This window comes from Cornus florida, unplaced genomic scaffold (assembly GCF_030987335.1).
Source record: "Cornus florida cultivar Cherokee Brave unplaced genomic scaffold, ASM3098733v1 CherokeeBrave_3.0.0_Hap2_Chr01, whole genome shotgun sequence".
Classification (NCBI taxonomy): domain Eukaryota; kingdom Viridiplantae; phylum Streptophyta; class Magnoliopsida; order Cornales; family Cornaceae; genus Cornus; species Cornus florida.
In genome coordinates this window covers 85831949-85890256 of record NW_026775571.1, presented here as the reverse complement: position 1 = coordinate 85890256, position 58308 = coordinate 85831949, and the positions used below count along the sequence as shown (strand labels likewise).

The 58308-nt window shown below is 36.7% G+C and overlaps 3 protein-coding genes and 1 pseudogene across 6 annotated transcripts; all 4 read right to left on the bottom strand.

Moving 5' to 3' along the window:
- Window positions 1–213: 213 nt before the first annotated feature.
- On the bottom strand, window positions 214–312 carry LOC132283386 (small nucleolar RNA R71; annotated as a pseudogene).
- A 28734-nt stretch (window positions 313–29046) lies between these two features.
- Window positions 29047–53934, bottom strand: LOC132304263 (disease resistance protein L6-like). Of its 4 annotated transcripts, none has more exons than XM_059801882.1 (8): window positions 53584–53934; window positions 52676–53488; window positions 50104–51199; window positions 49009–49299; window positions 47054–48915; window positions 46463–46589; window positions 46211–46276; window positions 29047–29416 (listed from the first exon to the last, which is right to left on the bottom strand). In XM_059801882.1, exons 2-5 carry the CDS (start codon window positions 53245–53247, stop codon window positions 47110–47112), a joined length of 3765 nt encoding a protein of 1254 aa, XP_059657865.1. In that variant the 5' UTR covers window positions 53248–53488; window positions 53584–53934; the 3' UTR covers window positions 29047–29416; window positions 46211–46276; window positions 46463–46589; window positions 47054–47109. The 4 variants fall into 4 exon arrangements, with proteins under 4 accessions (XP_059657865.1, XP_059657859.1, XP_059657850.1 ...); XM_059801867.1 differs by lacking the exon at window positions 29047–29416 and adding an exon at window positions 44960–45314; XM_059801876.1 differs by lacking the exon at window positions 46463–46589 and having other exon boundaries at window positions 53584–53932.
- LOC132276727 (uncharacterized) lies at window positions 29195–32443 on the bottom strand. Its single transcript, XM_059778306.1, has 3 exons — window positions 30772–32443; window positions 30285–30349; window positions 29195–29416 (listed from the first exon to the last, which is right to left on the bottom strand). The coding sequence occupies exons 1-3, from the start codon at window positions 32441–32443 to the stop codon at window positions 29195–29197; spliced, it is 1959 nt and encodes a 652-aa protein (XP_059634289.1).
- On the bottom strand, window positions 33025–33618 carry LOC132276718 (disease resistance protein RUN1-like). Its single transcript, XM_059778294.1, has one exon. It carries the CDS (start codon window positions 33616–33618, stop codon window positions 33025–33027), a length of 594 nt encoding a protein of 197 aa, XP_059634277.1.
- Window positions 53935–58308: the final 4374 nt, after the last annotated feature.

Genomic DNA, 58308 nt, shown 5'->3' with positions numbered 1-58308 from the left:
GCATTTAGATGAGTTCCTTGAAGTATGTTCCACCGTAAAATATACGGACATGCCGGAAGAGGTCTTAAGACTCAAACTTTTTCCATTCACCTTAAAGGACAAGGCAAAGTATTGGTTTAACAATCTTAGGCCTTTTTCAATCACTTCTTGGGCAGAAATGCAACAAGAGTTCTTGAAGAAGTACTATCCGGTTTCTAAGACCAATGCCATGAGAACCTCAATTCGAGAATTTTCACATGGGGATGGAGAAACATTTCATGAGGCATGGGAACGCTTTAATGAATTGCTTAGGAAGTGTCCACATCATGACATGCCCAAATGGCAATTAGTTCAATATTTCTTTGAGAGCTTATCGGACAATTATAAGGGCATGGTTGATGCTTCCATGGGTAGCTCTTACATTGATAGGCATAAGGATGACGTGTGGCGTCTTTAGGAGAGCATGAGTGAAAATTCTTTGCATAGAACGTTATCATCCAAGAATGGTAGAAATTCACAAGGTAGAAAGAGTGTTGGCTTACATCAAGTCGACCACTCAAATGAAATAGCCGCTGAAATGAAGTTTTTATCTCAAATGTTTGATCAATTTTTGATTAACCAAAACTCGGCGAACCAAGTATCTTCCTTCCCTAACCATTCTCATCGTGCATCGAATGAATCATGTATGACTTGTTCTAGTGTTCTTCATTCTACTTCTCATTGTCCTCACGGACAAGTGCAAAATGAACCTAATGAATAAGTCAATGCAGCTTTTGTGAACCAAGGGAACAATCCTTATGGTACTCATTATAATCCAAGTTGGAGAAATCATCTGAATTTTTCTTCGAAAAACCAATGAGAGGGCTTAAACCCTTCCCAAGGCAGTTTTCAAAGGAAAGACATTCCACCTCCACTTTAAAGCCAAGGATCCCAAGGTTATAGACCTTATCAATCACAATGAAATTAATTTTCTAACTCTCATTTTCCCAACCAATCTTATTCCTAAGGAAATGCTAGAAGTCCCGCCTTTGAAGAAAAAGTTTTGAATGCTCTGGGCACTCTTGAGGCAAACACACAAGTGCTTCATTCCCACTCTCAATCTATTGCAAAGTTAGAAACCCAAGTAGGACAAATAACAAGCACTCTTAATTCAAGAGAGAAGGGAAAGATGCCTATGAATGCCCCACCTAAGCAACAATGTGTTGTGGAAACCCATTCCTCATCGGAAGGCCACACTATTGAGCATTTTAATGCGGTGACTACCTTGCGGAGTGGTAGGATTGTGGACAATCAAGTTGAAATGTTCAATGAAGAGAGTGAACCGGTGCAACCACGAGTTAACACCCGTCCCCGTTTCCTATCATATTCCTCCTTCATTGCATATACATGATCTTGTGAATGAGAAAACTTTAAAATGTGATTTGAAGAATGATTTTCAAAATGATTTGAAGAAAGATTTGCCGAAAAATGAATTTGAAAAGGTTTTGTTGAAAAATGATTTGAAACAAAGTCATTTGAAAAATTCTTGTGTTGAAAAGTTTTCAAAAGAAAATGCTGAAAAAGTGTTTGAGCTAAAAGCTCCATTTCCGAATGCCTTAAAAGGATCCATTTCAAAAGACAAGCAAAAGGCAAAAACCAATAAAATCATGGAAATGTTTAGGCAAGTGAAAGTTAATCTTCCACTTTTGGATGCAATCTAGTAAATTCCGGCTTATGCCAAATTCTTGAAAGACTTGTGCACCCAAAAGCGGAAGAACAAGAGCCAAGCACCAAGAAAAATGGTTTTAACCGAGCAAGTAAGCTCAATTTTGCAACATAACACTTTACCAAAGTTTAAGGACCCCGGATCACCTACCATATCATGCATAATTGGTGATCATATCATTAATCGGACGCTTCTTGACTTATGAGCAAGTGTTAACCTTCTTCCATACTCGGTTTATGTCAAATTGGGCCTAGGTGAATTGAAACCGACGTCGGTAGTTTTACAACTTGCTGACTGATCCATTAAGAAGCCTAGGGGTATCATTGAGGATGTTTTGATAACGATTGACAAATTTTTCTTCCCCGTTGATTTCGTTGTTATTGATACGGAACCGGTCCTCAATCCTAAAAGCCAAATTCCCGTTATCCTTGGCCATCTTTTCTTGGCAACCGTTAATGCCAACATCAATTGTAGGATGGGGAAAATGAAGATCTCATTTGGCCACATGAAGGTGAAGTTGAATATCTTCAATCCTACACCCAACTCATTTGACAAATATGAAGGAGAGGTTAATGTTATAAATAAATGCTATGATCTTCAGTGTCAAGGAAGTGAGCTTTTGTGTAAGACCAAAACTTCAAAGGGATCATCTTCAACCTTGCAATCTCAAAGTGTTGCTTCAAATTCTTGCTTTGAAAGGGCATGGAAGCCCAAAGATTGTGATTGTATTGACAAGGGATCAAAACCTTCTTTTGAGCTAAATTCAGTAAGTTCTTCAAAGAACCATTTGTTGGGTGGAGTTCAAAGCATATATCACCCCAACAAGGAGAGGATGCATAACAAGATCTTTGATCTAGGTTAAAAGAGCCCAATGTCTTACTAGCAAAAGTATTCGTAGGGTGTCAAAACCTTATTCCTCCCTCATTTCTATCTTAAATTTCATTTTTTGCGAAGTCTAAATATTGGCTTTGGGTTCATACACATGGCTAGGGACTGTGATTAGGATTGCAAGCACTTTCATGTTGAAATTGAGCATTTTGCATAAGTTCGATCGATCTCAAATGAGAGTTCGATCGATCAAACTTTTACCTGCATCCAACATTTAGAAAAAATTTCTACCTGCATCCACCTGCATCTAAATCACCTCTCTGTCCCATCGTTCGAACTTATTCTCAGATCGATCATAAGTCCTTAGATCGATCCAAACTTCAAGTTTAATCGATCTTGAGCTCCAACATTTAGAAAAATTTTGAGCCTGCATCAACCTGCATATTTCAGCTCTCTGTCTCATCGATCGAAAACATTTCAAGATCGATCTGAAGTTCTTCGATCGATCCAACTTCATCATTGGATCGATTTGCAAATCCCAACACTTAGAAAAATTCTGAACCCAAAAACCTGCATATTCTACCTCTTTGTCAGATGATCGAACATTTTGTTCAGATCGATCTCAATTTTGGAATTTATTGTTTTGACTTTTAAAATTTATATATATATATATATTATTTTATTTTATTCTATTCTTTTCAAAAACTCCAAAAATATTTTTATTTCATTTTTAAATTAAAAAAAAATAAATAATAATAATAATAATAATAATAATAATAATAATAAAATTTTAAAAAAGATTCACCATGGTGCTCTTATGTATACTTATGCATACTTTATGCTTGAGTTAGGGCTTGATCTCATATATCATTTTCTTATTATGCTATATTGTCTTAGATTGCATGCTTGATTATTCTTATCCCATTTGATATTTGATGTGAGTTTGCTAGTGTGGTTATTTAAGTAGGTTTTTGATTCTAAGTTTGGGGGAGACGTCTTTCGAATTAGATCATTGCCGGGCTTCATGTTTTCGCCACCACGGTATACTCTTTCCATCTTTTCCATTGTTCTCATTGCACATTGAGGACAATGCGCGGTTTAAGTTTGGGGGTAAGGTGTCTTTGTTGCATTCTACTTAAAGTTGAGTTTTAAATGCATGATTGAGATTTGAGATTGATTAGCGATGATTTTGATCTTTTGAGGACTAAATTACTTAAAATTTAAAAATTGCTTGACTTGAGAGTCTAATACTCCTTGTATGCCTTGTGGATGTCATTTAGGAGTAAATTTTTTGAAAGATTGATATCTTGCCTGCATTTGTGGTCCACATCATCCTGATTTTGTGATTGATTTGAGATTTACTTCAGGATTCTACACTAGCACAGGTGCACACTAGCATTCATTTGTGGGGTACATGCTTTATTGATTATTGAATTGGTTATATCCCAATTGAGCTAGTATTACATTGAAAGCTTTCATTCTTGTTAAAGGTGGATAACAACTCATTTTCACTAAGTAGCCGGGATTCTAGCCTCATCAAACACTGAACTTCTCGCGTCGAAAAGGTGGAGGGCCCAAACTCTAGGTTAAAAAAAAAAAAAAAAAAAAAAGAAAGAAAAGTTTGCAAAAGTAATAAAAAAGTGAGGACTTCTCCCAAAAGGTAAGAAGTGGAAAATGATTAGATTGAGGTTGTCTTGATTTGTAGCCTAGTTGATTTGAGCTTGTAAGTCCGTAGGGGTGTTTGAACACTTAATACCCTAAAGCTGTCTGGTTTGGGAGTCATTGAGCTAATGCTCGACCTCATGAATCGCTAGAAAGCTTAATAGATCAACACATTGCACTATGCTTCCATCTTTGATCCTAAAAAAATAAAAAATAAAAAAAAAAAAAATTAAAAGAATAAGCGCACCTAGAATAATAAAGTTTTAATAAAAGGTCCACTTTTTGTCTTGATGATCGGTACTAGATTTGTGTGCTAGTTTGAAGGTAAGGATGTAATCATTTCTTTAGTTGGCTAAGATAGCAACATATTTGATGCCGGTCCACTCAAAAAGGATTCTAGAGTTGTTTTGATTTTCATGATCACTTTCTTGATGTGTGGAGGACCATACTTGCTTGCTTGATGTTGAGATTTTGGGAGATTGCTTAGAAATGTTTAAAAAATTACATACTTGAGGTAGTTTTCTCCCAATGCTTGTTTGCAATATTGGTGTTTCTTTTGAAAGAATGAGCTTAATGTTTGTGGGTATCATTTTTGAAAACCCTCACGAGACTTCACTCGTCTACTAGGGGTAACCTATGGGTTTAAAAGGCTTGTTGCATATGCTAAATGTAATCATGTTCCCTACAAAAGTAGCGTTATCTATTTATTGCTTTTTATTTCATAGTTGTATAGTTGTTCATTTCATTACTTTACTTTCTAGTTCATTGCTAGGGACTAGCAATATTTAAGTTTGGGGGTGTGATGAGCGTTGAAAAGTGTGTATTTAAACCCCTTAAGCTTAGGCATTCTAGTACCTTTATCTATCTTACTTTACCGTTTTAGATTGATTTCATGCTATTTCCATTTTCAGGCACTTATCCCAAAAATAAGTTAACTCAGCCAAATAAGAGCTTAAATGAAGCAATTCTGGGATGAATCAAAGAAAGGAGCCAAGTGGAAGCAAAAGGAAGCAAAAGGTGGAATTCAACATCTTCGATTGATCTCAGATCAAAGTTCGATCTATCCAACATGATCGATCTCAGCACTTCAAGATGGATCTGAGCCATGATGACATTTTCAGAGATCTCAAAAGTTCGATCGATCTAACATCATTCTTTGATCGATCGAACTACCTTATCCTTATCCAAATGATTGATCTTATCTAGTTGTACCACCCTACCAACCACTTTTGTCCTTTTCTCAAAAATATCTTCGAAATATCTCAGATTTGTTTTTATCCAAAAAGGCACCGCCATTGAAGATCGATCTAACTTCAGTTCGATAAATCTTAGCTATGTTCGATCGATCCAAGTCCAAGATTCGGTCGATCGAACTTCCTCCAGTGCAAAAAAGTTAAATTTCCAGCTCATTAAAAACTGTCTTTATCCAATCATTGGGGAATATTTTGTGCACGACCCCAGCTCATTTTGTGTGTCACTTGACCTACCTATATATAGAATATGATACACTTTTTGAGAGAGATCCATCTATCACAATAGAGGCTATTCTTAGGGGGAAGAAAGGAGGAGAAGGCTAGAGACACAAGATTAGAAGCTCTTCATCAACCAATAAGTAGATTTCTTCCATGGAGTTTGCCCTTGAGGGTTGGAGAAATATTACTATGAGTGGCTAGACATCCTCTTGGGGCTGGAGTTAGCCCCAAGCATGCTTTCTACATCTTGATTTTGTGTATTATTAAGGGATTAGTGTTGTAATACATGTTTTGGCACTTATATATATATAGATCTTGTTTATTCAATGATTTATGTGGTTTAATGCTTCCAATTGATCATTTCATTCTATCCATATGTCTATATATGCTAGAATAGATATTCATGTGTTTGTCTCTATTTCTTGTGTTATTGATGCATGTCTATGTGTATTAATACCATAGATCTAGAGATTGTCAAAACATAGTGCTTAATGGAATGCTCTTGTAATTTTCTTGATGGTTCATGCTCATTTCTTGATGGATTGTGCCTCTCTCTTAGCTTAATTAGTTTAATTTCGTATTATTAGCTTAATTGTAGTGTAGTGGTAGTATAATTGTTTGATGGGAGGACAATCCATGCTTGTTATTTGATGTTCCATACTTTTGAATGCAAGTAGCATATGTCTCAAACCTTGTGGTGTATTTGGCTTGTGAGCTTAATGAAAGGATTAATGACTTGCTAGATATATTGTGCTTTTCATATGCTACTTCGACAATATATACTTAATTATTAGATATATTGTGTTTTTCACACATGTTGCTTAGACAATATATACTTAATTGGTCATCCTTGCTAATTGAATCAACCAAACACACACACACACACATCAATATTGCAACCTCATTAGTCACTTGTCAAGGGTGTAGAAAATGATTGTTTAGTGGTGACCTCTAAACCCCAAAATATCTCTCTCTCTTACTTACTCTTTATTGCATTCAATTATTTAGTTTAATTTCCTCTCTAGTTTAATCAACTAACCAACTATTTGTTTGATCACTCGACCTACTAACCCTAATTGTGATTCCACAACCAAATTCAACTCCAATCCCTTGGGACGATCCCTACTTGCCCTAACTATATTTTTAGTGAAGGTAGTAGTGACTTTTATAAATGTAAAACTTGGCCCTTGCCTTAATGCACACTCTTAAGCTTGTGGTGTAGCGACCGCCACCATCATGTACGAGGAGAAGTTTGAGGTTTTCTCCGATCACACGAGTCTCAAGTATCTCTTCTCTCAATAGGATTTGAACTTGAGACAGTGTAGATGGGTTTAGTTCATGGAGGATTACGACTTTAAGTTGCAGTACCATCTGGGTAAGGCCAATGTGTTGGCCGATGCATTGAGTAGGAAGTCACGGGGAACTCTTACTAGTATTTTTGTTCACAGATGGAAGATGCTAGAAGAATTTGCAGATCTTGGTTTACAATCTTATGAGGATGTTTCACCGGCTATTTTGTTTAGCCTTATGTCTCAACCGGCTCTTGTTAATAGAGTTATCGAGACACAGTTGGAGGATGGGGAGATGAAGGTTATCCATGTTCGGATTTCGGGCGGTGAAAATGTAGAGGGTTGGACCTTTCAATCAGAGGGTGGTCTCAGGGAATGATGTTCATTCCTTTGTCTTGTCTTGATGATGTTCTTCGGTATTTTCACCACTCTCGGCTCGCAGTTCATCCTGGTGGTACGAAGATATATCACAATCTGCGGCGACAGTTTTGGTGGCAAGGCATGAAAAGGGATATTTCACAATTTGTGGCCTGATGCCTTATTTATTAGTAAGTGGCCCGATGCCTTACTTGTCAGCAAGTGAAGGCAGAACATCAACGACCGATAGGATTATTGCAACCATTATAAGTAGCTGAGTGAAAATAGGAGCATATCACTATAGATTTCGTAACGGGACTTCCGAGGTCCCAGGTAGGGAATGATGCCGTTTGGGTCAAAGTTAACAAGTTGACTAAGACGGCTCACTTCTTGCCTATGGTAGTGACAGACAGTGCCGAGAGACTGAGTGGACTATATGTGAAGCATATTGTCAGGTTTCATGGAGTTCCTGTATCCATTGTTTTGGATAGGGATTCGCGGTTCACATCTCACTTTTGGCAGAGTTTTCAGGAGGCTCTTGATACGGGGCTTCAATTCAGTACGGTATTCCATCCTCAGACTGATGGTCAATCAGAATGTACCATTCAGATATTGGAGGATATGTTACGGGCTTACATCTTGGATTTCGGGGGTAGTTGGGAAGACTACTTACCTTTGGTTGAGTTAACCTACAACAACAGTTATCAGACCAGTATTGGCATGGTACCTTTTGAGGCGTTGTATGGAAGACCTTGCAGATCTCCAGTCTGTTGAACCGAGATCGATGATACCGTTGCCTCGGGTCCTGACATTGTCATTGAGACTACAAATAAAATTAAGTTGATTCGACAGCGGTTGGCTACCGCACAGAGCAGACAGAAGAGTTACGTAGACAGGAGGAGACAATCCTTATCTTTTGAGGTAGGAGATCATATTTTTCTTAAGATTTCTCCGCGCAAAGGACTTCAGAGATTCCGACAAACTGACAAGTTGTCTCCTAGGTTTATTGGACCATTTGAGATTTTGGAGCGCGTCGGTGAGGTTGCTTATCGTTTGGCGTTGCCGCCAAACCTGGATAGGATTCACGACATCTTTCATGTCTCTATGCTGAGGAAGTACGAGCCGGACCCATTGCATGTTTTGCGGTGGACTATGTGGTTGTTGATGAGGACATAACCTACGAAGACGGTCCAGTCCAGATTCTTGATTCACAGGAACAGGTCTTGCGGACCAAGACCATTCAATTGGTTAAGGTCTTATGGAGACACCATGGCATTGATGAGGCTACCTGGGTGCTCGAGCAGGAGGTTCGTTCCCGGTATCCCCATTTGTTCTCTCTTTCAGGTACGACTCGATTTCGGGGATGAAATCCTTTTAAGGAGGGTAGGTTGTAATGAACTGGTCATTTTTCTTCCTTTTTTTTTTCAGTAATTTTCTTTTTTCATCTTTTTTCTTTTTTGTCCTTTTCTCATTTATAATTTCTCCTTACATAATGTAATAACCCTAATTTTAAAAGGATAGTCTCAGTAGCTTATTTTATGGATTTATTGTAATTTTTGCATTTTTATGTGTTTATTTAGCTATTTGCTTATTTGTTTTAATTGTTATTAATTAATTAAGTAGATTGTAGTATTTGTTTTATTTAATTTAGTATTTGTTTTACATTAGTTTTCTTTCTTTAATGTATGTTTACGTGTAAATTTGTTTTAATTGTTTTAATCGTTTTCGTATTCATTATAATTCTAGGGTTTTTATGTTTCACGGTTTAGCCGACTAGGTTTATATTTAGTTGAGGTTTCTGTATCGTAATATAATAGAATTAGGTTTTCCTTAAACCTATATAAATATATCACTAAACGTCGGCTTAGGGTTGAGAAATCAAAATAAACCCCGTTCACGTATAACAGAGAGACAGAGAGAAATAGAGAGAAACATAGTACTTCAGTTAAGGTTTGGCTAGGATTAAGGCTAAACCAAGGAGAGATTAAAGGGGTGTTGTTCGAGGGTTGAACCAAGGAGAAAACAGAGACAGAAAACAGAACGTTCACCGGAAGCCATAGGAAGATGACGTTGAGATTTTGAACCGGAATCTCAAAGGCAAGTTCTATTCCTAACTCTCTCCCTATGACTTGTGTTCTTTACATGCCTAACACAATTCCAGGAGTAAATAAACATTAAATTAATCTGGTTTACATGATTAGATTCGTCTGAAACAGTATGTGTTTTCATGTTTTAGTATTTGCTTGTTTTTGCGTTTGTTTGCATAATTACTTGTTTGAATTAATGTAAATTGATGCCTATGGAATTTTAATGTTTCTGGATCACACTGGGACATAATTTTAACCAGTAGCAGCCTTAACAATTGAGGACAGATAAACTGGACGTCGCCGGAGGTGACACAGGTGAAGGAAAACAAGCAGATTAGGAAAATTGGGCAAAGAGGCGGCTCCCCACAAGGGGGAGCCGGCTCCATCAAGTGTGGAGGTGGCTCCACATGGTGTGGAACTAGCTCCACTTAAGGGGGAGGCGGTTCCCCATGTGGGGGAGGCGGCTCCACCCTCTTTTGATGCATTTTTGGCGTATTTCGGATTTCTGGGTTGGTTTTCGACGCTACGGATGTATTTAGGAGCTGTAAGTGGGAAGTTTAATTGATGTCTAAATGCAAATTAAATCTTTAGAGGGCTTGATAATGCGTGGTAAAACAATTAATGTTTGCTGCTTGAACAGTGTATAAATTTTAAGTAAATTTGTGGACTGTTTTTAGAGGTGGAGGATTTAAATTGCATAACCGTATGTGTAGCAATTTATCGGTGAATGGAATTATTGTTTATTCATGTTTCTGTGGTAAATTATAAGCATGTTAGATTACAAAATGATTATATGCTTATAATGGATCAACTGACGTATACATATGTTAAATGTATTATCAGTTCTTGGGTAATTGTGTAGTGTTATAAAATAAGCATGTGAATTTATATATTTTGTCATGCTTACTTGGAATTAATTGATGTGTACATGTGTGATCTGTACTATCAATTATTGGACTATGCGGAGTAGTATCAAATAAGCCTGTTAAATTACAAAGTTTTATCATGCTTAGTATGGAATGATTGATATTTATATTTAGTATTTTATTTATCAATTGTTGGATGTATGGATGGGTTGATATTTACTTTCATTGTCTGTAATGTCAACTGCTGGATATGGATTTGTATGCACCGGTATGGGACGGTGGCATACTAGGGACGGATTAGTTTCAAAATACTACATCCTACCTATACGGAATAAGGGAATGAATTATAAAATAAATCCTACTTATATTTAGGTTAGATCAGTTAAAACAAAGTTTAAATGACTAATTGGATTATTTGCTATGGATATATAAGTCTGTACAGCTGAACAAGCTGAGCAGCTAATTGGATTTATTATGGATGGACATGATAGGATTTTTAATATATATTTATGGTACTGCGATATGAGCTTGAGTCTTAGAGTCAACGGTTAGAGATCGTATATGCAGTAGGATGCGTAGCTAGCTATGTTAGTTGAGGTATACCCTATTAGGCTTAGGTAGTCGTGCCCACTCAGGTGCATTTTGCATGTTGCCTTCTACTCAGGTTAAGACCTTCAGCATAGTCGAGTGAGAGTCCCATAGTGTGGTTATATATATATATACAGACTACATAGTTATTGTTGAGTTGGTTAGGATTTACATGCGTATCGAGTCTCTGCTTGGATTGTAGTAGGATAAAACTTGTTCATGGTCCTGACCCACTTCTATTTTTTAGGTATCGGAAGATTCCAGTTTTAGGCTTGATCGTGCTGAGCAGAGACTATCATTCACTTTACCGACGACATAGGATTTCATGCTATGTTTTTTATTTGGTTTAATTTCCAGTTATTTTATATTCAGTTGGGATTTGATTTAGGGGTCCACTAGATGGATTCCCGAGTTATACTTTTGGAGGTTTTGGAGAGTTGAATTTTAAGTATTTAATTTTTAAAGGATTATGTCTTAGAGTTCTTTCAGCTTTGAATTATTTATTTCATTTTCCGTTTTGTAATCTGTGTTCGATTTAAATATTAATTGTTTGATATTTCCCTCGGGTTTGGGCTTGGGCCTGATCTACCCATGTCTCGGATTCGAGGGGTATCACAGTTGGTATCAGGACACTCCAGGTTCAAGTGCCTCTAGGATTCTATCATGTAAGACTTCCGCGTAACATTTTCTCTTGATTAGAGCTTAAGTTTATGATTCATTGTATTCCCATACTGTCCGTTTAGATCGTACTGATGTTTGCCTTTCTGTGTTAACAGAATGGTTAACGCTAGGAGAGGACAGAACCTGCAAGGGAACAGGCAGTAGAGAAAAGCGGCACGTAGCCAGTAGGAATGCCTATAACGTCAGCTAATGGAGGAGGAACAGCAGCTGCCTAAGTTTTAAGAGGAGGAGCAGGAAGAAGGTGGTCAGTTGCATATCGAGCAGGAGGACGTACAGTTGACTCAAGAGTCTCAGGATCGGGGCTACAATCAAGGCAGAAAACCCGAGTATTCTCCTTAGTTAGTTTACACCATAGTTCAAGCTGTAGCAACGGGCATAACAATTGCACTTCATAATCAGCTACACGTTCAATAAACACTAGAAGCAGTACCAATGGTGCAGAATGTGTTTAAAGGACATTGTTTTGCCTGCGGAGATTATGGCTATACAGCCAGACAATGTCCTGGATTAGCTCAGAGACAGTAGAATGGGGAACTACAAGCAGAATGGGGTCAGCCACAGGCTAACCAATAGAGTAGGCCATCTGGTATTTTTATGGGTACTTGTTATACTTGTGGCGAGTTTGGATACACATGGAGGCAGTGTCGTAGAAGAAGAGATGTCGGGCTGTCCCAGCGGAAGGGTATCGAATCATAAGAATGAATTGCTCTTTTTAGAGTGGTATTTAGTACTAGTAGGAGTGGAAGTATTATTTAAAGAATAGTACTATTTAAACTGCACACATTAGTATTTTAAAGAATATATGACAATTATTCTTTTGGAGGTTTACGATTGAAAGAAGTTCTTAATAAAGTAAACTAGTGGTTTTGGCTATCTCTATTGTGTTTTATGATAGTATTGTTGTGATATATACATGAATGGTTCTATTAAACTATATTGGAATGTGTATGTTGTGATAATGAAGGAAATTCACAGTGGAGTGATTTGTATTTGAGCAAACAAACAAAGCTTTGTTTATGGGTTCGTTGTGTTGAGGTGAGACAATTACCAACGAGTTATAAAGGCAACTTGTGTAAATCAATATAGTAAGTTTGATATCAAAGGAAAAAATCTCAGGATAGAGTGATGTTCTAACTATGAGTTGATTTTGGAGTATTTTGTATACTTTTCGTGTTTTGCTCTCTGGAGTATTCAGCATTTTGGGTGACACTATATATTTGCAGGCTCAGATTTCTAGCAAATCTAGTGGTCCTGGACATGCACACTTATACTGTGTTACTTGGGATAGATTAGTTATTTCACTACCATGCCCAAGTTAATTATTATGATAGGTCTGCAATTTTACCATACTTGGTCAGGATATGTATGTTGTCACTACGCCACGTTCTAACGGGGGCACTAACACTTATTTGTTCCATATGGAGGAGGAAACGGAGGAAGGGATTACTGTATCTTTGGATAACATACCAATTGTACAAGATTTTTCGGATGTGTTTCAGGAGATTCTAAGGTTGCCGCTTAGTCGCGAGATCGACTTCGTGATAGACTTAGCTCCAGGCACTACGCCTATTGCTAGGGCACCATATAAGATGGCACCGGTGGAGATGCGAGAGCTGAGGGATCAGATTCAGCAATAACTCAGTTAAGGATTTATTCGTAGGATTACTTCACCCTGGGGAGTACCGGTTCTGTTTGTGAAAAAGAATGATGGTTCACTTCGCCTATGTATAGATTATAGGGAGTTGAACGTGGTTACTATTCATAACAAGTATCCTTTATCCAGGATAGATAATCTTTTTGGTCAGTTGAAGGGAGCTACATACTTCTCTAAGATTGATCTTCGTTGTGGATATCATCAACTTCGGGTTCGGGAGCAGGATGTTCCGAGGACAGCGTTTCTCACTATATATGGTTCTTATGAGTTTCGTGTCATGCCTTTCAGACTAACTAACGCACTTGCGGTCTTCATGGACCTTATGAACAGAGTCTTCAGGGCTTAATTGGATCAGTTTGTCATTGTTTTCATTGATGATATCTTGATCTATTCTAAGTCGGAGGACGATCATGCTGGATATCTTTGTATAGTCTTACAGATGTTTCGTGAGCACCAGTTATATGCCAAGTTCGAGAAGTGTGAATTTTGGCAGCGGGAAGTGAAGTTTTTGGGTCACGTGGTGTCAGAAGAGGGGAATAGTGGTAGGTCCAGCCAAAGTTTCAGCAGTGGTTGAGTGGGGACAGCCTACTTCACCTACTGAGATTCAGAGTTTCCTCGGTTTGGTAGGATATTATCGTAGGTTCATTCAGGGGTTCTCAAAGATAGCAGGACCACTCACTCATCTGACTAAAAAGGGGGTACAGTTCATGTGGGATGAACACTTTCAGAAAGTTTTTGATGAGCTGAAGACTAAATTGACTTCTACACCGGTTCTGTCTACTCCACAAAGCGGGATAGAGTATCTTGTCTACACAGATGTTTCTTTGTAAGGTCTTAGATGTGTTTTGATGCAGGAGGAGCGACCAATTTCGTATGGATCTCGAAAGCTTAAGCCTTATGAGCTTAATTATCTAACACATGATTTGGAGTTGGCAGTTGTGGTCTTTGCTTTACGCATTTGGAGGTATTATCTGTTGGGTGAGTCCTTCAAATTATGTAGTGATCACAAGAGTCTGTAGTATTTGTTCACTCAGTGAGAGCTGAATATGAGATAGCGCAGATGGTTGGAGTTTGTTAAGGACTATCATTTCTCTATACAGTACCATCCAGGAAAAGCGAATGTGGTGGCAGATGCACTTAGTCGCCTACCTGGTGCTAGTCTTTCTGCTTTATTCACTACTGAGTGGAATGCTTTGAAGACGGTGGATAAGTTGTCGGATACTTTCATGGCTTACAGGGTAGTTACATCTTCTATCATTCATAAGGTATTGAAGGCATAACTTACGGATCAGCAGTGCATTGACAAGATTGCAGAGATAGCTTCTGGAGAGGTTCTATTTTACTATGTTGGGACTGATGGAGGTTTGAGGTACAAGGGACGTTTGGTGGTACCTTCTGCTGATGGTTTGAGGAAGGATATGATAACTGAGACTCATCATTCTGAGTTTTCTGTTCATCCAGGAGGAGACAAGATGTATTAGGATATGAAGCGGCAGTTTTGGTGGGCAGGTATGAAAAAGAACGTTGCTCTTTTTGTTTCTCGATATAGTATTTGTCAGATAGTTAAGATTGATCATCAGAGGCCGCCAGGAGCTCTACAGCCACTACCGATACTGGAGTGGAAATGGGAGAGCATTTCTATGGATTTTGTGGAGGGATTGCCTAATTCCTTTAAGGATCACAATTCCATTTGGGTCATCGTTGATCGATTGACTAAATCAGCTCATTTCTTGCCTATTCGCACTGACTTCACTTTGGAGCAGTTGCCAAGACTATACATTTCAGAGATTGTGAAGTTGCATGGCATTCCATTGTCTATTATATCGGACAGGGATTCGAGCTTTATGTCAGGATTTTGGAAGAGTTTTCAGCAGGCTTTAGGTACAGAATTGCATCTTAGCATTACTTATCATCCTCAGACTTATGGACAGACTAAAAGAGTTAATCAGATCATGGAGGATATGCTTCAGTCGTGTGTTTTTTATTTTAAGGGCCACTGAGATAATTATTTGCCATTGGTGGAGTTTGCATACAATAATAATTTCCAGAAGACTATTGGTATGGCACCATTTGAGGCATTATACGGCCGACCGTGTCGATCGCCTGTTTATTGGATGGAAGTTGGCGAGAGCAGATTCTTGGGTTCTGAATTCATTAAGGGTACTTCTGAGAAGATTGCTCTCATTAGGGATCGCATGCGCACTGCTCAGAGTAAGTACAAGAGTTATGTGGATCATCGTACTCGTGCGTTGGAATTTCAAGTTGGGGATCAGGTTTTGCTCAAAGTGTCTCTTATGAAAGGAGTAATGCGCTTTGGGAAGAAAGGAAAGTTGTCATCGCAGTTTGTCGGTCCATTCATGATTACGGATCGAGTTGGTGTTATAACTTATCAGTTGGCACTTCCAGATAATCTGGATCACGTACACAATATGTTTCATGTTTCCATGTTGTGGAAATTTCTGCGTGATGAGGATCGGTATCAGCATATTGATGTTGGGGAGATAGAGTTGCAGCCGGATGCAACCTATTTGGAGCCACCATGTCGTATTGTCGACCGTCAGGATCAAATCATTCGTAATAAGGTTATCCCTTTAGTGCGTGTTCAGTGGAGTCATCACAATGAGGCTGAGTCTACTTGGGAATGGGAGGATGTCAATCGCTCACAATTTTCTGAAATATTGGAAGAAGGTAAGTGCGAATTCCGAGGACGGAATTCCTTTTGTTAGGGGGGAAGAATGTAATACCCTTAATTTTAAAAGGATAGTCTCGGTAGTTTATTTTATGGTTTTATTGTAATTTTTGCATTTTTATGTGTTTATTTGGCTATTTGCTTATTTGTTTTAATTGTTGTTAATTAATTGAGTAGATTGCAGTATTTGTTTTATTTAATTGAGTATTAGTTTTACATTACTTTTCTTTCTTTAATGTATGTTTACGTGAAAATTTGTTTTAATTGTTTTAATGGTTTTCATAGTCGTTATAATTCTAGGGTTTTTATGTTTCACAGTTTAGCCAACTAGGTTTATATTTAGTTGAGGTTTCTGTATCATAATACAATAGAATTAGGTTTTCCTTAAACCTATATAAATATATCACTAAACGTCGGTTTAGGGTTGAGAAATCAAAATAAACCCCGTTCACGTATAACAGAAAGACAGAGAGAAACAGAGTACTTCGGTTAGGGTTTGGCTTGGATTAAGGTTGAACCAATGAGAGATTAAAGGAGTGTTGTTTGAGGGTTGAACCAAGGAAAAGACAGAGGGAGAAAACAGAACGTTCGCTGGAAACCATTGGAAAACGACGTTTGGAAACTATAGGAAAACGACGTTGACATTTTAAACCAGAATCTCAAAGGCAAGTTCTATTCCTAACTCTCTCCTTTTGACTTATGTTCTTTACATGCCTAACATAATTCCAGGAGTAAATAAACGTTAAATTAATCTGGTTTACATGATTAGATTCGTTTGAAACAGTATGTGTTTTCATGTTTTAGTATTTACTTATTTTTGCGTTTGTTTGCATAATTACGTGTTTAAATTAATGTAAATTAATGCCTATGGAATTTTAATGTTTCTGGATCACACTGGGACATAATTTTAACCAGTAACAACTTTAACAATTGAGGACAGATAAACTGGACGTCGCCGAAGGTGACACAGGTGAAGGAAAACAAGTAGATTATGAAAACTGAGCAAAGAGGCGGCTCCCCACAAAGGGCAGCCAGCTCCATCAAGTGTGGAGGCGGCTCCATATGGTGTGGAGCTAGTTCCACTCAAGGGGGAGGCGGCTCCCCATGTGGGGGAGGCGACTCCACCCTCTTTTGATGCATTTTTGTCGTATTTCGAATTTCTGGGTTGGTTTTCGACACTACAAATGTGTTTAGGAGTTGTAAGTGGGAAGTTTAATTGATGTCTAAATGAAAATTAAATCTTTAGAGGGCTTAATAATTCATGGTAAAACAATTAATGTTTGCTGCTTGAACAATATATAATTTTTAAGTAAATTTGTAGACTATTCTTGGAGGTGGAGGATTTAAATTGCATAACCTTATGTGTAGCAATTTATCGGTGAGTGGAATTATTGTTTATTCATGTTTCTGTGGTAAATTATAAGCATGTTAGATTAAAGAATGATTATATGCTTATAATGGATAAACTGACGTATACATATGTTAAATGTATTATCAGTTCTTGGGTAACTGTGTAGTGTTATAAAATAAGCATGTGAATTTATATATTCTGCTATGCTTACTTGGAATTAATTGATGTGTACATGTGTGATCTGTATTATCAATTATTGGACTATGCGGAGTAGTATCAAATAAGCTTGTTAAATTACAAAGTTTTATCATGCTTAGTATGGAATGATTGATATTTATATTTAGTATTTTATTTATCAATTGTTGGATGTATGGATGGGTTGATATTTACTTTTATTGTCTGTAATGTCAACTGTTGGATATGGATTTGTATGCACCGGTATGGGACGGTGGCATACTAGGGACGGATTAGTTTCAAAATACTACATCCTACCTATACGGAATAAGGGAATGTATTATAAAATAAATCATACTTATATTTAGGTTAGATCAGCTGAAACAAAGTTTGAATGACTAACTGGATTATTTGCTTTGGATATATAAGTCTGTGCAGCTGAACAAGCTGAGCAGCTAACTGGATTTATTATGGATGGACATGATAAGATTTTAAATATATATTTATGGTACTGCGATATGAGCTTGAGTCTCAGAGTCGACGGTTAGGGAGCGTATATGCAGTAGGATGCATAGCTGGCTATATTGGTTGAGGTATACCCTATTAGGCTTAGGTAGTCATGCCCTGTGATGTTTTCGATTTTCGCCATTTTTCATTTTTTTTTGGAATTTTTGTCTTTACTAGTGCATTTTTGTTTTTTATTGTTTTGCGTGCCGGATACTATGGAATGTGCTGGTCGTGTCCGAGAGCTATTTGAGACATTTCACTGAGTCCAGGACTCTTTGAAATGTAAGGGTGATCATTTTGGCATTTTTTTATTTTTCGAGCCGGACGGTTCCGTGTGGGACCCGCTACTGTAATTGTTGCACACGGGAATTTTAGTAGGGTTCACTTGCATCATGTTTAATTTATTTAATGTGTTGCATATGGTTATGATTTAATGTGTGTATACATATTTATGTATGTGTGTCGTGTAAAATGAAACTAAAAGAAAAAGGAAAAATAAAAAGAAAAGTGGTGGGACCCACCTTGCACATGTAAGAGAATTAGAGACCACATTTTGGTCTCATTTTCTCAATTCTCTCTCACACTCTTGTAACCTTCTCTCTCACCCTCTCAAAGTTTCTTTTTCTTTTTCTTTTTACTTCCAAACTTCAAGCTTAGATTTCTCCTTCATTATTTGGTATTTTTTAGAGCCGTTTGCGGGAATTCAAAGAGCAGGGCGAGATCTTCACATCCATACAAACAATTTCAGTTTTAGTGCACTCTAGGGATTCCGGTTTTGAGACCCATTTTGGGGGTTTTTCATCTTCCTTGAGGTAGGGGTCTTTAATCCATACAATCTTGCACCTTTGTGAGTTAAATTTACTTAATTAGTGTCCTAACATGTTAATTTGTATTGATTTTACTCTAAAGTGGTTTAATTGGGTATATGAAGTATATGATTTTGTGTGTAATTGATATTCTGCAACTTAACATGCTTAATTTGAATTGATTGCCTTGAAAATGATTTTATTGTTGTAAATGAAATTTATGATTATGTGTATTAATTAAATTGTGTGAAAAGTATGCTTAAATTGTGAAATTTTATGTAAATTTATTTACTTGCTATGTGAAAAGGTGTGGCTATGTTTTATATGATATATGATAATGAAAGCATACTTAATTGATGAATTTTCATGCCTATGGTATTAAATTGTTATGTTTATGTGATGATAAAATAATAATAATAATAATAATTATAATAAATAAATAAATAAATTTCTTACGAAGCATGTTAATTGTTGATTAATTTAAGTCCTTTGTGCCTTTAGTGCTAGTTTGGTGATTAGAAAACATAAAATTATAATTTTAGAAATTTTTATGTTGTAAAGCATGTATATTATTGAATAATAACTTGATGAGCATGAATTTCTCTATTTGTACAACATTGAGATATATGAGACATTCATGCATAGCATTAGGCATGAAAAAGGGAAAAATTGTTTTGAAAGGAAAAGGGAATTTTGGGATAAAGTTTTGATTAAAGTGATTTTTATGAAAACCCGGTCGTCGTGGAGCTACCAAAGGGCCATGGTGTTAATATAACCTAAAGGGAACTAGGGAGATCGCCCTAGCGTGGTTGAGCAATCTGGGCCCCAAATGATGCCGCGGAGGAACCAACGGTCAGGGACAGTAGCCAATCCTTCTCTCGTGTTGCCGCGGAGTCACGGACGGGTTATATTAACATTTTGAAAAGTGATGGATTTGGATTTTGAAAATGGGGAGTGACATTCATGGCATCACACATTATGGTACGACATTGTTATTTTGGAATTGGAATTAATGTTGTATTCCTTTCTGGCATAGTATGACCCCACTTCCTATTTTCTATTCATTGTTTGGGTTCACGAGGTCACAAGAGGTGTGTCTTAGGCACCACCTACTGAGCTTTATGCTCACCCTATTGTTTTAGCATTTTTCAGGATATGGGAAAGAAGTGGCGAATGACGTTCCACCACATGCCTAATTTGGATTAGAAGATCATTTTGCTATTTTTGTATCCAAGTCTCATTATTTTTTTTGTAAAACTTAGTATATTGTATTCTGTACGGAGACTTATGGACTCTTGTTATTGTAATTATATTCATGGACTGTAAGTATATGTAATTGGAGTAAAATTCTAGTATGTGAGCATAGAACTATGTATAAGACAAGTACTCCTTTATTCTAGATGAATGGGTTAATGGCGATGGGCTATTTTGAGGAGGTTGTTGATGTTGTTGTTTTGGGAATGTTTTATATTATTTGCATTGTGTGCTGATACAGGTTAGATAAATTTTGAAGGTCCAAGAGAGACCATTGCATTTTTTTTTTTTTTATGCATTTAAGCAGGTTGGCGTAGGATCCTTTTTAGCAGAGATCATGCCGAATTTTTTTTTTTTAATTGACATCAGTTTAGGGTCGTTACATGCCCACTAAGTGCGTTTTACATGTTGCCTTCTACTCAGGTTGAGACCCTTAGTATAGTCCAGTGAGAGTTCCATAGTGTGGTTATATATATATGTATGGACTACGTAGTTATTGTTGAGTTGGTTAGGATGTACATGCGTATTGAGTCTCTGCTTGGATTGTAGTAAGACCCACTTCTATTTTTTAGGTATCGGACGGTTCCAGTCTTAGGCTTGATCGTGCTGAGCAGAGACTATTATTCACTCTACTAACAACGTAGGATTTCATGCCACATTTTTTATTTGGTTTTATTTCCAGTTATTTTATGTTCAGTTGGGATTTGATTTAGGGTTCCACTAGATGGATTCCCGAGTACACTCTTGGAGGTTTTGGAGAGTTGGATTTTAAGTATTTAATTTTTAAAGGATTATGTTTTAGAGTTCTTTCAGCTTTGAATTATTTATTTCATATTCCGTTTTGTAATCTGTGTTCGATTTAAATATTAATTGTTTAATATTTCCTTCGGGTTTGGGCTTGGGCCTGATCAACCCATGTCTCGGATTCGAGGGGTGTCACACATAACCTCACATCTTGTGCTCGGATTTGATTCCAGCCTTACATGCATTCATGATATTTAATTTTTAACATAATTGTATTATTACTTTAGTAGAAAAGCATGCTAGATGTTTACTTTTCTTGTAAAGGGTATGGATGCATAATTTCTTGAAAATATTCTTGGCTTTTGGGGTTTTAGTATAATTATGTAAAATAATTATTTTTCATCTTAGAGACCATTTTGTAATTTAATTTGGAAGATATTTTAAAAAATGACCTTTTTGTAATTTTTGAAAAGTGTGATAAGTGTCACACTCCCATGGAGCCACTTGTCGACATTGGGGTGGAGTCACTTGGAAGCATTATCTTATGACATGTGGAGGGTGGAGATTCACCCACTTGTTGGCTTAGGATTGGTGCACTTGTTGGCTTGGATGGTTGACAAGTGCAGGCTCAGGATTAAGCCTAAGAAGGAGCCATGGATTAGTGACAAATGTAGGCACCAAATAGAGTCTTGCATTGTGTGTGAGAGAGAGGTAGTATAAGAACACCTAGTGAGTGGAGGAATACTAGATCCTCCACCCACCACTTTTCATTTGATCTCATCTTCATTCCTTTTGCTCTCATCCGAACATAGCCTCCATTGAAGAAAAAGCTTGGCTTAGAGCTTTTGACTTCATTTTGGCCTCCTTCCACTCACCTTAGACCTTTAAGTTAGTAATACTTTTGCTTCCTCTCACTCTCCTCTACAAAACCCTTGTTTGGTTTTCCATTTTTAAGTTTGGTTGCCTTGGATTATAGAGATACAATTCTCTATTGAGGTAGGGGGTGTTCTAGTTTATTATCTAAGTGAATAAATTGTCTTTATAGTGATGTATAAGTTGTATGCATGTTTTTTACCAATTTGGGAAATTAATGATTAATTGTAGCTTGCATATAACTCATTTTAGACTTGATATATGGCATAGCCATGACTTACTCCATGTTATATATTAAATTGGAATCATTTGGACAACTCTTGAAATCTAGAGAAATTAATTAGTTAGTCTACTTAATTTCTATTTTATTGATCTAATGATTTAGTCATGCAATTCATGGAATTTTTATTGTGTTTTTATCACATATCATGACTTGTTGCTCAATGTGATACCCCTCGAATTCGAGATATGGGTTGATCAGGCCCAGGCCCAAACCCGAGGGAAATATCAAACAATTAATATTTTAAAAAGAACACGAAATACAAAGTGATTAAAAGAAATAATATAATGAGCTGGAAGAAATCTAAAAAATAAAATCCTTTAGAAAATAAATTCTTAAAATCTCAAATAATAAAGATTTAACAATCCATCTCCAAAACCTCCAATGGTACAGCTCAGGAATCCATCCAGTGGACCCCTAATAAATAAAAACAAACCAAAATAAATCTAGAAAGAATCCATAATTAAATTGTGGAAAGAGATCCTACATCGTCGGAAGAATGAGTAACCATCTCTGCTCAGCACGAACAAACTCAAGACTGGAACTGACGTACACCTGAAAAATAGAAGTGAGTCAGGCCCACGAACAAGTTCTATCCTACTACAATCTAAGTAGAGACTCAATACACATGTACATACTAAAGAGTTCAATAATAATTAATAATCCGTACATAAATATATCCATACTACTGGACTCTCGTTAGACTATGAAGAGGGTCTCAACCTGAATAGAAGGCATCACGCAAAGCGCACTTGAGTGGGCATGAGTACCTAAGCCTAAACAGGATATACCTCAACTCTCACAGCCAGCTACGCATCCTATTGCATATATGCACCCTAACCGTCGACGCTAAGACTCAAGCTCACATCGCGGTATCATAAAAATATATCTAAAGTCCGTTCCTAACAATCCACAAGAAATCCAGTAAGTCGTTCGGCATACTTAACCGCACCGACTCATATATATAAGGAGGATTTTATTTAACAACCGTACCCTTATTCCAAAATAGATAGGACTTAGCAAATTGAGCTAATCCAAACCTAGTATGACACCGTCCCATACCGGTGCATACAATCCCATCCATCCAACAGTTGATAAAGCATTGACAGTACGAATATCAATATCAACAATTCCATACTAAGCATATTAGAGTATATTAACAATCATGCTTAAATAAAACCAACAATTGATAAAGCATTGATAATATAAATATCAATATCAATAATTCCATACTAAGCATATTAGAGTATATTAACAAACATGCTTAAATAAAACCACTATACAAAAACCATTACTTGAAATCACATCACAGAAGCCAATGCTAGATCACACAGGACTATGTCTGTAAATATAAGTCCATTCCCAGCATTCATAATTAACATAGCCTAAATAAATATTAGGTTACTTAGTTCCTTAACCCGTATAATAAATTTAGGCAATTTATCATACCTTTAATCTCCTGTCCAACAAATTGATGCATTAAATTTTACAATTTGACCATCAATTAATCCTTAGCAAATTATAGATTTCTAGCATGTATTTCCATTCCACGAATACGTAATTAGCAGTGGACAAGCTCTCACAGAAATTTCGAACATAATTAAGAAATATAAATGTCCGAATACAAATAGGTCTGCGAAGCACATAAGAAATCCATACAGTTTTAACGATTAAAACTCGGCGTTTAAATCTGTATTATTCTATCCCTTGAGACTTTAATCCTACTCTGGACAACCTCTAAAACCTCCACTACAGTATTTATTCTCCGTAGAAAATTTAGAAATTCAATAACCAAAAAGCTTCCTCACTGAAAATTAAAGAACACGCTAACAGAACAAGAAAAACTGAAAGAAGCAAAATGGAGCAGGCTCCAAAAAAAACTTGGAGCCACCTCTAATCCAAAAGGAGCCGGCTCCAATCCAAAAGGAGCCGGCTCCAATCCAAAAGGAGCTGGCTCTCTCCCTCCTCTTCTCCGTGTTTTATTTTTCCGGCGTTGTTTTCACCTCCGGTACTTCCCTGCCAAGGTTCCTAAAAACTGTAACTAAATCCCAGTAGGTTCCCACCCTTATTTAAGTCCTTATTACAATTACTAACAGGGATTTAAATAGAAAACAATGCAGGAAAGTTTCAAGTTTAAACAGTTTATCAAGTGTAAAAGTTACGCCTTAAACTTTAATCATGGAAACAGATAACATATATTTATTTTTTAAACATGTTATAAATAAACCTAGAACTAATCTAGTATGCAAAGAACACGAAGCCTAAGGGAGAGAGTTTAGACAGAACCTGCCTTTGAGACTTTTGTTCAAAATCTCTACGTCGTCTTCTAAGGTCTTCGGTAGTTCCTACTACAAAATTCCTCCTCTGTTCTCTTTCTACCTCCACAGATGTGAATAGGTTTGTTGTTTTTTTCTAAAACCTAGGTAGAACTTAAAACCTGTATTTATAGGATTAAGGTTGCCCTAATCCTAGTCCTAATACTATACGAGAAAACTAAGTCGGCTAAAGAAAAAAAATAAATAAAACCAAAATCCTAAGTTCAATTAACATAGTACAGAACAATAAAATACAACTGAATAATTAACTCTACCAACCTAAATCAAATTAAATAACAATTAAAATAAAAACTGAAACTTAATTAAAGGTCAATACTAATTCACACAATTTAAGCAATATCAAGCAATTCAAAGAAAACAAGTAAATAATTTAAAATTCAATTTAAAACAAATCAAATAATTTACAATTAATTTACAATTAAATCAAAACAAATTCACCATTAAATAAATAAAATGCAACTTAAACAATTAAATAAATTCCAGGTCTATCCTTTTAAATTAGGGGTATTACACTTAACTTATTGATTTTGAAAACTTGGGATATCATCAAGAACTTGACTTGGCTAGGACTTGATTCTAATACGGGAGATAGAGAGCTCCCTACACTATAGTGCGCACTATGAGAAGGTACCCATGGGTTAATAGCCCTAAAGTGATCCCAATAGTATGATATTAGTCCGGGCGATATCTAATTATCCACTTTGATTTGATTTTGTACTTTAAATTATAAGTTGGTAACCTTGTGAAATTTCATCTCATTGTGCCCTGTTGAAATTTTTGATGTCATTTAAATAGCATGGATTAAATTATATTGAATTGCAAACTTTGTATAAAGATGAGTCTATGTATGCTCATTCCCTACGAGTAAACTTGTTTACTCACCCCAAAGTTACCGGGTTGTTTTTCAGGTAAAGAAGCATTATTGTGGGATGCACAACACTCTTAGGCTTGCTTGACTACTTGGAGAAATTTTGTTATATAGAACATGCACTTGTTTAGCATGCTTTACTTTTGGATGAATGCCTGACCATGTAGGACAAAACCATTTGGAAGAACGCATGAACCTTTTGGAAGAACGCTTGAATCTTTTGGAAGAACGCCTGACCATGTAGGTCAGAACTATTTGGAAGAATGCTTGAACCTTTTGGAAGAACGCTTGAATCTTTTGGAAGAACGCCTGACCATATAGATCAGAACCTTTTGAAAGAACGTTTGAACCTTTTGGAAGAACGTCTGACCATGTAGGTCAGAACATTTTGGAAGAACGCTTAAACCTTTTGGAAGAACGCTTGAATCTTTTGGAAGAATGCCTGACCATGTAAGTCAAAACCTTTTGGAAGAATGCTTGAACCTTTTTGGAAGAACGTTTGACCATGTAGGTCAGAACCTTTTGGAAGAACACTTGAATCTTTTGGAAGAACGCCTGACCATGTAGGTCAGAACCTTTGGAAGAACGCTTGAACCTTTTGGAAGAACGCCTGACCATGTAGGTCAGAACCTTTGGGAAGAACGCTTGAACCATTTGGAAGGACGCATGAACCTTTTGGAAGAATGCTTGAATCTTTTGGAAAAACGCTTGACCATGTAGGTCAGAACCTTTTGGAAGAACGCTTGAACCTTTTGGAAGAATGCCTGACCATGTAGGTCAGAACCTTTTTTTTCTTTTGTTTTGATCATCTTTCGCTTCTGCATTTCAGATTTATTTTCGGGTCATCTCTTGGTCATCACTGACGCACCGGGTTTATAAAACTTGGGCCGTCACAGACAGATGGTCGAGCCCTTCATGCGACTCCCCTTGCCATTAGTGTTCTCCCTACCAAACCCATAAACTCCCTCTATCCATCAACTTGCTCATGAGACTACGTTTCTCTCAACTCATACTTTGACGGTGCCAACGACACGCAAACGCCAACAACATTAAACCAGATACTTTTATGTGCCACCAAGGCGTATACCATCTTCTGAAAATACACCCATATTTATAGCCAAACACGATTCACCCAAATCCTGTATCCCACAAGAAACACCAACTTGGACGCAACAAAACCAATCCCAATTTTGACACCTGGGCAATACGAAATTGTACTAATCCCAACTTGGGAGGGTTGGAACGATATTAAGATGCCAAAAAAAAAAAAAAAAAAAAAAAAAAAAAAAAGGAAGAAGGACACCAAATATACGTGGGTAGTGGGAAAAAACCATGGGCAAACCAAGAATAATCTTCCACTAAATAAATCAATCAATACAATTTTCTTCTGAAGTTTTTATTCCAACTCGGAGAAATCAATATTCAACAGGAGATTCCTAAAATAATGCTTTCTACCCTTACTACAATAAACCCTTCTCAAACACCTGTTATCTTTTTCCTTATTTTTCACTAGCAGTTGGCGCAAAGAAGGTAAAAGAAAAACTCAGAAAATATAATAATGGGAATGAATGGCAAGCTCAAATTTAGTTTCTTGTTCAAAAGTCTAGAGCTGGTAAGGACAAAGAAGAAGAAGAAAGGTATGTCAAAGTTTTCAGCATCAAGACAGCCAAGATATTTAAATTCTCATTCTTTTACCTATCCAGAAGGATGGGATCCCATTCCACATCTCCAAACTCAAAATTTTGGCAATAAATAATAGTAAGTGGTTAATTGGACTGCCTCCTCTTTCTACTGATACACCATTCATTTTCTTGTCCTGGGTAGCTCGACTGCTCGATTGAGAAGTTTAGAGACCTTCATAGCAGAATAGGAAATGATATCGAGACAAGAGATACTCCCTTAGAATCTAAAATAGAACAGTAGTAAAAGAGTACCTTTGCAAACCCACGTAATCGATTTCTCCTGTTCATCATTGCACTATTCGCTACAAAGCCAATAGTGAACATCAACTGTGTACACAAACTTTGCTCCAGGGGAGGGTGACAGATACTCGAGCCCTTCATGAGACTCCCCTTGCCATTAGTGTTCTCCCTACCAAACCCATAAACTCCCTCTATCCATCAATTTCCTCATGAGACTACCTCTCTCTCAACTCATACTTTGACCGTACCAACAACACGCAAACACCAACAACATTAATCCAGATACTTATGTGCCACCAAGGCGTATACCATCTTCTGAAAATACACCCATACTTATAGCCAAACACGATTCACCCAAATCCCGTATCCCACAGGAAACACCAACTTGGACGCCACATCCAAGAGACCACCCAAAATTACCGTCTTGCGGAGCATCCAATACAAATTTGTTCCCTTGCGTTCCACACATCGTAACCCCCAAAACAAAACCAATCCCAATTTTGACACCTGGGCAATACGAAATTGTACTAGCGGTGAACACTACTACTCGCAACAACAACTAATTTTTGTTTTCACTTGTGGATGAAATAACCCAACACCACTGGAATTTGATTCCATGGAAGCTTTAACATAACTCCTCATGGATGGAACTTCTTTACAAGAAGTCCTTATTGTTAGAGGTGTTATGAAGAAGCTTGAAACTCACCAACGGCGCCGGTATTAGTATCAGAGTCTTACTTCTCAAAGGGAAGTTAAGAGTTTAAATCTCAATGGAGGTGTGTGTGTGTGTTAGTACCAACTAAAAAAACAATGCTTAGAACTGTAGGTGCCACTTCTTGTGGGTCATTGACCCAAATTTGTACCTCAATCAGCCATCTAAAATCTCTTTCAGACCTTGTATTTGATTTTAAAGTACTACTGAATAGCCAAACTCAATTGTCACTAAAATATTGATCACAATTAGAAGAACTTCCAGACTCCATTGAGAAATTGGAATCATTAATTGAGCTGTGCTTATTTGCAGCAAGATTTACTGTTTTACCTGATACCATTGGCAACCTAAAAAGTTTGAGAGTTCTTGAGATTGATCATTCTTTCATAATGAAGTTACCTATTGGTACTGAAACTTGAAGAGTTACACGCCTGGCATTGGTACAATTTGGAAGGTGAAATTCTCAATAACTTTGAAACAGTTTCCTCTCTGAGAATCTAAAGAATTGAATCTAAAGGATAGATTATACAATTCTCCTTCAGGTGGAGAGGTGGACAATGAAGAAGTGTTCAAAGGTTCTAATGAAGTGTTGTTGATCTTCTTCTTGATAAAAGCAGGAGAGGGTAGGAGAATTGCAGCAAGTGTGATGAGACAAGATAGCCATAACCAATTCTCTGTATCCATTTCAAATATGTGATTTGAGAGGCTCAATGATCAATCAATTCCTGTTAAAAAGGAAAATGATGAGAACCATATCAGTGGTCATTGAAGAAATGAAATTGAAATTTCATAACTTCCACACCCTTTTTGACTTTCTTGTCTTGGCTTAGCGAATAGCCTTGGGGAAGGGAAAAGGTTGTTCCTTGTAATTTCCTTCCTCTGAGGTAAGCTTCCTCCACAATCAGGCATTCAGGCCCTCAACCTCAATCCCTACATATAGTGATATAGAAATACAAAATATATACAGGAGTTCGTTACCAGTCGTTGACTCAACCACTTGATTTTGAATTTCATTCAGATTGGGCTTTAGCTTTTATCTGTCTTGGGTGTAACGGGCTTTGTTTCCATAGGCCTATCCTTTGGGTTGGCGTGATAGGAATGACGTTGCCCTTATTCTTCCCAAAGGAATAAATTCAAGTGCCAAATACACACTTTAACTTTTAAAAAAAAAAATGTCACCTTTTTTTGGCACTAGAATTTTATTTATTTCGGATTTTTATTAAACAGGACATTTAAAAAAAAAAAGAAAAAGAATAAATAAATTCAAAATAAATTATTTTTTTGAAATCTTAAATAATAATTCGGTATTGCCTTTCCAAAATGATAAATTTGAGTCACAGTTTTCGAAATGAACATCTAATATGAAAAGAAAAAGAGTCGCAACACATAAATTTTACATTTATTTAGCATCTCCACACACCGTATAATTATGTCAAAAGAATCAAACAAGCTTTTACATTTACATAAACATCAGTACCATATGATGTAAAGGAAATTTCAGGAGAGTGATCTAAAATTTATATGGCATATGAATGAGGGTATTCATTTCAACATTCCAACTCTTCTTCCAAACTGCTACAACAATATACTTTGATCTCTGTGTTTCCCGACTCCTAACACTTCTCATCCTCTTGTTTCTCATAGCCCACCTTTTCCGGCCCTCAAGCTCCGGCGTAACTTTTGCTCCAGATGCTCCTGCTTCTTCTTCACTGGCTTTAATTCCTCCACTTATCTGAAATATTGCACCGACACCAAAGATGTTATGAACAAAGCTTCTTCAAACTTTGGGTTTGAAGTCTGGGTATGATATCAAGATCAAATACATGCAATAATAAACAAAAGGTAGAAAATAAAAAATAAAGACTACTATCTTTTTTTTGTAGAACAACCATCTCATCGGATATGAGCTTTTTTTTGTACTTCATTTTTCAGTTTTAGCATCAAAATTCAAAGTATGGTTCAATCAAATATGATTTAATTAAGTTGTACCCAGAATCTCCTAGTATATATATGAAGAAATTAGACCTTATTACAAAGTGAGTGCTTTTCCCATAGAGGCAAAAATTGAAGTATTGGTCCTTTCCAGCTCTCAAACGAGAATTGAGGACTTGTTGGGTATATACTAATAATTATATTAACATATATCTAAAATTGAGTACAATACCATTAGAATATATAATATTTGAGCATATTAAATATCAATTTCTGCACATCAACAGTTGATAGGGCAAGTAAAATACCCGAGGAAAAATTTCGGCTTTAATATGAGTAGTAGGGGGTTGTCTCGTCACTCCTTGCCCGTTTCCTGCACCAAAAATCAGATAAAAAATAATAATTTTAGAAAACAATTAGAATCTTCATAATTCCTGCTGCTATTAGGAATCTTACATAAATATGTTGGGGAGAAATATATATATATATATATACACACACACATAGCCAAACACAAAGTTCTCCACATGAAAAAGTCAGTAAGCATACTAGTGACATTTATACGGATCTGACTCAGAACTTCACAAAATTTATGAAAACAAACATGCATTTCTTACGAATTACTAATTCTGGATCCAAACAATTTTAAGAAAGAAAACGAATCTTACGGAATTATTTTGAATCCTTTCAAGCTTTGAAGCTTGTTCTGTAACACGACCCCAAACCCTCACCACTAAGAAACCAACTTAAATCTCAAAATAATCAATTCACCATTCAATTGCAAATGTATTAGATTACCTTGAGCAAAGGTTGTCTCACCAAGATCACAGATTGATATAATGCATGAAATTGAGCCCTAACAGATAAATGGCGTCTCGAAGTTCAAGAGATTATGAAATCAATCTTTCATTCTTTTGACATGCATGAATAGATGTCCCTTAAGCATGAAAGATATATAGAAACAGATCACAATTAACAATAAACAAAGGAAAAAAAATATCATCATAAAAGGACAATATAGATTAGCACAGAATAGAGAGAGTTACCATGCCATCAGGTTGAATGTTAAACACTAAAATCTGACATTCCGCAAATTTTACTCTCAATGCCTAACTTCTCTGATGTTCGAAATGTCTGGACAATTTAGTGACTTACATTCAGAAATGTCCAACAATTCTACAGATTTCAGTTTTTCAAGTCCCAAAATCTCACTAAGTTTCTCACACTTATGAAGTAGCAATTTCTCTAACTTTGTTAGTGTTGACAGATCAAGTAACTTTTCCAAGGTGGTGCAACATGACAAGTCCAGCAACTTCAAGGATTTCAAACCCTTGAAACCCAAAACCACATGCAGCTTCTCGCACCGGTGGAGAATTAATTCTTCCAGCTTTTCCGAGTTCGACAGATCAGGTAACTTTTCCAAGGTTGTGCAACATGACAAGTCCAGCAACTTCAAGGATTTCAAACCCTTGAAATCCTGAATCACATGCAGCTTCTCGCACCGGTGGAGCAGTAATTTTTCCAGCTTTTCCAAGTTCGACAACTCAGGTAACCTCTCCAGGGCTATGCACGACGACGAGTCCAGCATCTTCAAGGATTTCAAACCCTGAAGACCCTCAATCTTATGTAACTTCTCGCACCGGTAGAGCATTAAGTCTTCCAGCATTTCCGAGTTCGACAGATCAGGTAACCTCTCCAAGGCTGTGCAAGATGACAGGTCCACCATCTTCAAGGATTTCAATCCCTTAAGACACTCAATCACTTGCAGATTCTGGCACATGCAGAGCTTCAATTCTTCCAACTTTTTCGAGTTCGAAATGTCAGGTAACCTATCCAAGGCTGTGCACCATGACAAGTCCAGCATCTTCAAGGTTTTCAAACCCTTAAGAGCCTCAATCACGCGCAGCTTCTGGCACATGTGGAGCTTCATTTCTTTCAGCATTTCCGAGTTTGACAAATCAGATAACCTCTCCAACGATATGCATGATGACAGGTCCAGCATCTTCAAGGATTTCAAACCCTTAAGACCCTCAATCACATGCAGCTTCTGGCACATGCAGAGCTTCAATTCTTTCAGCATTTCCAAGTTCGACAGATCAGGTAACCTCTCCAAGGCTGTGCACCATGACAAGTCCAGCATCTTCAAGGATTTCAAACCATTAAGACCATCAATCTCTTGCAGCTTCTCGCACCGGTAGAGCTTTAATTCTTTCAGCATTGCCGAGTTTGACAGATCAGGTATCCTCTCCAAGGCAATACATAATGACAAGTCCATCATCTTCAAGGATTTCAAACCCTTGAGACCCTCAATCTCTTGTAACTTCTCGCACTGGTAGAGCATTAATTCTTCCAGCATTTTCGAGTTTGACAAATCAGGTAACCTCTCCAAGGCTGTGCACCATGACAAGTCCAGCATCTTCAAGGATTTCAAACCATTAAGACCCTCAATCTCTTGCAGCTTCTCGCACCGGTAGAGCTTTAATTCTTTCAGCATTGCCGAGTTTGACAGATCAGGTATCCTCCCCAGGGCTATACATGATGACAAGTCCATCATCTTCAAGGATTTCAAACCCTTAAGACCCTCAATCTCTTGTAACTTCTCGCACTGGTAGAGCATTAATTCCTCCAGCATTTCCGAGTTCGACAAATCAGGTAACCTCTCCAAGGCTGTGCACCATGACAACTCCAGCATCTCCAAGGATTTCAAACCATTAAGACCCTCAATTTCATGCAGCTTCTCGCACCGGTAGAGCTTTAATTCTTTCAGCATTGCCGAGTTTGACAGATCAGGTATCCTCCCCAAGGCTATACACGATGACAAATCCATCATCTTCAAGGATTTCAAACCCTTAAGACCCTCAATCTCTTGTAACTTCTCACACTGGTAGAGTTTCCGAGTTCGACAAATCAGGTAACCTCTCCAAGGCAGTGCACCATGACAACTCCAGCATTTTCAAGGATTTCAAACCATTAAGACCCTCAATCTCTTGCAGCTTCTCGCACCAATAGAGCTTTAATTCTTTCAGCATTGCCGAGTTTGACAGATCAGGTATCCTCCCCAAGGCTATACACGATGACAAGTCCATCAACTTCAAGGATTTCAAACCCTTAAGACCCTCAATCTCTTGTAACTTCTCGCACTGGTAGAGCATTAATTCTTCCAGCATTTCCGAGTTCGACAAATCAGGTAACCTCTCCAAGGCTGTGCACCATGACAACTCCAGCATCTTCAAGGATTTCATAGCCTTAAGACCCCCAATCACATGCAGCTTCTGGCACCTGACGAGCTTTAATTCTTCTAGCATTTCCATGTTTGATAGGTTGGGCAATCTTTCCAAGGATTCACACAAACTCATATCCAAATATTCCAAGGATTTAAATCTGTCAAGGCCCTTAATTTCATTCAGATTAGGGAATCAATTCCTTTGGTTCATAAGTCGAATTGACCTCAGCCAGTTTTAGAATCTCTTGGATTCTAGTAGTGACAATAACCCTACTTCCTGAACCAAACCAATCACGCTTTCCCAAAAGTGCAAATGCATGAAGCTGATCTCTGTGATCGACACCATCAACGACAACAAGAACTTTCTTCCCAGAAAATCTATGTTTGATTGCATTAATTCCGTCATCCATAGACCCGATTAAGACAGGGCGTCCCTGTTTTAAGATGCTAGATATGAGTTGGTTTTGCAAATGAACAAGACCATTGTGTTGTTGTGCTGTTTTACTAACATCTTCAAGGAAGCAATGGGAATGAAATTGTCGGGAGAGTTTGTCGTAGATGACCTTGGCTACAGTGGTCTTGCCAATTCCTCCCATGCCACAAATTCCCACAATCCTTACATCATCGGAATTAACACTCAACAATTTCATCATTTCTTCTACATGATCATCAATTCCAACTAAACAATCATTTACAACCAATGAGTAATTCCTTTTCAGCTCTCCCCATACCTTTGAAACGACCTCCTTTACCAGTTCTCCTTGAGGCCTGCCAAACATAATTAATGTCAAATATATATATATATATATGGAAAAACCCACAAATATAGATCGCCTACTTAATTTAAAATTTCAACAGTAGTTGTCTATTCCCTGAAAACTGAAAAAAAGAAAATAGCTTCAAAATTCATTTGATTAACAATTTGTGAAAAAACTATTATTTGTAAACTAAGTTAAACTAGTGTCAAATTTGAGAGAACTGAACCAAACAAGTTCATAGTTGGTTTGGTTCTAGTAAAGAAAATCTACAGTTAAGGCTTGTTTGTTTCAATGAAAAATATTTTCTTTTTTAGGTAAAATATTTTCTTTATTTTTGCTTTTTCGGTATTTGGCAAAGGAATCGGTCGAGGTTTAGATAAAGCCCATCGAACATGTAAAATAACTTGCGTAAGTTATTTTTGTTAGATTGTATTTTTATTTTTTTTTTTTCTTAAATATTTTACTACAACCAAACACTAAAAAAAAAAAAAAATATTCTACATCTAAACAAAAAGAGCCTAAAGAAAAATAATAAAAAGGTTAAAATAGCAGAATCAGTAGTATATATAAATAAAATTAATAAGTGTACTCAATTACCTATTGTTCACACTCCATCCCTTCAATTCTCCAACCTCCCTTAAGGATTTCTTCCATCCCTTCACGGTAGCACTATCATATTTATTCTCTTCGTGTTTCTGGAAAGCCTTTTCTTAACTCTCCGTCTGGTGTCGCACATCGGACGGTTCGACATCAAAGAAAATGGGTAATATCAATTGCCCCAAAGTCCTCCGACACTCAACCATCTCGGCGAGCTCAAGCAGGCACCACTTACTTGAAGCATAGTCTTTGGAAAAGACTGGGATGGATATCTTGGAGTGCTGTATTGCCTTGAGAAGCTCAGGACCTATCTTCTCCCCAGTCCGAAGTCGTCGTCTCGAAAAGTGTGAATTCCAGCGTCCACAAGGCCGTTGTAGCGGTGGTCAGTGAAGGTTTGACAGGTGTCTGCACCTCTAAAACTCAAGAAAACTTCGTAATCCCATCCTCCAGCAGATGGAGAGGTGGAAGATGAAGTGTTGCTCTCTGTATCCATTTCAATTGTGTGATAAGAGAAGAGAGGATTATTTAGTGGGTATTGAAGATTTGAAATTTTCAATTTCGTAATTTCCACGGGCTCTTTGACTTTGTTGTCTATGGCAAATGATTCATGATAGTGACATGCAACCTAACTCTTTTTTACTCAGATATATATATGTTGTGTGTGTATATAATTATATATATGATTATAGATAGAGAGAGTAGAGAGAGAAATGGGGTAAAAGAAACAATTTACCAGTTGGTTTAGGGTTGAAGTAGTGAGAAACAGAGGAAGGTCCATCGTATTTGATGCAGTAAGTGAACTGAGGAATCTGCCCAGTCAGATCCACTGTTGACTCCGACGGCTGATGAATCTGCTTCCAACAGTTCTGATCTACGAACCTCCTCTAGCCCCCCCATCCATGGACTCGCCTCACGATCACCAATTTTACGCCCCAATTAGTAACGCCCTAATGCTTTTTTTTTGTTTTTGTACTGAGCCCTTAAAACTGTTAACTTATGACCTCTAAAACGAACCAATAACCCCTTAACAGAACAAAAGCAATTAGTAAAGCCGTAACAGAACAAAAGCTAAATAAAAAAGGTGGTAAAATATTGCGATGGATTTTTAGGGTGAAGTTAAAAAAACCAAATCAAAAAACCCCCTTTGCAAATACTACAACTCCTAGCCTAACAAAAACTAATCAAAGAAAGTAAAAGATTGGGATGGATTTGGATGATATGCCAATTTTGTAATTAAATAAAAATTTCATTTTTTTTATTTCGCCAAATTTTAAATTGAAACACTAAAAATTACTAATTCCTTCGTCGCAAATTAAGAACCATGTGAGTCACAATTCACTGACACTTAATTTGTGACTGAGGGAGTATCACTTAAGAAAATTCCAAATTTCACTTCACAAATCAAGCTGCAAAAATCATGAAAATCAAGTTGTAGACCACAAATCAACTCCAAAATCATCCAACCAATCCTAATTCCAACCCCAATCCCAACCCATCTTCTTCAGTGCTTCATTTCATCATACTCGATGGCCTAAAAAAATGAGGATGAAGCAGAACTCGGTGGCATCGGTGGCGGTGATTTTTTTTTTTTTTTTTTTTTCTAGTTGAGTACTCACACACACGTCTCTACTGAGGCTCGAACCCCTCATCTCTCTTTGAAAAGTAGGGGCTTGGGACCGCCAGGCCGCGGTGAAAATTTTGATTAATTCTATTACTCAAATCCACACCCATGACTTGGCTTCTAAATTTCAACAACTACAGGCAATCCAGTATTAAGTAGTCCACTGATTCACCACCCAAGCCACACCTTTTACATACATAGCTCATCATCCAATACCTTGGGATTTGCTCTGACTGTCCAAAGCTGCTTCCAAAAACCTTGGAACAAATTATGGCCACTGCTGTTACCATTTGCATTAGCGTTCAAGTCCTTGGTAATAGATTGGAGAAATAGCCAAGAGGAACCCCAACCCACTCTAGCCTCCATAAAACTGGTAAGAATGAGCCTTGTCATGACACTAGAAACTGATTACATTAATTCCTTCATCCAGAGTACTAATGTTAGCGCATTTCAGTTTTAAGATGCTAGACATAGGTTGGTTTTGCAAATTAACAAGACCATTGTGTTGTTGTGCTGTTTCTCTAACATTTGGAAGGAAGCAACAAGATTCAAAATGTCAGGAGAGTCGGTTGTAGATGACCTTGCCTATAGTGGTCTTGCCAATTCCTCCCATGCCATGGATTTGTTAGGAGAGATAACAATAAATAAACACAGCGGAATAACTCTTCTCCCTATATGTAAGCAAATGTAGTGTATCTCTACTTTTATATGTGCTGAAAATAATAGAAAAATAATCAATCACACCAAGCCACAAGAACACAAGCAATTTTTTACGTGGAAAATTTCCCCAATGTGATGAAGAAAAACCACGGGACCTAGTCCAGTTGAAATCTCCACTATCAATCAAATAATGGATACACAAAGTCTTCTCTAATCGCAATTAGAAGCTATAATACATCTCATCAAGATATCACCAATCTTGGCAAAAACAAAAAGAATTGGAGAGAATAAACCAAAAACTCGGTTACTGTTCACGGGCACGAACCCCAACTCCCGAGCTCAAAATTCGATCTTCACCGTTCAGATTGTAACTCAGTGAGTCATGAACCTCTCCTCCAAATTTCAGCTCGATTGGACCACGGATGAAGCGGGATCGGAGTTTTGATGAAATCTGGACAGTATGAGAAAAAGCTGCGTTTTTCTCTCTTTCTTGGGAAAAAAACTACGGCTGATCTCCCTCTCTTTTTATTCTGACTTCCTTAGGGTTATTCACCCTAAAGGGCTGGGCTTTAGGCTTTAATAAAACCCACTTGGGCTTTCCTCCATATAGAAGGAAATAAACCCAACAAATCTCCCCCTTTCCGACTATGTGGAAGAAATCGCCATTCCGGCGATCAAACAACAAACTTCAAGCTTCTCTCTTGGTAGGGTCTTTGTCAACATATCAGAACCATTATCATCAGTGTGAACCTTCTCAAGTTCAAGTAACTTATTGTTCAACGCATCTCTGATCCAATGGTATCGTACATCAATGTGCTTAGATCTTGCATGGAAATTGGAATTCTTAGCAAGATGAATAGCACTCTGGCTATCACAAAACAACACATACCTCTGCTGCTTAAAACCAAGTTCTCTCAAGAACTTCTTTGCCCATAGCAACTCTTTAGTCGCTTCCGTTGCTGCAATAAACTCTGCCTCTGTCGTTGAAAGAGTAATACATTTTTGAAGTTTCGATTGCCAACCTACAGCCCCACCTGCAAAAGTGATCAAATAACCCGAAGTAGACTTACGAGTATCCACATCCCTTACCATATCTGCATCTGTGTAGTCAACTAACAATGGTTGTCCATTTCCCAAACCAAGTCTCAAACAGGAAGTGCCTTAAAGATACCTCATGATCCACTTCACTGCATTCCAATGCTTTCTTCCCGGATTTGACAAGAATCGGCTAACTACACCAACTGCATGAGTTATATTTGGTCTTATGAAAATCATTGCATACATCAAACTTCCTACTGCTAAGGCATAAGGAACTCTTTCCATGTCTTCCATTTTCTTATCTGCAGAAGGATATTGCTTTGTACTCAGTCTGAAGTGGGTAGCAAGAGGAGAGCTAACCACTTTAGTGTTGTCCATATTGAACCTTTGAAGCACTTTTTCAATATACTCCTCCTGTGACAAATATAACTTCTTGGCACTTCTGTCACGACTGATTCTTATGCCAAGAATTTTCTTTGCTGGCCCCAAATCCTTCATAGCAAATGACTTACTCAATTGCTTCTTCAATTGGTCAATCCTTGAAGCATTCCTGCCAACAATCAACATGTCATCCACATAAAGCAGTAGAATAATAAAATCATCATCAGAGAATTTTTGAACAAATACACAGTGATTAGAAGTTGTCTTCTTGTAGCCTTGATCTCCTATAACAGACTCAAACTTCTTATACCACTATCTCGGTGCTTGTTTCAAACCATATAGGCTTTTCTTCAGCTTGCACACATAATCCTCTTTCCCTTTCACTTTGAAACCCTCTGGCTACTTCATATAAATCTGTTCCTCCAAATCACCACGAAGGAAGACAGTTTTTACATCATCTGCTCAACTTCCAAGTCAAAACTAGCTGCTAGGCCGAGTGCTATACGGACCGATGACATCTTTATGACTGGAGAGAAGATCTCATCAAAGTCAATACCTTTTCTCTAGCCGAACCCTTTGACAACCAATCTAGCTTTGTACCGTGGCCTTGAAGAGAACCCATTTGGCTTCTTCCTGTAAATCCACTTGTTTTCCAAAGTTCTTTTTCCTTTAGGTAGCTTTACTAACTCAAAGGTGTCGTTATCATGCAATGACTGCATCTCATCTTGTATGGCCTCAACCCACTCTGTCTTGTGTTCATCTTCTATGGCTTCTGCAAAACACTGGGGCTCTCCCCCGTCAGTCAATAACACATACTGGTCTGTTGAATACCAAGTGGAAGGATGTCGGTCTCTGGCAGACTTCCTAGATGGAATCTCTGGTGGAATCTCTGGCGCTGTCAACTGCTCATCAGTCTCAACATCTCCCTGAACCTGTAGGGGAACATCCACATCACCTGTACACTGGTGGTCATCCTGAACATCATTCTCAACCTGAGATGGTACATTTTCAGAGGAGCTGGATCCATATCAGTCAAAGTATCACCTTACTGAGACATAGATTTCCCTGCTTTCTTAATATCCTGAATTGTCTGATCTTCTACAAACACGACATCTCTGCTTCTCACAATTTTCTTCTCAACTGAATCATAAAGCTTATACCCAAACTCATCTTGGCCATAGCCAAGGAATATACACTATCGCGTTTTCACATCAAGTTTGAACCTTTCATCTTTTGGAATATGCACAAATGCTTTGCACCCAAAAACACACAGATGATTATAGGAAACATCCTTACCTGTCCAAACTCGGTCTGGCACATCAAACTGTAGAGGAACACAGGGTGTAAGATTCAACACATGAACAACTGTGCTCAATTCCTCCCCCCAAAAGGATTTTGGCAACTGGGCTTGTGAAAGCAAACATCTCACTCTCTCAACCAGTGTCCTGTTTTTCCTTTCTGCTACGCCATTCAACTGAGGAGTTTTCGGAGTTGTTTTTTGATGCTGGATATCCTGCTGTCTACAATACTCATTAAAAGGACCAGAATACTCTCCACCGTTATCAGTACGAATGCATCTCAATTTCTTCCCAGTCTGTCTCTCAACTAGGGCTTGGAATTGCTTGAACACTGCCAACACTTGGTCTTTTGAATTCAAGGTATATACCCACAACTTCTATGAATGGTCATCTATGAAGGTCACAAAGTATCTGGAGCCACCAAGTGTTCTCGTTTTCATAGGGCCACACACATTTGAATGTATCAAATCCAGTATCTCTGACTTTCTCGAATAAGAGGAATTCTTGAAGGAGACTCTGCTCTGCTTCCCTGACAAACAATGAGTACACCTTTTTCATAACTGTACTTTTCAGTCCATATAGTAGACTTTTCTTCCTTAGTAGAGCTAATCCTTTCTCACTCATGTGAGCCAGTCTCTTGTGCCACAACTCTGTTGTATCATTATCCTCCATTGCATTAACAATGTCGTTGGAGATCATTGTTTGCAAAACGTACAGTGTAGAGTGCTTCATGCCTCGAGCCACAACCATAGCACCCCTAGTGAGCTTCCACTGGCCATCACTGAAAGTGTTGCAATACCCTTCATCATCAAGTTTATCTGTAGAAATCAAATTTAAACGAATGTCAGGAATATGCTTCACATCTCTGAGAATTAACCTCATGCCATTATTCGTCTTCAGATACACATCCCCAATTCCAATGGCTTTAACCAAGCTATCGTTGCCCATCTTTACTGCTCCAAAATCACCAGATTTATAAGATGTAAAGAAATCCTTCCGAGATGTAGCATGAATGGAGGCACCACTGTCAATCACCTAACTGGTCTCCTGGTATGCAACATTTATCGTCTCATCATCATAAACAATGAGGAAGACTGCAGGAGTGGTGGTAACAACTCTGTCATCACCATCTTTGTCATCTTCATTCTTCGTTCCCGTCCTTTTCTCATTCTTGTTTTCTTTCTTCAATTGCCTGCAATATTTCTTGATGTGTCCCTTTTTCCCGCAATGATAACACTCAATATTTGCAAACTTATTAGACTTGCTTCTGTTGTTATCTCTGTTCTTCGGACCTCTACTCTTACTTATCTCCCTCTTTTCTGTAACCAAGATCTCTGACTGTGAAGAGGATCCCTGTGTTTTTCTTCTCATCTCTTTATTTAGCAAACAACTATTGGCCATATCCATTGTGATTACACCTTTTGGGGCAGAGTTAGACAATGAAGTTCTGAGCGTCTCCCACGAGTCCGGCAATGAACCAAGCAACCATAACCCTTGTATCTCATCATCAAACTTAATATCCATTCCAGCCAGCTGATTAATAATTCCTTGGAATGTATTCAGGTGATCAGATAAAGGAGTCCCGTCCTGGTATCTCAAAGTCATCATCCGCTTAATCAGAAATAATTTATTATTTCCAGTCTTTCTAGCATATAGCTGTTCAAGCTTACTCCATAGAGAATGTACATTTGTCTCTCCACTAATATGGTTCAAAACATTATCATCTACTCATTGCCTGATATACCCACACACCTGTCGATGTAACAAAGTCCATTCTACATTAGACTTGTTTTCTGGTTTTCAGCACTAAACACTGGTAGGTAATAATCTTTCACATAAAGAAAATCCTCCATTTTTCTTTTCCATATGTGATAATTTGAACCATTGAGATTAATCATTCTACTCGTATTTGCTTCCATAACTCAAACTGCCAACCTGATAATCTGTCAACCTGGCGCTCTGATACCACTTTGTTGGGAGAGATAATAATAAACGAACACAGCGGAATAACTCTTCTCCCTATATACAAGCAAATATAGTGTATCTCTACTTTTATATGTGCTAAAAATAATAGAAAAATAATCAATCACACCAAGCCACAAGAACACAAGCAATTTTTTACGTGGAAAATTTTCCCAGTGTGAGGAAGAAAAACCACAGGACTTAGTCCAGTTGAAATCTCCACTATCAACCAAATAATGGGTACACAAAGTCTTCTCTAATCGCAATTAGAGGTTACAATACATCTCATCAAGATATCACCAATCTTGGCAAAAACAAAGAGAATTGGAGAGAATATACCAAAAACCCGGTTATTGTTCACGGGCACGAACCCCAACTCCCGAGCTCAAAATCCGATCTCCACCGTTCAGATTGTAACTCAGTGAGTCGTGAACCTCTCCTCCAAATTTCAGCTCGATCGGACCACGGACGAAGCGGGATCAGAGTTTTGATGAAATCGGGACAGTATGAGAAATAACTGCGTTTTTCTCTCTTTCTTGGGAAAAAAACTACGGCTGACCTCCCTCTCTTTTTATTCTGACTTCCTTAGGGTTATTCACCCTAAAGGGCTGGGTTTTGGGCTTTAATAAAACCCACTTGGGCTTTCCTCCATATAGAAGGAAATAAACCCAACAGGATTCCCATTCCTCCCATGTCATGGATTCCCACAATCCTTGCATCACTGGAATCAACACTCAACAATTTCATCATTTCTTCGACATGATAATAAATTCCAACTAGGCATTCATTTACATCCAATGAGTTCCTTTTCAGCTCTCCCCACACCTCTAAAACAACCCTCTTTACCAGTTCTCCTTGAAGCCTGCCAAACATAATGATGTCACATATGTATGGGAAAAATGATAAACATATAATGGCCTATTCTCAGAAACTGAAATATAAAAAGTAGTTTCAAAATTCATTTGATTACCAATTTGTAAAAAATTGTTGTTTGTAAACTAAGTTAAACTAGTGCCTAATTTGAGAGGACCGATGCAAACAAGTTCATAGTTGGTGCTAATAAGGAAATTAATTTACATTATATGAAAATAATCAGAAAAGTTAAAATAGCATAATCTACCTATAGGTAGGGGTGGCAATTCGTGTTCCCGAGTCGTAATCATATTGTGTCGATTTATGGATATTCTACTAAACAGCTCAACCTGAACACGACCCGTTTAATAATCGTGTCAGAAACTCTTAATACTAACCCGACCTGTTTATTAAACATGTTACACGTGTAACCCGTTTAATGATCTATTTAATAAAATAAAATATTTTATTATTTAAATTATTAATAATACTCGATCAAACATTAAATACTAGAAAAATATAAGTTTCAATCTAACCAAATTACTAAATAATCTCTAATATACAAAAGAATAAAAATGACAAGATATAAGTTTAGATAGTTATTTTGGAACTTAAATAGAAATTTGTTTATGACACATATAGTTAAATGGATATAAACGGGTTACACAGGTTGAATCACTTAACCCAAATACGACACGATTAATTAAACGGATTAATCGTGTCGACCCGTTTACGACCCGAATATGTTTAAGGTCGATCCGAATCTGTTTAAGGTCAACCCAAACCCGTTTAACTCGTATCGTGTTCGAGTCGTGTTGACGGATCGTGTCAAACTTTGCCACCCCTACCTATCGGCAACTTCCCATCCCTTCAATTCCCCAACCTCCCTCGAGGCCTCCTTCCACCCCTCCACAACAGCACTATCAAAATGCTTCTTGTGTTCTCGGAAGGCCTTTTCGTAACTCCCCATCTGCTTGCGCACATCAGACTGTTGGACGTCGTAGAAAATGGGTAAATATGATTTGCCCCAAAGTCCTCTTACAATCAAGCATCTTGGTGAGCTCAAGCAGACACCACTTACTTGAAGCATAGTCTTTGGAAAAGACTGGGATGGAAATCTTCGAGTGATGTATTGCCTTGAGAAGCTCGGGACCTATCTTCTCTCCAATGCGAAGCTCATTGTTGTCTCTAAAACTCAAGAACACTTCATAGTCCAAGCCTGCAGGTGGAGAGGTGGACAATGAAGAGTATTCAAAGGAAAAGTGTTCAAAGGTTCTAATGATTAGAATTGCAGCAAGGGTGATGAGACAAGATAGTCATAATCAATTCTCTGTATCCATTTCAAATATGTGATTTGAGAGGCTCAATGATCAATCAATTCCTGTTAAGTTTCAGAGGTTAGAAAGGAAAATGACGAGAACCATATCAGTGGTCATTGAAGAAATGAAATTTTCAATTTCATAATTTCCACACCCTTTTTTATTTTATTGTCTGTGGAACTTGTTTGATAATTGCCACCCCCTTCTTGACTTTCTTGTCTTAAGCTTATTGAATAGCCCTGGGGAAGAGAATAGGTTGTTCCTTGTAATTTCCTTCCTCTGAGGTAAGCTTCCTCCACAATCAGACCCTCAAAAAACCTCAATCCCAACATATAGTGATATAGAAATACAAAATATACACATATGAGTTATATATCTTGCAGATATATATATAGAGAGAGTGAGTGTTTGTAGAGAGAGAAATAGGGGTAAGAGAGAGAATTTACCAGTTGATTTGGGCTTGAAACAGTGAGAAAAAGAGGAAGGAAGCTTATGAATCTGCCCCCGTCAGATGATGATTCGCGAAACCTCTCCATACCCATCCATGGATTTGATTTACGGTCAACAATTTTACGCTCCAATGTGTTTTGGGGACAATTGAACCCTAAAACTGTCAACCACCGGAGTTCGTTACCAGTCGTTGACTAAAGCACTTGATTTTGAATTTCATTCAGATTGGGCTTAGCCTTTATATGTCTGTAACAGGCTTTGTTTCCAGATTGCTATTCCCTTTTATTGGGCCTGTCCTTTGGTTGGGCTGATTGGAATGATGTTGACGGTGCTCATGAATAATTGTTTTTTGAAATCTTAAATAATAATTTGGTATATTGCCTCTCCAAAATGGTAGATTTTGTTCATCCTCTTTTGTTCACCTTGGTAATAAACTCTGAGTATATTGTTGAAATTCACTTGGTGAGTATATTGGTGTGGTAAGCTTATGAATAGAGAAGAAACTTGTGTACACATTATTATTATTTTTTTTTTCTTAATGTACCCCATTCTTATTGCATGGTGGAATTTTAAATTTGACCTTAGTTCTCGGTGTTTTTTTTTTTTTTTTTCTCTGAACAAGTTTTTTCACATATATCTTTATATCACTTTGTGAATGATTATTATTATTTATTTTTTTAACACATTCTATTTTAATTATACAAATATTGTTAGGTGTTGTTTGTTGGTCGATTTCTTTTCCCAACATTTATTAAGTGATACTCTAGAGCGAGCAAGTACTAGTTCACACAATTTTTGCGTAGGACAAGGAGGAGGATGTTGTGATTCGTGAGTATCATAACAGCCCTGTTTGGAAAGAAGAGCAGTATTAAAAGCACCTATGCCTACAAAAGACAAGACCACCGTCTGATTTTGGTTTAAACATACAGCTGATCCCAACTCACCTTGAAGCATTTTTACCCAAATTACGTAAAGTGGGAGCGTGAGAGTGGTAAAATTTAATCACAAGTAGTGATAATTTGAATAAAAGTGCGCGCGGATCGTGAAAATCGCTCAAGTAGTGATAATTTGAATAACAGCGCGCGCAGATCGTGAAAGCGGGAGCGACTGACACCTGTTGAAAATGATTGTAACTTACATTTTTCTTGCTTCATTGGGTCAAGACCACCAATACAAAATCATACTACTACTCAAATTTTCCTGCTTCATTGCATTTATTTAGCATCTCTACATGGGTAATTATATCAAAAGAATCAAACAAGCTTTTACATTTACATAAACATCAGTACCATATGATACAAAGGAAACTTCAGGAGAGAGATCTAAACTTTATATGGCATGTGAATGAGGGTATTCATTTCAACATTCCAACTCTTCTTCCAAACTGCTACAACAATATACTTTGATCTCTGTGTTTCCTGACCCCTCCACTTCTCATCCTCTTGCTTCTCATAGCCCACCTTCTCCCTCAAGCTCCGGCATAACTTTTGCTCCAGGTGCTCCTGCTCCTTCTTCACTAGCTTTAATTCCTCCACTCATCTGAAATATTGCCCGACACCAAAGATGTTATGAACAAAGCTTCTTCAAACTTTGGGCTAGGAGTCTGGGTATGATATCAAGATCAAATACATACAATAATAAACAAAAGGTAGAAAATAAAAAATAAAAACTACTATCTTTTCAAATAATCAAGAAATTATGACACTTCATTTCTCCAAACTTGGTTAGGAGTGGAAACTTGAAGTATTAGTGCAAATTCCCTTTGTTATGTGCTGTTAATTGCCATGAATGTGTTAACTAAAATAAAGGAATTCATGCAGTAAGCCAGTAACTTTTTGCGACTCTGCTTTCAAGCCACAAAATCAGCAATTAATACAAGATCGATGAGGGTTGACTCGCTGTCTTTATAGTTGAATTAACAATAACAATATGGAGGCTTCAAGAATGTGAGTATATAGCAGCATGAGAGCTCCTCTTAGTTGCAAAAAAGAGGTGCTAAAGCACTTGAGGTCTAGCAAAAATAAATGCAACCCATACAAAAGTTTTAGCTTGACAAGCGAATAAAAGAACAACCATTTCATACGATATGAGTTTGTTTTTTTTTTTTTTTTTTATGGAAGTTCATTTTTAGCATCAAAATTCAAAATATGGTTCAATCAATATGATTTAATTAAGTTGTGCCCTGAATCTTCTAGTATATATATGAAGACATTAGACCTTGTTACAAAGTGTGTGCTTTTCATAGTAGCAGAAATTGAAATATTGGTCCTTCCCAGCTCTCAAAAACAAGAATTGAGCACTTGTTGGGTATATATTACAATTATTAACATATATTTAAAATTCAGTAGAATATATAACCATTAGAATATATAATATTTGAGCATATTAAATATCAATTTTTTGAGCATCAACAGTTGATAGGGCAAGTAAAATACCCATGAGAAAAAATTTCGGCTTTAATATGAGTGTTGGGAACTGTCTTGTCACTCTTTGCCCGTTTCCTGCACCAAAAATCAGATAAAAAAAATAATAATTTTAGAAAAAAAAATTTAATCTTCATAATTCCTGCTACTATCAGGAATCTTACATAAATATGTTGGGGAGACAAAAAAAAGAAATACATAAGTAGCCAACCACAGAGTCCTCCACATGAAAAAGTCTAGTATTTAGACAACGATAATACTTACAGAGAGAGTAGTTAGGCAGTAAGCATACTAGTGACATTTATACTGATCTGATTCAGGACTTCACAAAATCTATGAAAACAAACATGCATGTTTATGAACTTCAACTTTTCTGTATAGGAATCAACCCCTGTACAAAAAATCATGCATTTCTTACAAATTACTAATTCTGGATCCAAACAATTTTAAGAAAGAAAACAAATCTTACGGAATTATTTTGATTCCTTTCAAACTTTGATGCTTGTTCTGTAACACATGACCTCAAACCCTCACCACTAAGATTCCTACTTAAATCTCAAAATAATCAATTCACCATTCAATTGCAAATGTATTAGATTACCTTGAGCAAAGATTGTCTCTCTAAGATCATAGATTGATAGAATACATGAAATTGAGCCCTAACAGATAAATGGCATCTCGAAGTTCAAGAGATTATGAATTCAATCCTTCATTCTTTTGACATGCATGAATAGATGTTCCTTATTAAGCATGAAACATATATATAGAAACAGATCACAATTAACAATAAACTAAGGGAAAAAATAAATCATCATAAAAGGACAACATAGATTAGCACAGAATAGAGATGGTTACCATGCCATCAAGTTGAATGTTAAACACTAAAATCTGACATTCCGCAAATTTTACTCTCAACGCCCAACTTCTCTGATGTTCGAAATGTCTGGACATTTTAGTGACTTGCATTCAGAAATGTCCAACAATTCTACGGATTTCAGTTTTTCAAGTCCCAAAATCTCACCAAGTTTCTCACACTTATGAAGTAGCAATTTCTCTAACTTTGTTAGTGTTGACAGATCAGGTAACTTTTCCAAGGTGGTGCAACATGACAAGTCCAGCAACGTCAAGGATTTCAAACCCATGAAACCCTCAACCACATGCAGCTTCTTGCACCCGTGGAGCATTAATTCTTCCAGCTTTTCCGAGTTCGACAGATCAGGTAACTTTTTCAAGGTTGCGCAACATGACAAGTCCAGCAACTTCAAGGATTTCAAACCCTTGAAACCCTCAATCTCGTGCAGCTTCTCGCACCCGTGGAGCATTAATTTTTCCAGCTTTTCCGAGTTCGACAACTCAGGTAACCTCTCCAAGGCTATGCACGACGACAAGTCCAGCATCTTCAAGGATTTCAAACCCTGAAGACCCTCAATCTTATGTAACTTCTCGCACCGGTAGAGCATTAAGTCTTCCAGCATTTCCGAGTTCGACAGATCAGGTAACCTCTCCAAGGCTGTGCAAGATGACAAGTCCACCATCTTCAAGGATTTCAATCCCTTAAGACCCTCAATCACTTGCAGATTCTGGCACAGGCAGAGCTTCAATTCTTCTAACTTTTCCGAGTTCGAAATATCAGGTAACCTCTCCAAGGCTGTGCACCATGACAAGTCCAGCATCTTCAAGGTTTTCAAACCCTTAAGACCCTCAATCACATGCAGCTTCTGGCACATGTGGAGCTTCATTTCTTTCAACATTTCCGAGTTCGACAAATCAGGTAACCTCTCCAAGGCTGTGCACGATGACAGGTCCAGCATCTTCAAGGATTTCAAACCCTCAAGACCCTCAATCTCTTGCAGCTTCTCGCACCGGTAGAGCTTTAATTCTTTCAGCATTGCCGAGTTTGACAGATCAGGTATCCTCCCCAAGGCTATACACGATGACAAGTCCATCATCTTCAAGGATTTCAAACCTTTAAGACCCTCAATCTCTTGTAACTTCTCGCACTGGTAGAGTATTAATTCTTCCAGCATTTCCGAGTTCGACAAATCAGGTAACCTCTCCAAGGCTGTGCACCATGACAACTCCAGCAACTTCAAGGATTTCATAGCCTTAAGACCCCCAATCAGATGCAGCTTCTGGCACCTGACGAGCTTTAATTCTTCTAGCATTTCCATGTTTGATAGGTCGGGCAATCTTTCCAAGGATTCACACAAACTCATATCCAAAAATTCCAAGGATTTAAATCTGTCAAGGTCCTTAATTTCTTTCAGATTCGGGAATCTAACCTCAAGAATTCTCAAATGTTCCAAGTTGCCAATGGTATCAGGTAATTCTGTAAAGTTTGCTCCTGACAAGCGCAGCTCATTTAATGATTCTAATTTCCCAATGGAGTCCGGAAGTTCTTTTAAATAGCTTTCCTTTAGTGACAAGCATTGAAGATTCTTGACACCTTTACCAATAGGGACTTCTTGAATAGAAGTACCATCGATGAGGAGCTCTTCCACAGAATCAAATCCCAGAGGCAGACTTTTGAGTTTAGTACAATTCTTCACATTTAAGAAAAATAGACTGTTGAGTTTCCCAATTGATGGGTCAATATGATCCAAATTCTCACAGTCTTCAAGAATCAATCTCTCTAAATTTGCATATGCAGAGAAGTCAGGAGTGCTAACCATGTTTTTGCAACATGTGAGATTTAGAACTTTCAACTTTGTTGCAAACTGCAAAATAAGGAAAAAGAGAATAGCTTATAATAAATTACAAACAATTATGTGATGAGACACACGAAACAAAAGCAGAGAAATTGATTAAACCTCCTTGATACGATTCCAACCCTCCCAGGCTTCTGTGATATCGCTCCGTGATAAATCAAGAATGACCAGATTCTTTAGTCGAAAATTGGTCGGTCTAAAAATTTGAGGGCATCCGTTCCAGCGTAGCCATCTTAACTTTAAAAGAAGTCTCTTAAAATCTCCATCCAGCTCTGCATTGCCAACTTGAAGGAACCTCAGATTAGATAGGTTTGCGAAATCTTCATTTGTAAGAGCTTTAGCCTGTGACTCTAATTCAAAGTTCACACAGATAGCTTCAACTTTTCTTGTTCCCTGCCAAAAGAGAACCTTTACATGAGTATAAATAATATATACTAGTATTAAATGATGATATTCACTCTCTTTGAGAAAATTCCAGTTATTATTTCAACTTTATGAGTATTATAAGAGAGTATTCATGTAGTAACATAACTAATATTAGTCCCCAGGGGGGTAGAGAGTTGGTGGGAGGGAAGCATCTAAGCGGTAGACAACCATTTCTAGTACTTGGGTGTGGATTCGATTCTCCTCTAGCTCTGCAAGTTCCTGACTTAAAATGTTACCTGCACTGTGGTAGCATCTTTTTTTTTTTTTTTTTTAAATGGAATTAATTTACCCAATCCTTTCTTTATCAAAATTTATACTAATCCAAATTCACATTTTTTAGTAAACATATTTATAGATAAACTATAGTAAGAAAAAAAAAACACCTAAATTAAAGAGCAATAGAACCGGCCTCATGCAAATTAGTAAAAAGCCTTGTCTGATTTCAAGTGTTTGAATTTCTTACAAATTCCATATCTCATTTATTAGAATGTAAAATTCTCACCTAGAAAAGTAAAGATAATTATCTAATATGCTTAATCACACAAAGAAACACATGAGAAAAAGTTTAGAAGAACGTGGAAAGACATGAGTTTGATAGATATAGATGAAGAAAATATCAAAAACGTGTGAGTGGAGGATAAATTGCTAGAGATTCTTAACATTAGAAATGCTAAAATTGGCAAACCTACGGTGGGGCCTACATTAAAAAAATAAAAAAAAGACAGAAAAAATTAATTCTGAATAAAGAACATCTATTGAGTTGGATCTTACCGTACTACTCTCTAAAATGTGGAAGGCTTCCTCATGAAGCCACACCCTACTATGTTCTCCTGGATCGTTGATTTCATCTCGACGGACAATATTCCTACCAAGATCTCTAAGTTGTTCATGCATCACTAGCTCATTGTTATCTCCAATTTTTACCAACGAACGGCGCAAAAGAACTCCAATATTAATATTACTTTCCCACATGTGGGAAGCAATTCTTGTATCCACTCCAATGAAAAGACAGGCAATATCGAGAAATATCTGTTTTTGTATATCATTCAATGCGTCATAACTTGTTTGCAGCTTCTTCTGCACATCTTCGTTTGGCATCATTTTCAACTCCTTTAATTTATCTTCCCATTCCTTTTTTTCAATGCTAAACAAACGAGAACCAATAATCTCAAGAGCCAAAGGCAACCTTCCAGTTGCGTGCACAAAATCTCTAGATAAAGTATGATAGTCTTGTGGGGGATGGTCCGTTCTAAAAGCATACTTGCTGAAAAGTTGAAGAGCTTGATAATCATCCAATTCCTTTGGTTCATAAGTCGAATTGACCACAGCCTGTTTTAGAATATCTGGGTCTCTAGTTGTGATAATTATCCTACTTCCTGAACCAAACCAATCACGATTTCCCAAAAGTGCAAATGCACGAAGATGATCACTGCAATCGACATCATCAACGACAAGAAGAACTTTCTTTCCAGAAAATCTACGTTTGATTGCAATAATTCCTTCATCCATAGACCCGATTAAGACAGGGCGTCCCTGTTTTAAGATGCTAGATATAAGTTGGTTTTGCAACTCAACAAGACCATTGTGTTGTTGTGCTGTTTTTCTAACATCTTCAAGGAAGCAACGGGAATGAAATTGTCGGGAGAGTTTGTCAAAGATGACCTTGGCTACAGTGGTCTTGCCGATTCCTCCCATGCCATGGATTCCTACAATCCTTACATCGTTGGAATTAACACTCAACAATTTCATCATTTCTTCTACATGATCATCAATTCCAACCAAGCATTCATTTACAACCAATGAGTAATTCTTTTTCAGCTCTCTCCATACCTTTGAAACAACCTTCTTTACCAGTTTTCCTTGAGGCCTGCCAAACATAATTAATGTCAAATATATATATATATATATATATATATATATATATATATATGGAAAAACCCACAAATATAGATTGCCTACTTGATTTAAATTTTCAACAGTAGTAGTTGTCTATTCCCAGAAAACTGAAAAATAGAAAGCAGCTTCAAAATTCATTTGTTAACAATTTGTGAAAAATCTATTGTTTGCAAACTAAGTTAAAGTAGTGTCTAATTTGAGAGAATTGAACCAAGCAAGTTCATAGTTGGTTTGGTTCTAGTAAGGAAAATCTACATTAAGGTTGCGTTTGTTTCAAAGTAAAATATTTTCTTTGGGAATTTTTTTTTTTTTTAAGGTAAAATATTTTTTTATTTTTACTTTATTCGGCAGAGATTTAGGTCGAGGTTGAGGTTGAATTCATCTGACGGGACGTGTAAAATAACTTACTAAAAATTGATGGATATGTTATATTTGTTAGATTTTAAAATTTTCTTTATTCGTAAATTACAACAACCAAATTCTTCTGCTCGAGCTTTTTGGGCATATGCTTGAGCCTTTTGGATGGTACTCAAGCACTGAATTTGAAGTCTGAGTTTTAAAATCTAGGGATTTTAATTAAACGATTTAATTAATTTTTATTTAATTGTTCCATTGATTTAATCATTTGTTTAGAGTTGTTTTAATCTTATTTTCTTTCAAATATTCAATCTTCATACATTTAAAAGGTATAGTGACATAATAGGTACCTTGATTGAGGTATTTTCATTCAAACATTCAATCTTTACTCATTAAAACGCTATTGTTTTGTTTAATTGGCTTATTTGAGATAATTGAATTAGGTTATGTTGACTAATTATATGTGCATTTTAACCTGTATTATCACAATCATTGTTGGATCTATCACCATTGCCATCTTTTATCGTTGTTGTTGTGGAGATGCACGCCACCACATGCGCCAGAACACTCCCCACGCGCTTCCACGAGCTCCCCTTTGGGGTTCAAACGGGCTTCCAAGCCCGATTTGGGATTCAAGCTTTGCAATGGATTGGGAGTGAGAATGAAGTAATTCAGTGTTGGCCTCTTGAGTGCTCATTTCATGCAATAAGGTGTTGTGTGTCAAAGTAAACATGCATGCAAACATAATATGTATTTTAAGACGCGCTCCAATGGTCCGTAGCCCCCAAATATGTTTGATTCTTCAATAACCACAAAAATCACCAGTCACGTAGTTTATCAAACATGCTTTCATCGTCTATAAGCAACTTAACAAGTAAATTAACACATAGCCCAATTATCATGCTTTAAAAGTCTAATAATTTTCATTGTTGTTAAGTCAGATTTCAAAGATGCGGAATTTATATTAAATATCCTAAAATAAAAAAATATTTTACATTCAAACAATGAGGAGCCTAAAAGAAAATAATCAGAAGTGTTAAAATACCAGAATCAGTATATAGAAATAAAATTAATAAATATACACAATTACCTGATATTGTTCACACTCCATCCCTTCAATTCTCCAACCTCCCTCAAGGATTTCTTCCATCCCTCCACAGTAGCACTATCATCTTTATATTTCTCTTCGTGTTTCTGGAAGGCCTCTTCGTAACTCCCTTTCTGGTTTCGCACGTCGGACGGTTCGACGTAGTAGAAAATGGGTAATATCAATTGCCCCAAAGTCCTCTTACGCTCAACCATCTTGTTGAGCTCATTTAGGCACCACTTACTTGAAGCATAGTCTTTGGAAAAGACTGGGATGGATATCTTTGAGTGCTGTATTGCCTCGAGAAGCTCATCACTTATCCTCTCTCCAAAGCGAAGCTCATCGTCGTCTCTAAACGTGTGAATTCCAGCGTCCATAAGGCCGTGGTAGAGGTGGTCAGTGAAGTTTTGACGGGTGTCTGCACCTCTGAAACTCAAGAAAACTTCATAATCCCATCCTCCAGCAGGTGGAGAGGTGGAAGATGAAGAAGTGTTGGAAGATGGTGGTAATGAAGTGTTGCTGGTCTTCTTCTTCTTCTTCTTGATCTTGAACACATTCCGGTTCTTTGTATCCATTTCAAATGTGCGAGAGGAGAGGCTTATGCAGTGATGAGTTGCTGTTAAGTTTGAATGGGTTAGAAACGAAATGGTGAGAACCTAATTATCAGTACTCGGAGGGCGCATTGAAGAAATGAATTCTTCAATTTAATAATTCCCGTGGACGACCTCCTTTTTGACTTTCTTGTCTATGGCACATGATGCATGAACGGGCCTTCACCACTGTCAACCAGATCTGGATGGAGCGCAATGAACGGGCCTTCACAAACCAAAGAAAATCGCAAAATAGGGTGTTAAATCGATCTATGGAGTTGGTGAAACAGAGACTACTATCTGTAAGTGTGAGAGACTCACCTTCTGCGAGGAGGACCATGCTTGATTGGGATCTTCCTCAGTCCTTCATTAGACCACCGCTGGAGCCGGATTGATCACCGGAGGCTCTGCCTCATTGCTTTGACCGCACCGGAATGATAGTTGTTTCAGACATAGCTATTCTAGGGCTTCCAGAATATTAGTGTCTTTATTCAACTGTTGAATGGGCCTCGTTGGCTTGTCTGCTTGGTGGCTGTCTTCGGCCTCTGCTTTTGGGCTTTGTACCTTGTAATTTTATCATTTCAATACAATTATTTACCTAAAAAAACAAAAAAAAAAAAATGGGTCGAAGTTGCTAATCAAATAGGAAAAGCTTATCTTAAACTACTACAACTATATAAGTGGTCGTCATTTCGTGTCATGCGAGTAGGTATTGAAAGAATGAGATCCACTTATGTATCATTACTGTTGTTTTGAATGTGCACGCAAAGCTTTTCTATGGTCTAGAAATAGGCCACCATTTCGTGCAACACATAATTCACTACCACCATGCGTCAAAAGAATGGGTCCCACTTTTTAATATTATGATTTTGAATGTGGAGTTATATTAAGATGCTTTATTTGTTTGTTACGGATATAAATGTAAGATTCAAGTCAGTACGGATACCACATGCCTTGTGACCTACTTGTATACGTTGTATTTTTTATTTTTTATTTTTATTTTTTTATTTTTTTTTATATAAAAGTAGATGGTGACGTTTGAAATAAGTCAAATAGGTGTATAAGTGATGTAAGTAAATTTTTTTGTCAATAATATAAAAAATTAAATAAAAGTAATTTTTAATATTTTTGTTTTTGTCGGATATTATAATAGTGAAAAGTAAAAAAATGTGTTTGGTAAAAATTGTTTTGTTTTGTATAGTACTTATTTATGAATAGTGACCAACAGGCAGTAATCTAACGGTACAAAGATCTTACTTCTCAAAGAGAAGTCAGCGGTTCGAACCTTAGTGGGAAGTGTGTGTTTATGAGTACTAATTAGGAAAAAAAAAAATTATGAATAGTGGCCAAAAATCAAAAAATTAATTTGGTACTTTTATATGTTTTCGTATTGTATCGTTTGGTACTGTAATAAAAAAACGTTTAAATAACATTTTTAAACTAATAATTATAACAAATGAACCTTACCAAACATACTTTCAATTATTATTCAAAATTCACTATAACAAAACACTTATTCTATTTCGGATTAAAACAAAATGCATATCAAATAATCTCTTAGAGATTAAATAATATCCTATTCATTTCAAATAATTTTCTCTAAATAACAAAGCATTATAATAATGCGTAAAATCAAATCAAATAAAAATTATAAGTAACTAATTGAAAAGTTAGAAAAGTAAGAACCGAAGTATTTCATGATATTAACTTTTAAATCTAGACATCACTTGCAATGTTCCAACAAAAGCCTATCACATTTATTAAGTGAAAAAAAATTCTTGTTCCTTTTTCCTTCCTCCTATCAAAGAGATTTGTTTTTCAGGTGAACATTGGGTTGAAGTTATTTTAACGGTCGGACGAAATTGGTAAATGACCCTTTTGCCTGAACTAGCGGCAAACAAAATAATTTTAACAATGATGTGCCAAGTACACAAAGGTTTATGCTCACGTGGAGGAGCAAGATCAGAAGCATAAGAGTAAAAGTAAATCATTTGATCGATAATAGTAACTAAAAAGAAGAAAAAAATAAAAAAAAAAAAATTTGTTGCCCATTTTTTAAATTTTGGAAAATTACATACAAATTTCATGTAAAATTTCAATAGAATTGGTTAATTCTCAAAACTCCAAATATTAAAATATGGTGAGCCAGAGATATTTTTGAGAAAGAAAGAACATGCTTGTCAGATCGGAAAAAGCTATTCTAAATTGGGTACAAAATTTCTACACTGGATTTGGATGTGGTAAGATTAGCTGGATTGAAAGTGACGTTATTTACTAGAATAACCCTTAGGAAGGAAAAAGGTTTGTTCGGTATAACTTCCTTGTCTGTAGTAAATTTTCTCCGCTACCAGAGAGACTTACAGCGGGTTAAATAAGTCGAACATGAAATTTTAAAATTTAGACTTTAAGGTTATGGTTGGTGTGAATAAATGAAATTAAATAAAAGTGAAATAAAATACATTTATTTTTATTCTTTTGTTTGATGTGTCATGTTAAAAATGAAATGGCCAATTCTTAAGGAATGCCCATTTCACTTCTTGAGATGTAAAATAACCATTCTATTCTCAGTAAGAATTAATAAATTGACAAATAGACTCCCTCAATCCCAAAATATGCAAATACATAGATACGCGCGTATGTGTAATCAGAGTAAATTGAGGAACTAGTGAGAAATCCCCAATTTTATCAACCAAACCAAATTGAAGAATGCTAGTTCCTCTCTCAGTGGATTATGAGGGAATGGAATTGGCCAGAGTCCATTTAAAATGGGCAGTCAGATGGCTTAAAACTCTCATTTAAGACCCTTTTTTTGATTAATATCTCCGTTTTTAAGAATTTTTTTATTTTTTTTATTTTTAATCTCATTTACATTGCCATTCTTATTTCAATCTCTTATCACACTTACAAAATTTTGCCCTAGGCATTTTCCGATTGTGTGATAAAGACTTGAACGAACAATGTGTATGGTCTCTTTTAAACCAAAAAAACATATTACTTCACTGATAACTAACCAATTGAACCTGTAGGTGCATTTTCAATTTTTTACTTGTTTGATCAAGAGTGAAATTAATAATAAGGGAAATTAATAATATAAAATAAATAAATAAAAAAAAAGTGGACTTTAGCCATTTCAAAAACATATGGCTAACCTTTGATTGAAAATGTCCCTTTTGTTGAATGGTCCAACCTTATTACATTAGTTTGGCTACTACAATGAACAATAATAAAATCAAGATACATGCATTTAAAGGAAAAGACAAGGCAACTGACACCAACACAGAGTCGACAGGCAGCACCCAACCCTCACAGCTTCAACAATCAAGTGAACCAAAGATTGATGGATGGGATCGGCAGTAACAGCAACCAAATCTACGACGCAAAATTAAAACAGATTGAAGTAAACCAAAAATACCACTCAACCATAGCATAGCCATTACGAAATGAAAGCAAGCATTCATTTATTAGAGATCAATGATCAATCTCACCTAAATTGAGCGAGGGCTGCCACTTTACTAAATTTTGTTAATTTCAATTTAAGACTATTATCAAAATGATACAATGTTTTTAATTGCCGTTACTATAACTTCACATGTTGAGAGAGATAGATTATTAGGTACCTGAATAATATTAGAGACAATCAATCCCAAAAGGTTTAATTAGGTGTTGGAATTTTTTATGGGCTTCCTTAAAATCACAATAAGAATGAGCCTTGTCATGACACTAGCAGGTGATAGGTTAAGTTAATAGATATCAAATTAATATTATATTATTTAATCAACTTATAAATGATATTTTTGGTTAATTAGTGGAGGAAGTATTTTTTTTATTTGTTCCTTATTTTGATGGAGAGTGAAATTAGAGTTACTAAAAGAAAAATTGGTTCACTTTCTGCTTTTATCAAGTGCATATATCCCATCAATTATATATACTTATGAAACAACACGTATAATGTTATTTGTATAAAATGCTAAGAGAGAGAAACTGGATGACTCAAACCATCCATTTTTTCTACACGCTTAGTTTACCATTGACTTGACAATTGGAAAGGAATAGAAGGCTTCTATTATGTCCTACATCAATACAAAATACAATGATATGAACAACTATCAAAATTGACTCTTACGAGGAGCTGAAAGGATTATCAAAGTGGAAGACTAAGACCGTCCATTTTTTCTACGCGATTAGTTTACCATTGATTTGACAATTGGAAAGGAATAGAAGGCTTCCGCAAGTAGCATAATTGGTTTTGTTCGTAATACTCACGGCAATAATATATTTAGTGATTTTCATTAAAATATCTAAACAGCAAAAATTTTATGCTACAATTTGTATTTTTAATTACTAAATAGTATTATAAAAGATCAAATGGGCTTGTAACCTTGTTTGGAAATTCTCTTATTTTTATATCTTATAAAATTTTAAGGTTAAATTATATTTTTCTCTTCTGAAGTTTGGTCTAATTATATATAGTCATATTTGATGTTTATTACACCGTGTTGTCTTAAAGGTCAGACACATGTGCTCAACGAATCTTCTCCATTAAGATTATATGTAAAAATTGTTAACCAGTTTTTGACAAATGACTTAATTGCCTTAACCTTAAAATGACTTGAGTACACATTTTTGAATTTTTCTCAAGGTAAATATATGATTAATGTTATAAACAAAATTATTTTATAATTGGTTTAAAAATTTGCAAAGGTACAAATTAGGCCCACAAATCAAAATATCCTTCGACCAATTATACACGAAAGTAAAGACTGTGTGAGGCTACAATTACTAATAGACTTAAAAGTATATAGAAGACTTAAGGTATGTAACGACCTTGGATTTTTCAACCCAGTGTGTCTTGTGATGAACCAAAGATTAACCTGATAACGGATCCAGATGTAGAAGCAAGAAACAAAACAATGGTCTCCCAAAGCATAACACACCTCTAAGATGCTACGATGACCTTCCACGAGGTCATAAAACCCAAAGGAATAAAGTGTGCAGGCAAGGGATAGGAAAAATAACAATTTAGCCCCTAGGGACAAAATAGTCATT

What these genes read in the sequence shown, in the direction of transcription:
- LOC132304263 (XM_059801882.1), bottom strand. Translation starts at nt 53,247, where the DNA reads ATGGATACAAAGAACCGGAATGTGTTCAAGATCAAGAAGAAGAAGAAG. An exon ending in ACATTTTAGAGAGTAGTACG is followed by an intron (nt 49,300 to 50,103) that starts GTAAGATCCAAC and finishes CTCTTTTGGCAG; the next exon opens with GGAACAAGAAAAGTTGAAGC. An exon ending in GTTGGAATCGTATCAAGGAG is followed by an intron (nt 48,916 to 49,008) that starts GTTTAATCAATT and finishes CTTATTTTGCAG; the next exon opens with TTTGCAACAAAGTTGAAAGT.
- LOC132276718 (XM_059778294.1), bottom strand. Translation starts at nt 33,618, where the DNA reads ATGTTTGGCAGGCCTCAAGGAGAACTGGTAAAGGAGGTCGTTTCAAAG.
- LOC132276727 (XM_059778306.1), bottom strand. Translation starts at nt 32,443, where the DNA reads ATGGATTTGTCATCGTGTATAGCCTTGGGGAGGATACCTGATCTGTCA. An exon ending in ATTGTTGGACATTTCTGAAT is followed by an intron (nt 30,350 to 30,771) that starts GTAAGTCACTAA and finishes TTGGTTTCTTAG; the next exon opens with TGGTGAGGGTTTGGGGTCGT. An exon ending in AAAGGATTCAAAATAATTCC is followed by an intron (nt 29,417 to 30,284) that starts GTAAGATTCGTT and finishes GCAATATTTCAG; the next exon opens with ATAAGTGGAGGAATTAAAGC.